The 70,224-nt window shown below is 54.7% G+C and overlaps 6 protein-coding genes across 7 annotated transcripts in view; 1 reads left to right on the plus strand and 5 right to left on the minus strand.

The window, feature by feature from the left end:
* Positions 1-2,745, minus strand: part of MRPS25 (mitochondrial ribosomal protein S25) — a 4,126-nt gene extending 1,381 nt beyond the window's left edge. The window contains exons 1-3 of the mRNA XM_078614414.1: positions 2,541-2,745; positions 1,832-1,938; positions 6-93 (exon numbers count right to left, since the gene is read on the minus strand). Coding sequence (XP_078470540.1) covers positions 6-93; positions 1,832-1,938; positions 2,541-2,677 — 332 coding nt within the window. The 5' untranslated portion in view covers positions 2,678-2,745. The remainder of the gene's footprint in view (positions 1-5; positions 94-1,831; positions 1,939-2,540) is intronic.
* Positions 2,746-8,251: 5,506 nt separating this feature from the next.
* Positions 8,252-17,702, plus strand: LOC144732810 (carboxypeptidase A1-like). Its single transcript, XM_078614418.1, has 11 exons — positions 8,252-8,401; positions 8,824-8,905; positions 10,128-10,262; positions 10,521-10,631; positions 11,118-11,219; positions 11,857-11,958; positions 12,362-12,472; positions 12,686-12,776; positions 13,284-13,483; positions 16,560-16,644; positions 17,329-17,702. The coding sequence occupies exons 1-11, from the start codon at positions 8,322-8,324 to the stop codon at positions 17,514-17,516; spliced, it is 1,287 nt and encodes a 428-aa protein (XP_078470544.1). The 5' UTR covers positions 8,252-8,321; the 3' UTR covers positions 17,517-17,702.
* Positions 17,703-20,261: 2,559 nt separating this feature from the next.
* LOC144732809 (transmembrane prolyl 4-hydroxylase-like) lies at positions 20,262-27,198 on the minus strand. The gene is given in 8 exon segments (XM_078614417.1): positions 20,262-20,800; positions 20,803-21,050; positions 21,705-21,828; positions 22,638-22,728; positions 23,311-23,496; positions 23,809-24,028; positions 24,360-24,441; positions 26,175-27,198. Coding segments are annotated over 8 exon segments (1,257 nt in total). The 5' UTR covers positions 26,436-27,198; the 3' UTR covers positions 20,262-20,755.
* A 1,924-nt stretch (positions 27,199-29,122) lies between these two features.
* On the minus strand, positions 29,123-49,654 carry LOC144732807 (E3 ubiquitin-protein ligase ARIH2-like). Its single transcript, XM_078614415.1, has 16 exons — positions 49,532-49,654; positions 41,687-41,806; positions 40,891-41,049; positions 40,282-40,349; positions 39,330-39,393; positions 37,966-38,113; positions 36,718-36,839; positions 36,163-36,272; positions 34,768-34,885; positions 34,478-34,528; positions 34,220-34,241; positions 33,405-33,556; positions 32,798-32,941; positions 32,309-32,377; positions 31,448-31,531; positions 29,123-30,776 (listed from the first exon to the last, which is right to left on the minus strand). Exons 2-16 carry the CDS (start codon positions 41,756-41,758, stop codon positions 30,702-30,704), a joined length of 1,458 nt encoding a protein of 485 aa, XP_078470541.1. The 5' UTR covers positions 41,759-41,806; positions 49,532-49,654; the 3' UTR covers positions 29,123-30,701.
* A 3,690-nt stretch (positions 49,655-53,344) lies between these two features.
* LOC144732811 (uncharacterized) lies at positions 53,345-63,846 on the minus strand. The gene is made up of 7 exons (XM_078614419.1): positions 63,035-63,846; positions 60,727-60,847; positions 59,618-59,769; positions 59,422-59,487; positions 58,127-58,246; positions 56,634-56,766; positions 53,345-54,842 (listed from the first exon to the last, which is right to left on the minus strand). Exons 1-7 carry the CDS (start codon positions 63,218-63,220, stop codon positions 53,704-53,706), a joined length of 1,917 nt encoding a protein of 638 aa, XP_078470545.1. The 5' UTR covers positions 63,221-63,846; the 3' UTR covers positions 53,345-53,703.
* Positions 63,847-70,105: 6,259 nt separating this feature from the next.
* Positions 70,106-70,224, minus strand: part of LOC144732812 (ETS domain-containing protein Elk-1-like) — a 16,338-nt gene continuing 16,219 nt past the window's right edge. For both annotated transcript variants that reach the window (XM_078614422.1, XM_078614421.1), the window contains one exon: positions 70,106-70,224. This exon is cut by the window's right edge and continues 3,666 nt beyond it. The gene's annotated coding sequence lies outside the window, so the exon portion shown is untranslated.

The raw sequence follows: 70,224 nt of genomic DNA on the forward strand, positions 1-70,224 counted from the left end.
CTCACGGTGACTTTCCCATGAGCTTCTTGACGTGCGCCGTGATCTCCTGGTTCGTTTTGTCCTCCACGTCCACCAGGATCTGCTCCCCGGTGTCTGCTCGCACCGCGCATAACCACACCGCCACAGCCAGCGTGACCCAGTTGGCGGTGTACAAATCTCAACGGCAGCTGACCGTGGGCAAACACGAGACAATAATGGGGCTAAATTTCGATTTAAAGCTTTCGTGACTGCAGGGATTCATCTTCTTGGTTCTTTCGGTAAAGTCACGTAGAATGGAAATAATAAAATAATACAAATAAAACATAATAAAATAAGTCTGTCGAGAAGACAGAGTCTGAATGACGCTGTCTTCTCGACAGACCTGGTCTTCACCTGAGGACGGCTGCTTGCGTTGTGGCCGAAACGTCGTGAGAATTATTTTATTATGTTTTATTTTTATTATTTTATTATTTCCCTTCTACGTGACTTCACCGAAAGAACCAAGAAGATGAATCCCTACAGTCATGAAAGCTTTAAATCGAAATAATGGGGCTGTCGGAATGCAAACTCTCCCCGTTTTTCTCAGAAATGGCAATTAAAACAATCATATTGTTGACTATATGCTAGCGATGCCCCAGTTCTGCATGTACCGAGTATTGGCCAAACATGTCCCTGCAAATGACTCAATTGGGATCACACACAGCAGCAACATCGCCGCCTACTGCGGTAACTTGGTAGGCCCGTCATAAGAGAGTCAGACTCCGTAAACGAACGGGAATCGTAATTTAAAAAAATATATTCAAGGAGCGTGAAAGATGGGAACGGCTTGGGGGAGGACTTAATCCAGCAGTGCCAAAGGGTCGGCAACCAAAATAACAATGAGCAATTCTTTTTCTAATTCGGTAAAAACAAAAATGTCGACAGCCTCAACGCACGTGAATAAGGTCACGAAGCAGTCCTCAAGGAGCCGCAGGTCACCGACTCCCGGCCATGATGGGTGAATGATGCCCATGAGTGAATGATGCCGATGGGTGAATGATGCCACTGAGTGAATGATGCCGACGGGTGAATGATGCCCATGGGTGAATGATGCCGATGAAGGAGCCCCCCCCGATTGCAGCGTTTGTCACTCATTTCCAGAGAGGGGCCACTTTCGCCGATAAGACATCGTCCGTGTGACGGGTCGCCACACATTTGACACCAATGGGTTTGACAGCACTGTGGGATGTTTTCACATTTGTGTATTGACTGGGGCGGCACGAAAGACCAGTAGGGGCCAGAATTTGAATATTTATACTGGAGAAATCCGATAAGCTAAAAGCTCTTCTTTTCCACAAATGTCCAGTCGGGGCGGGTAAGCACGTCACAACAAAACAAAAACACGACAGTAGTGCAACTTACAAGGTAAACAAACCACCCCTCCCCCACAAAAAAACATGCAAATAAAACTAAACCATCCCCATCCTACCAGGCAAAGCCGACCGAACTGTGAACTTAAATATTTTTTTGATTTAAAGCTTTCGTGACTGCAGGGATTCATATTCTTGGTTCTTTCGGTAAAGTCACGTAGAAGGGAATAAAATAAAACATAATAAAATAATATAAAAGAAAAATTATCACGACGTTTCGACTGCAACACAAGCAATCGTCATCAGGTGATTTGCTTGTGTTGCAGTCGAAACGTCATGATAATTTTTCTTGAAAGAAAATTTGAAAAAAGTGGCGTTTTAAAAAATATTTTTTTTTCTTCCTTCAAAAGCGGGGGGGGGGGGGGGGAGTGCAACTGAAAGTCACTGGTGGCCCCGAGTGTGGGGATCTCCGCTCTCGTCAGCGGGTGTCGCTGTGCACGCACCCAGGTAGAAGCGCACGAAGGGCGAGGGGGTCACGTTCTTGAACGCCACGATCTGCACCCACGGGTTCTTGAACTGGATTTGCGGCACCGTGAAGAACACGAACTTCCTGCGGGACACGGGGGCGCAGCCGCGTTAGTGGCGGCGGGGGAAGGTGGAGGGGGGGAGGCAGAGCTTGACCCCATCATCCAGCAGTGGAGAGAACCTCGCTCCGGGTTCGCTCCGACATTCACTCTCGTTCGCGGCACGTGCGCGCGAGGTCGCCCCCCCCGCCCCCAGCCAATCGCGACGCGCCTCGCGCTCCACGTGACAGCTCGGGAACCAATGAGGGCGTCGTCCGGACCACGCGATCCAGCAGCTCCTTACACCCCCCCCCTCCTCCAACCCGTCCCGTCCCCACAACACGAAGTTGGTTTGACGCATCCCGTCAGCCGCGCCGCCTCGCCCCGGCACTCCATCGTTGCGGTGGTGCAAGGCAAGACACAAAACAAAAACCAGTGAACCGGTGTCGACATTCAGAGTCGGGCTTTTATTTGAAACTGAATGTTTGTGGACACGCGTTTCTCTACCCCCCCCCCCCCCACCACGTCCCACGTCTCTATGAGAGAGAGAGACACAGAACGTGGGGGCTCCGGGTTCCTCGCAAGGGAGAGAGCTCTTAAACAAACACGAGCAAAGCGCCATCGCAGGCGGCTTGCAGGGGGACCGCACCTGGTGCCGTCGCTGCGTGTGCCGCTCGTGTTGTAGTTGATGGCCATGATCTTGACGGCGCTGCGGAAGATGACGTCGCCCCGCTGCAGGTAGTCGAGCGTGCGGCGCACAGCCGCGCGGCCTTTCATCAGCGGCATGGCGACCCACGCACCCACGCAGCCTCGGCGCGCTTTACGGCAGCGGTCACGCTTTACGGCGTCGATTTTTACGACGGCCTCGATGCCTTTACGGTAGAAACTTTACGTCGCCGATTTTACGACGGCCTCGACGCCTTTACGGTAGAAACCTTGTTTACCAAAGTCCCAGTACCGGACACCCTAACAATAATTGAGGACTTAGTCCAACATGGATTGAATTCTGATGTACCTGCGCTGGTTAGGCATTGCCTCACCAACACCTATTTTACCTGGAATGGCACCTTCTACAAACAGAATGAGGGTACCCCTATGGGCTCCCCCTTGTCACCAGTTATAGCCAACATGTTCATGGAAAAGTTTGAATCAGACGCCATCCAGACATCCACCCTGCGTCCTTCCCTGTGGAAGAGATATGTGGATGACACTTTCGTCATCTGGCCACATGGCCTCCCAGCATTGAACCACTTCTTGGACCACATCAATTCTAGACACCCATCTATCAGATTCACCATGGAAGTGGAGAAAGACGGTAAACTACCATTCTTGGATATTCTGTTTAAGAGGAGGCTTGACGGATCCTTGGGACATTCTGTCTACAGGAAAGCCACCCACACAAATTCCTACTTGAAACCGGATTCCCACCACCACCCATCTCAAAAGAATTCTCTCATCAAAACGCTATACCACAGAGCCCATGGCATTTCTGACCAACACCACCTGACTGATGAATTAAGACATGTACATCGGGCCCTCAGGATGAACGGATACTCTGACCGCACTATCCGCCAAGCTGTCTCTCCCACCACACAGAAACAACCACATGAAACTCTGACCAAAACTATCACGTTACCATACATAGCAGGCGTGACCAAAAAGATCTCCAAAATTCTAAACAAACATAAGATCCAAGTCCGATTCAGTACAGTGCATAAAATCCGTGATCTGATTCCATCTGTGAAGGATGTCGTTCCTGACTTACAGTATCCTGGAGTCTACAAATTGAGTTGCATTTGTGGTGATTGCTACATTGGAGAAACAAAACGTCATGTTGCTGATCGTGTCCGCGAGCACAAGTCAGATCTGAAACACGGCAGAACTGATTCTTCGGCCGTTGCCGATCATTGCTACAACTCGGCGGGCTCTCATGAAATTGTCTTTTCCGAGACCAAGGTTCTCTGCAAACCTCCGGGCTACCATCAAAGGTTTGTACACGAAGCCATACAAATATACAAACACAGACATAATTTCAACCGTGATGATGGGTACAAACTCAGTAATCACTGGAAAGATGTTATTAACCACGCAAAAAAGACTTAATTACACTTTTTGGACCATCTTATCTGACAGGCACTATTTTAATTTACTTCACCGAGTGTTAACATCCACAGTGTTTAACAGTAATCTCTTCATTGTTCTTTGATCACCGCTCGCCACGTTTCCATTCATTGTGTTGAGCACTACGTGATGTCTTTGATCACCGCTCGCCCTCCGTCCCGGCGCGTCTCCATTCATTGTGTTGAGCACTGCGTGCAGTCTTTGATCACTGCTCCTCCTCCCTCCCGATACGTTTCCATTCATTGGCTACCACAGCCTGATAAGCTCTCCCCCCTCTCCACCTCCCTTCAACTTGCTTATAAGGGATTACATCTTGAATCATTGCTTCACTTGATGCAGCTAATTCGGCTGTGACGGTCCCACCTGATGACGGAGACTTGTGTTGCCTCCGAAACGTCGTGAATTTTATTTTGTTTTGTTTTATTTTACTTTCATTAATTTTAATGTTTTTACCTACGTGACTTTACCGAAAAAACCTGAGAATATAATTACGTCGCCGCTTTTACGACGGCCTCGACGCCTTTACGGTAGAAACTTTACGTCGCCGCTTTTACGACGGCCTCGACGCCTTTACGGCGGCAACTGTACGTCGCCGCTTTTACGACGGCCTCAACACCTTTACGGCAGAAACTTTACGTCGCCGCTTTTACGACAGCCTTGACGCCGTTACGACAGAAACTTTACGTCGTGCTTTTACGACGGCATCGACGCCTTTACAGTAGCAACTTTACGTCGCCGCTTTTACGACGGCCTCGACGCCTTTACGGCAGACACTTTACGTCGCCGCTTTTACGACGGCTTTAACACCTTTACGGCAGAAACTTTACGATGTCAACTTTACGTCTCCGCTTTTACGACGGCAACCTTACGACGGCAACTTTATCTCCGCTTTTACGACGGCAACTTTACGGCGGCAACTTTATCTCCGCTTTTACGACGGCAACTTTACGGCGGCAACTTTACGACGCCGCTTTTACGACGGCAACTTTACGGCGCCGCTTGGAAGGAGGGATAAATCCGATGGTCTGTAAAGCGCTTTGTCGCAGGGCCGTGACAACCACCAACAACAATAACAACGACAACGACGACAACAACAACAAAGAACACGGCAGGAGTGCAAAGTACGAAGGGTAAACAAATCACTTAACACATTTATACAACTCGACTCCTCATAATAAAGGTTGTTTTGTGTTAGTAGAAACGTTGTGTCGTGAAACCCCTCCACCACCCGACACAGCCAGGAAGGTTTGTCGCGTAAACACAACGCGCCAATAGTTACTAGTGTAGTGTATAGTGTAGTGTATAGTGTAGTGTATAGTGTAGTGTATAGTAGTGTAGTGTATAGTGTAGTGTATAGTAGTGTAGTGTATAGTGTAGTGTATAGTAGTGTATAGTGTAGTGTGTAGTGTAGTGTATAGTGTAGTGTATAGTGTAGTGTATAGTGTAGTGTATAGTGTAGTGTATAGTAGTGTAGTGTATAGTGTAGTGTATAGTAGTGTAGTGTATAGTGTAGTGTATAGTAGTGTATAGTGTAGTGTGTAGTGTAGTGTATAGTAGTGTAGTGTATAGTGTAGTGTATAGTGTAGTGTATAGTGTAGTGTATAGTAGTGTAGTGTATAGTGTAGTGTATAGTATAGTGTATGGTGTAGTGTATAGTGTAGTGTAGTGTATAGTGTAGTGTATAGTGTAGTGTATAGTAGTGTATAGTGTAATGTAAACACTACACTATACAGGATCCGCATGAGCCCATTTAGGGGACGTCCATAAATGACGTCACGCACCTGGGGGGGGGTCAGACATTTGTGACGATGTGTGACGAGGGGGGGGGGGGGGTTGAGAAATGTGACGTCACATCAAAATGCGCAACTTTAAATAAATATAGACAACACGTTCTACTTAAAGACTTTTTAATAAATGTTTTCTCCTACAACATCAGAGCGCAGCGCCACATTAAATACGCACTACAATGACAATAGTTTAAAGCGATTTGAAGCATGTTTTATTTTTTTGGGGGGGGAGGGGCAGATCTTTGTGACGTCATATTTCAGGGGGGGGGGTCTGACTTTTTGTGACGCCGTGTGACGAGGGGGGGGGGGTCAAAAATCGTCCAAAATCGCGTGACGTCATTTATGGACGGCCACTGAGTGATGATTCGATTCGCGCTCACTTCTCCAGGAACGCATCTTTGAGCGCTAAACGAGGTCTTGCCTGTCCTCTATACTGACGTTTCGGACAAGGGCCTTTGCCGGTAGCGCATACAACGGTATAAAAGGCACCCGCCCCCCCTTTGCAAGACGCTAGGTAGCATCGCTCATCACAATCTTCAGTCGCCTGACGACAAAACCCGCGACACTTTCAAGAACCCGCAGGACTGACGCATTCCCCAGCACAGATGTCGCCTTCCCCACCAGCGAGGGGAGATTCCGGGCAAAACCAGGACAGGTGGCTACCCCACCCTGACCACCGCGCCACCGTTTGTGTACCTGTCAACCCACGATGGTTTAAGGGGTTGACAGGTACGCTACTATACACTACACTATACACTACACTACTAAATAGCTGTCAACCCATACGGTTTATACCGCGTATTCTTGTACAGGGAAATTGAGTTTTCAGGTCCATACGGCGTACAGCCGTTTCAATACGGGCAAACAAAAAAAAGTGTGTCTGTGTGTTCTTGGTTCTTTCGGTAAAGTCACGTAGAATGGAAATAATAAAATAATAAAAATAAAACATTAAATAATTCTCACGACGTTTCGGCCACAACGCAAGCAGCCGTCCTCAGGTGAAGACCAGGTCTGTCGGAAAGACAGACCTGGTCTTCTTCATTCAGACGCTGTCTCCCCGACAGACCTGGTCTTCACCTGATGACGGCTGCTTGCGTTGTGGCCGAAACGTCGTGAGAATTGTATTTGATTATGTTTTATTTTTATTATTTTATTATTTCCCTTCTACGTGACTTTACCGAAAGAACCAAGAAGATGAATCCCTACAGTCACGAAAGCTTTAAATCGAAATACTAAATAGCTGTCAACCCATACGGTTTCACCCCGTATTCTTGTACAGGGAAATTGAGTTTTCAGATCCACACGGTGGACAGCCGTTTCAATACGGGCACAAAAAAAAAGTGTCTTTGTGTTTCTCCCTTGTGATGGGACTTGGTGTGGTATGAACATGTAGGTGTATAAGGGGCACGGGGTGACCAATACGGTCTGCGTTGGTCTGTAATAGGATAGGCAGCACTGATATAATGACGTTGACAGGGACACGTTTGGCACCGGCACCGCGGGAACCTCAGTGACCCCCCTTTACCTGAAGGGAGAGAAAAAAAACCCAAGTACTCCTCAAACAGGAGGCTCGCCACCCACCTGGGCAGATCAATAACCCCATCCGTGGCGATCGATGTGGCTCCGTGCGGGCAGGCGAGCGGTGAGTGCAGCTCGTGTTGGGGTGAGGGGGTGAGGGTCAGTGCCAGCCAGCTGTGTGCGTACCCACGGCTGGCTGGGGTGGGTGGGATCGGGTCAAACATCGTCGGCTTCCAACATCGCACGGGCATCGTTATCGTAGGGACGCCAGGGTTGTGAACGCCTTTCGCTTCAAATCAACAATTGCACGGGTCGATTCCCGACCCGGGCACCTTTCTGCGTGGCGTTAGTCTCGTGGTGCCTTCTCCCCAGGGTCCTGCACGGGTTCCCTCCGTGTTCTCCGGCTTCCTCCTCCCATAGCTAAACCCACACCCACAGTGGAACTGCCGTTGACCAAAACATCCCGACGGTGTAAAAAAAAAAAACTATAAAAACCTATTGTATGTAAATCATTTTAATGGGACCGCACAGCGACATAGCCTCCTATCGCAAACAACTTGGCAGGACCCTCCCGACAAAGAGGCTCGAGACTCAGTGAGGTTCTCCTGGCCAAACGAGCGGGAATCGTCATCCAAAAATAAATCGGCCGCAAAAAAACTCTCCGTAAATCTGAGCAGAAAGCGATTCGCGTTCGCTACGAAATCTCGTCGCGATAAAAAGTCCCGTGTCCCTCTTCTGCGTACCGATGTATCTCTCCGTGCGCGTCTGTGTGTCCCCCCCCCCCGGTGTATCTGTGCGTACCACCTGTCCGTACCGTGTCCGTACTGTGGACCCACCCCAGTGCCCGAGCACCTGGCCCTGTTTACCTGCCTCCCGTCTGCCGACGTTCTCACGCGATAACGGCTCGGTGACGATGACGACGCCGCTGCTGCTGCTGCTCCCCGCGGATTTAAAAGGCGATCGGCGCAGTGGGCCAAGTCACCTCGTCGCGCCCTTGAGACGCCATGGCTCCCCTCCTCCTCCTCCTGCTCATCGCCGCCACGGCCCTCGGGCCCGCGGCAGCCAACCTGCGCATCTTCGCGGGGTGAGTGGGGAGTCTCACCTGGGTTGTCACCGGAGTCTCACCTGGGTTGTCACCTGGGTCTCAGTTGGGTCATCGCCTGGGTCTCACCCCGGGTTCCCCTGCGCACACCGAAGCTCACCTGGGCGAGATGAGATAGATCGAGGTGATGCTCATTGATGAGCTGGTAAGGGGCACACTGGATTTGCAATAGAGAGGCCGTATTAGCCAGGGCGGCCGCTGGTCTCGAACCGCGAGCCTCTGCAACACGTGGCAAACGCATTGCCGCTCGCCTATGTCACCGTTCAACATGGCGGGGGGGGGTGGGGGAGATGATGATGATGTTGATTGTGGTAATGATGGTGATGATTTTGATGGTAATGATGTTGGTTGTGGAGGTTGTGGTGGCCATGATGACGATGGTTGTGGCGCTGGTGGTGACACAGGCAGCAGGTGCTGCGGATTGTGCCCACGTCGGAGAGCCACGTGAAGGTCCTGCAGCAGCTGGAGAGCGACGAGTCGCTGCAGGTGACCGCTCCACCCGCACACTCGCCCACTCACCACCCGCACACTCGCCCACTCACCACCTGCACACTCGCCCACTCACCACCCGCACACTCGCCCACTCACCACCCGCACACTCGCCCACTCACCACCCGCACACTCGCCCACTCACCACCCGCACACTCGCCCACTCACCACCCGCACACTCGCCCACTCACCACCTGCACACTCGCCCACTCACCACCCGCACACTCGCCCACTCACCACCCGCACACTCGCCCACTCACCACCCGCACACTCGCCCACTCACCACCTGCACACTCGCCCACTCACCACCCGCACACTCGCCCACTCACCACCCGCACACTCGCCCACTCACCACCCGCACACTCGCCCACTCACCACCTGCACACTCGCCCACTCACCACCTGCACACTCGCCCACTCACCACCTGCACACTCGCCCACTCACCACCCGCACACTCGCCCACTCACCACCTGCACACTCGCCCACTCACCACCTGCACACTCGCCCACTCACCACCCGCACACTTGCCCACTCACCACCCGCACACTCGCCTACTCACCACCTGCACACTCGCCCACTCACCACCTGCACACTCGCCCACTCACCACCTGCACACTCGCCCACTCACCACCAACACACTCGCCCACTCACTACCCGCACACTCGCCCACTCACCACCCGCACACTTGCCTACTCACCACCCGCACACTCGCCCACTCACCACCCGCACACTCGCCCACTCACCACCTGCACACTCGCCCACTCACCACCAACACACTCGCCCACTCACCACCCGCACACTCGCCCACTCACCACCCGCACACTCGCCCACTCACCACCAACACACTCGCCCACTCACCACCCGCACACTCGCCCACTCACCATCAACACACTCGCCCACTCACCACCTGCACACTCGCCCACTCACCACCAACACACTCGCCCACTCACCACCTGCACACTCGCCCACTCACCTACCCACGATCTCATCAACAACACACACTCTCAATCACAATCGCCCCCTGATGCCCCCCTCCCCTTTGTAACCCCCCTACTCTCAGCTTTGGCTGGGCCCTTTCCTCCGTGACCCCTTTCCCGTACCCCCCACCCCCGGCCCCCCCCGTGTTCCCATTCCCCCATGACCCCACTCCTCCGTGACCCCCTCCGTGACGGTGCCCCCCACCCCACCCATCCTAACCCACGTGCCCCGCCCCTCGCAGCTGGATTTCTGGAGGCCCGCGTCACGCGTGGGCCTCCCTGCGGACGTGCGCGTCCCCGTGGAGGCCCAGGAAGTCGTGGCCCGGACCCTGCAGGGGGCTGGGCTATCCCCCCAGGTCATGATCCCCGACATCGAGGTGAGGCTCGGGGAGAGGGGGGGGGTGGAGTGACACGGGGACACGGGGGGACGGGGGACCAGCGAGGACGTGCGGATATATTCTGCGACATGGAGACGAGAGAACACGAGATATGGGGGCAGAGTGACCAGTGGACGTGGGGAGAAGGTGATACGGATACACGGGGCCACGGCGAGAGGGGGACATGGAGACTCTGGGATGTGTACCAGCCCCACACTGAACCCTCTCTGCTCCCCACCCCCCCTCCACCCCCCACAGTTGCTCACGAAAGCGGAGCGCGCTGAGATGGCAGCGGCCCGCAGGGCGCAGTCGCTGGCTGCTCGCAGCACCGACACCTTCAACTACGAGAGCTACCACGTCCTGCCCGAGGTACGGACGCCACCGCCGACGACAACTGCAGCGTCACGCACAACGCCACCATCAACAATAACAGCACAATAGCACCACCATCGTTAAAACCGCCAAAACAAACAAATAATGCCAACATCGCCACCGCCAACGTTAGCAATGCCACCAATATTCTTGGTTCTTTTGGTCACGTCGAAGGGAAATAATGAAATAATAAAAATATAAACCAATTTAAAAAATGTTTTATATTTTTGTTATTTTATTGTTTCCCTTCTACGTGACTTTACCAAAAGAACCAATAATATGAATCCCTGCAGTCACAAAAGCTTTAAATCAAAATGCCACCAATGTCAACAGGTGCGACACAAACACCACCAACTGCGGCATTAACGCCACCAGCGACAGCATCAATAGCAACACTCAAGTGGCCTTGCCTAAACATGCCAATTTTGAATCGAAGAAAACAACATTACGGTATCAATCTCGTCGTCGTGCGGTCGTGCGCAGATCAACACGTGGATGCAGGACATGGTGCGCGAGTACCCAAGCCTCGTGAGCCTTATCAACATCGGATCCACGTACGAGAATCGCGACATCCCCGTGCTCAAGGTAACGTAGTCCCCCGCCTGGTGCCCCCCCCACGTGGTGCCCACCCCACCTGTGGTGCCCCCCCCCCCGCGTTGTGCCCCCCCACGTGGTTCCCACCCCACGTGGTGCCCACCCCGCGTTGTGCGTGCTGATAATTGAACCCTGACGGGGGGGGGGGGAAACGTGCGTCGGAGGCTATCGAACCCATGTGTGTGCCACGATCTCTCCTGCCACGTTGTGCCACGTTTCTACCAAACGTACCAATTGCTCATTGGCTTCATTTGGTCCGTTCGTCGCGATGTATCGACGACGAACGGCTTGCGGTGCCCACTCCGCATTTCCACCTTGTCCAAAACGCGCGGCCGCTACGCGCATACCCTCTAACACTCGCCCAGTATCCAGCGCTTCGCTACGAGCGGATGGCAGCGAGGCGGTGCCGTGCCGAGCTGCCCGTTCTCGCCGTTTAAACGTGGCGGCCACGGCAGGGGGAAACGCAGATGAGCGAGGTCACGTCCGCCGCGGAGACGGAGCGACGAGACGGATATCGGCTCGTGCACGGGCACCGGCTCGGTTCAGGGCCCCGAGAGGCGGCGACGGCCTGGCGAGGCCTTCACGCGCCAGCGAGGCGACCGTGACCGCCGTGCCTGCGTGCGTGCAGATCGGCGCTGGTGGCGGGTCCAAGCCGGCCATCTTTGTGGCCACAGGCATTCACGCTCGCGAGTGGGTCACCGTGGCGACGGGCATCTGGATCGCCAAGAAGGTACGCGAGGCCCGGTGGCTGAGCGGCGATGCCGACGATGCCGACGATGGTGAAGGGTGAAAGCGGTGATGCTGCTTGTGACGATGGTGGTGATGGTGGTGGTGACGTGGATGGCGACTGTGAGGATAATGATACCGGTAGTGATGACTGTGTTGTCTCTGATGGTTATGATAATGGTGGTGGTGATGCAGACGGTGACAGTGGCGATCATGATCGCGTGTGGCCGTGACTGATGATGACTGCTGACCAGTGGTGCCGATTATCCTAGGAAGCACTGTGGTGCTTTCAGATAATGATGATAGTGGCATTGTAGCGACATGAATGGCTCGTGTTTATCATGATTAATTCTGATGACCAAAGCCGATGATGATGATGATGCTGACCAACCCCCCAACCCCCGCAGCTCGTGAGCGAGTACGGGCAAGACTCGGCCATCACCTCTCTGCTCAACACCATGGACTGGTACTTTGAGATCGTCGCCAACCCCGACGGCTACGTGTACACCCACGAGCGCGTGAGACTCCCCCCCACTTGCCCGACACACACACACAAAGTTGCCCCGTGCAGCCCACGCAGGCCGTCGCGAGCGAGGTAGCAGCGTACGGTTCATACGCACACACCACCGCCACGGCGTTAACCAGGGCGGCCTGGCACATTAGAACCGTGAAACTCTGTGCCACGTCAATTCCTCCGATGACCCCGCTGACCTCTGAACTCCGCCGTGCAGGACCGCATGTGGCGCAAGACGCGCTCCCAGTACTCTGGAAACTCCTGCGTGGGAACCGACCCCAACCGTAACTTCGCCGCTGGATTTGGAGGTAGCCACCCGCCCCCCCCTCCCGCCCCTGCACCACACCCGCCCCCTCATGTGCCGTGCCGGTCTTTGTGGTAGCTCTTGTTCCAACAGCGACCTTTACGCGTTTCGATTTAAAGCTTTCGTGACTGCAGGGATTCATCTTCTTGGTTCTTTCGGTAAAGTCACGTAGAAAGAAATTAATAAAATAATAAAAATAAAACATAGTAAAATAATTCTCACGACGTTTCGGCCACAACGCAAGCAGCTACTTGCGTTGTGGCCGAAACGTCGTGAGAATTATTTTATTATGTTTTATTTTTATTATTTCCCTTCTACGTGACTTTACCGAAAGAACCAAGAAGATGAATCCCTGCAGTCACGAAAGCTTTAAATCGAAACAAATACACAATATTTTCTAAACTTTACCGTTTTATTATGTTTTATTGTTATTATTTTATTAATTTCTTTCTACGTGACTTTACCGAAAGAACCAAGAAGACTTTGCGCGTTGTTTGACTCGCGAGTGCAGGCCCGGGCTCCAGCAGCAGCTCATGCACGGAGACGTACCGCGGGCCGAGCGCGCACTCCGAGTCGGAGGTGCAGGCCATCGTGAACTTCGTGCAGGCTCACCCTGAGATCACTAGCTTCATCGACGTCCACTCCTACTCGCAGATGCTCATCTTCCCCTTCGGATACAAGAACCAGCTGGCGCCGGACCACACCGAGCTGGTGTGTATGCCACTGTGTGTGCGTGTGTATGTCTGTGTGTATGTCTGTGTGTGTCTCTCTGTGTGTGTGTCTTTGTGTGTCTGTGTGTGTGTGTGTTTGTCTGTATCTGTATGTCTGTGTGTCTGTGTCTGTGTGGGTGTGTCTGTGTGTGTGAGTGTCTGTGTGTCTGTCTGTGTGTCTGTGTGTGTGTGTCTGTGTGTGTGTAAATGGGCAAGGTTTAGGACTGTGACTCATGCAGCTGCAATGGCTGCTTTGGGTACGCGGTCCAGACCTCCCCGGGAACCCTGGCTGACGGAGGAGGTGTTCAGGTTAATTGAGAAAAAGCGACAGGCCCACTCTCATCGCCTACAGCATCCCACGTCAGAGAATGAGGAGGTTTACCGCAGTCTTCGCTCGGAGGTTCGGAGAGCCGTGAGGCGCTGTAAGGATGGGTGGTGGTCGCGGGTTGCTGAGGAGATGGAGTCTGCCTCAGTAGCCCGCGATCACAAATCACTATTTAACTCCATCAAAAAAGTAACCTGTAGCGCCACACCTATTACCATCATTAGAGGAAAAAACGGTGATCCAATCTCCGACCCCCAGGAACAGGTTTGCAGATTTGCTGAGCATTTCTGTGAGGTCCTGGGGGAGGGAAAATCTCTCAGCCAGGAAAACATCATGGCACAAAGTGGGGATAACCCTGCTGAGGCTGCGGTGCCTCAAATATTGGAAGAGGTCACCCCCTGTGAGTGGCTGGCTGAGGTACCGGCTGTTGAGGAAGTACTGAGGGCGATCCGGAGTCTGAGACCAGGGAAGGCACCGGGCAGAGATGATCTCCCAGGCGAAATGCTGAGGGAGGGTGGCGTTTGTGCACAGACTGCCCTATATGACATCATAACAACAGTCTGGACCACTGGACGGGTTCCGCAGGACTGGAAGGATGCCCTGGTGGTCCCCCTCTTTAAGAAGGGGGACCGTACCGACTGTAACAACTACAGGGGCATCTCACTCCTCAGTGTGCCGGGTAAGGTCCTGGCAAGGATTATTCAACATCGCCTTGCTAGGCATGCTGAGGAGAGGCTTGCGGAGCCCCAATGTGGTTTCAGGAAAGGGCGGTCCTGCACAGATGCCATATTTTCTGTCCGTCTGCTACAGCAGAGGTGTAGGGAATTCCAAAAAGACCTACATCTCTGCTTTATTGACCTGGTCAAGGCCTATGATACCATCAGTAGGACTGGGCTCTGGGTTGTTCTTCGTGCTTTCGGAGTCCCTGACCCTCTGCTCACGATCATTAAGGACCTTCATGATGGTGAGCGGGCCCGGGTAAAACTACGTGGCCGGGAGTCGGAGCCTTTCCCTGTACACCTTGGGGTGCGACAGGGATGTCCTCTGGCTCCCACATTATTTAACATCTATTTCGACTGCGTAGTTCGTGAAGCCTTCAATAGCTGTACCGGGGGAATTTCCATTTGGTACAGATATAATGGGAGGCTGATCGACGCCCGGGTGCGATCAAGGGATGGCTCCCTATTGGTCAACCACGTTATGTATGCCGATGATTTGGTAATAGCTGCTCATTCAGAAGAGGAGTTGGAGACGCTGCTGCTGAGACTGGAGTGTGCCACTAAGAGGTGGGGCCTTACCATCAGCCCCACCAAAACTAAGCACCTGCCTGGGTATTTTGTACCATCGGGCACTCCGCCCCCACAACTCCCAATCGGTGATGGGGCAGTTGTGGAGAGAGTGGAGAGTTTCCCATACCTGGGCAGTGTGCTCATGACCGGCTCCAGTTTATCAGCAGAGGTCTCACTCCGAATCAGTCGAGCGGCAATATCTTTTCATCGGTTGCGTAACGCTGTGTGGAAGCTACCTGGTCTGTCGCTCCGCACGAAGCTTCAGGTCTTCTCGGCCACGGTCATTCCCTCCCTTCTCTACGCTTGCGAAACGTGGACCTCCCTAGTGGAGCATCTTCGCCGGTTGGAAACATTTAGGCTGGCCTGCCTACGATCCATCCTGGGTTTAACCAGGCTGGATTGTGTGAGGAGTTCACAAGTCCTTGAAAGATCTGGGCAAAGTCCCATCAGTGAGCTCCTCCGGCGGGCAAGGCTGCGTTGGCTGGGTCATGTAGCCCGCATGCCCAGCCACCGCATGCCTAAACAGCTTTTGTTCGGCCGGATCGAGGGGGCTAAACGGGCGCGGCACGGGCTAGAGAGGAGATGGAGTGATGTGGTACAGGAGGACGTGGAGCTGAGTGGACTTGCCGATGACTGGTGCCAGCGGTGTCAAGATCGGCCTCAGTGGAGGAGGCTCGTGAAGGACGCTACTGGGCAGTTGGAGGCAGTCGCCCTCCAACAACAACGGAGGGCGGAGGAGCGACGCTCACAACAACGAGCGGAGCGCCGGGTGGCTAAAGCACAGCAAGTTGGCACAGTAGGGGGCACAGGTGGTGCATCAGCCAGTCATCTCGGTCATCTCGGTCAGTCGACCTGTGGCACCTGGGTCTGCCCCGTGACCTCCTGCCAGCGGGCGTTCGACACTTCACGTGGCCTCAGGGTGCACATGGCCTGGCACAAGCGTCGTGGTGACGTCACCGCCACTTAGTGGCGAATGGCGGTTGTTGTGTTGTGTGTGTGTGAGTGTCTGTGTGTGTCTGTGTGTCTGTCTGTGTGTGTCTGTGTGTGTCTGTCTGTCTGTCTGTGTCTGTGTGTGTCTGTGTGTGTGTCTGTCTGTCTGTGTGTGTGTCTGTGTGTGTGTCTGTGTGTGTGTCTGTGTGCGTGTCTGTGTGTGTGCGTTGTGCACCGGTTAGCGTGCCGCGCTATAAACCCGGCGGCCCGAGCTCGATTCCCACTCACGGCCACAGACGCCAGTGACAATTATCTGAACCCGTCCCGGGCCTCCCCTAGGTCGGCTCAGCCTCGAATGAGTACCCGGTGCGGTGTGTAAACATCGCCACTCGGGAAACAAAGGGCGGCCGGGCGTGTTGCTGACCACCCAACCCCCTCTTGTGTGCCGTGCCGGCCTTCACAGGCGCTCGTGAACAATACTCGCCCCAACAGTACGGCGAGGCTATACGGGGGATGTTTGTCTTTGTGTACAGAACAACCTGGCTAAGTCGGCGGTGACTGCCCTCACCTCCCTGTACAACACCAAGTACACGTACGGTCCGATCATCACCACCATCTGTGAGTACTCGCCCTGGTACACGACTCATGCCGGGGGACTCGCACGCTCACGGGACTCACGGTGGCTCTACGGCGGCGGTTCTCAGAGCACGAGTGGTACGCGACGGTCCTGCACGTGTTCCGCTGGGCTGCGATGCAAACGCAGGTTGACCCGGACACAGATACGGAGGTCGACAAACCGAGCACCACTTTGTAGGGAAGTTAACAGCGGTTGTCCGTTGAAGTCTCACCCCTGCTAGCTACAGGAAGGTGGAATTTCTACCACTGTCACAGATGACCACCGCTTCCATGCTCATGTGAGCAGGAAATCACTTTCTCTAACTTGACACCAGCATTTCCCCGTGCATGCCCCATTGGATAAGTCTGTGTGTCCCTCCGTGTCTGTGTTCCGGCCTTCATAGGTGCACGCTAACAGCACTTGCTCCTACAGTCTGTTAAAACTATATGGGGGATCTTTGTCTTTGTGTACCCATGTAGCCCTCTCAAGAACGTCCCTCCGTGTGTAACCGTGTATCCCTCCCTCCGTGTCCTTGTGTATCCCTTTGTGTCTCTGTGTGTGTCCCTGTGTGTACCCATGTATCCCTCTCCACGTGCACCAGTCAAGCAAATCACTTTGATCAGTGGACTCACCGACTGACCTCACTCACCTGTGTATCGTTACCACCTCCGTCTCGTCGGACACAGACCAGGCGAGCGGCGGCTCCATCGACTGGACCTACGAAGCCGCCAAAGTCCGCTACTCGTACTGCTTCGAGCTGCGCGACACGGGCCGCTACGGCTTCATCCTCCCCGCCAACCAGATCCTGCCGACGGCGCAGGAGACCTGGCTCGCCATCAAGGTGATTGCCGAGCACGTGCGCGACAGCTCGTGAGGGAGGCGCGCCGGGGGGGGGGGACAGTCACGCGGAAGAAGCCGTGACGGCGTTACCAGTTCACGTGTCAAGTTGCGTTCGCCTGTGCCGCCGCATTCTGCCCCGACCTCTCGCTGTGACGCGACCCCCCCAGGGGTCGTGACACCGTGACCCCTGTTCCAAATGGAAATAAAACTGGCACATTTATTTGATGCAACACCCCCGGGTCGTCTGTGAAGGTGTCCGCACGAGTGGTGGTGACGATTGGGATGATGATGATGATGGCAAAGAATATTTGTGGTGATGGTCATGGGGGTGGTGGTTGTGAATCACGATGAATATCGTGGAGTTGATGGTGAGAATGTATGTTTGTATGTTGAAATTCTTACGCACCGTATGTAGCCAACCGTGCTAATCGCAAATGCAGGGAAAGGACAACAAACACAAAGAGCAGTTTTAAAGAAATGAATTTTCAATCTGGATGATTGAAAAGTGCATAGTTTCAATGGTTTCCTAATATCAGAAGGAAGAGCATTCCAGAAGGCCGCAGAGGCGCATCTGAAAGCGTGCGATGCAGTGACCGTCTTTGTTCAATGGCTAGCGAAAATCCGCTGAAGGTGGTTGTCATGGTGATGATGGTGGTCATCAAGATCATGGCGGATCATGGTGATAATGATCACAACGGCCGCTCATTACAGAACCACGAGCACACACTCTAGGAATTATAAATTAATTGTATTTAAATAATTCTTCTCCACATTGCACGCGGTCAAAATTCACTTCCCCCCCCCCCCTCCACACCGACACCTGCCCGGGTATCGAACCCTCATCCCAATATAAAGTGCAAACCTCGCGCTCCCAAAACAACGAACGAGACTCTACGCGACTCCAGCAAGACGGCCGGTCACAAAGTCCCGAGAACAGTTCCGACGCCGCTCTGGACACGGCTCGAAAGGTGCAGCCCGGAAAATTTGCTTCTCGGGCCGCTGCTGGTGGGAAGCTCTTCCACTCGAGGGAGCGCTCGATCCCTTCTAGAAGGTACTTGGCCTACTCTTTTGCGCGCTGAGCCAGACGTCTCCGAAGAGGTAGAAGCCACACTTGACCCCACCACACGCAAACCCAATTCAACTGGCTTGAGGCTACCACATTTTTGGAGGCTCTACGGCAGGAGTGGGGAATGTCTGGCCCGCGGGCCGTATGAGGCCCGCGAAATCAGTTGGTCTCTGGCCCTGCCAAGGCAACCGCAGGCGGGACTCGAAATTCAATAAATCTAGGAGCAAACCTGGAAAAGCGGTTGCGAGTATCAACATCATCACCAGCAGCTAACATCACACGCCTCGCCAAAGAGAAGCAGTTCCAGCCATCGCATTAGGGGTGAGTTAATTAAATGTTTGACCAAATATAACGGGCTAATTTTTACGTTGATAATTTTGTGTGGCACGCGAATGATGTTATAAATATCCAAATGGCCCTTGGCAGAAAAAAGGTTCCCCACCCCTGATCGAGGGTGACACATGCAACACTGTCAGCTCCTCCCTCTCTTTAACACGTAGCAGGCTGTCGCGACCAATATTATTCATAATATAGGTTTTTGGGTCAGATCGCGTTATTTATAAATGTGTCGTAACCCTCCACCACCCGACACGGCCAAACAGTAAAAAATGTGTCACGTTTTTCAAAGGACAAAATAATTCACTTTTTTAGCCCACCGGTGTGTTGAAGAGAGAATCAACAGCATTTTAAAATTTGAGTAGAATGCTGTTGATTCTCTCTTTCTTCTCTCTTGTCAGCCCCACTCACGTTTTAGACATCCCCACTCATTCACTAGCCCTGCGCCCCACCCAGGAAGCTCCACCTCCTAGTCGGGTAGCTCCACCCCCTACCCAGGTAGCCCCGCCTACTACTTGGGTAGCCCCACCTCCTAGTCGGTTAACTCTACCCCCCACCCAGGAGTCTCCGCCTACTACTTGGGTAGCTCCACCCCCTAGTCGGGTAGCTCCACCCCCTACCCAGGTAGCTCCGCCTACTATCTGGGTAGCCCCACCCCCTAGTCAGGTAGCTCCCCCCCCCAGGTAGCTCCACCTACTACTTGGGAAGCTCCGTCCTCTGCCCCCATCACGAGTTGAGCAACAGCAGCAGGTTGTGCAGGATGCTTCGGGAGCTACATTGTGGTCAGTAGAAGTCAGTACAGCAAACACGCGCTGTTGTACCGTTGTGCTACCAAGCTGCTACGTCTATGCTCCCCGCCTTCGCCAACCCACACTAGCGAGCACGGTGAAGTTATGGTCAAGTAACCCCCCAACGCAATCGGCGCAGTGTGGGGGGGAGAACCTTCACGGAGCAGTGGATTGACGCAAACATTCTCAGGACCTTCCGCAAGCCCCTGCTGACCGCCACACAAGCACACGCGTGTGACACACTGTGCACACAAAATTGAGGACCTGTCACTTCAACTCTTTAAAATAGTGACTCCATCCCAGCATACGGCTGTAACAGTCGGACCTCAGCAGCTAAGCAGGTTTAAGCCTGGTTAGTACTCGGTAGGGGTAGACACGCCACGAAAGGCGAGTGCTGAAGGCTTGAACTGCAAGGTGCGGCCAGAACATGCCAGAATATATTATTGAATCCATCTGTGTGGAGAATTCAGTGTTTCCCCCCCGTACGCGATGGGGTTTTCTCCGGGTTATCCTGGTTTAACGCCAAATGACATTTGCCAAAATAATTGGCCAAACATCTCAATGTGGCACAACACTCCTGAAAAACAGTCTGGCGACTCAGTGAGGCTCTTCTGGGTAGAGGGCATCATTATTTATGGCCATAGCCTTCGCCCTAGCCTAGGCCTAGGCTAGGCCTTGCCCAGGCCACCCACTCGGTGATGACCAAGTGAAGTGATGCCAACCCCTGCAGCATTCACATTCCAGGACCCACAGGGTGCCGCTCGCTACAATTTCAGTCACATTCTGGGGCCCATGAATTCGCCGAGACAAACACGGGTTGCACACACAAGGGGAACCACTACTGACCAACAGCAACACAAATGAACAAGCACTAATAAATAAAATAAATATAAGATAAACGCACACAGTCATACACACACAGACACACGGTCACACAACAAGGGCTGTGGCCGAGCCAATATCACAGCCACGCTCTGGAATTTCGCGTTTCTCCTCCACAAGCGGTGGACACACGGGTGAACTGAAAAGAACGACTCCACAGTCTTAAGGTCGCCATCCATCCCTCAATCCATCTGTGCGTCCTCACAGCTCCGATCGGCCATCGGGGGCAGCACCAGCGGAGGAGGAGGAGGAGGAGGAGGAGGGGGAACCTCATCATGGCCTGGGCCCCAGGACTGGGGCTTCAGACCGGGCCAAGCGGAGTCAGGGTGGGCGGGTCGCACGGGGTCACGCTGACCCGGCCACGCGGGGTCGAGCAGGCGGGACTGGCGCTGGGCGTCCGGGTCGACGTTCACCCAGAGTCGTGCGGTCCAGCGGGCGCCGCGCACGACTGCGCAGTCGCCCTGCAGAGAGTAGTCGTCCAGCTCGCCCACCCAGCCTACACAGACAAAGACAAAGTTACCCGGTTATCGCCTTTAACAGGACTGCATGGCGTCATCTGGTACCAACACCATGTGAGACTGGGCTCTAGGAAAAGCTGTCTCGGGTGTGGACCAATCGATTTCAAGGAGAGTGCATACATGATCAGAGTTGTGTTTTTTGTTTGCATTCCGACCGCAGGTGTTGTGGTCAATGCAAACATGACTCTATACTCTTTGTTTTTTTCGATAAAGTCACGTAGGTAAAACAAATGAAAATTTAATTTAATTAAATCACGACGTTTCGGAGGCAACACAAGCTTCCGTCTTCAGGTGGCACCGTCACAGCAAAATTACTGTATCAAGTAAAGAACAAACATGACTCCTTGTAAAAAAAGGTGTCAGTTTTGTTGCCAGATAAAAGGGTAAAAAAAACAATTATCATATTTTGCTACTGGCAAAGGAGGTTTCAACGATGAGCAGATGCCGTGAGAGATTACCTACTGAGGCCGGTCCGGCGCACGACGGGGTGATGTCTAGCCAGCACCACGCCCGGCCAGCGCCGATTAATTACAACTCGCATTCGGTGCTCATTTAAAGCTGAGTAAACCTATGATCTACGCAGCAGTGGATAGAGCACGGCTGATTGCGGTGTGCGACCGTCCCGGACCCACCACGGCCATCCGACAGGTGGTTGTACCACAGCAGAGCGCTGCCGGCGTGTGGGGTGACGCGCAGGTTGGCGCGGGAGCAGTGGGCGCGCATGTCACTCATGTCCACGTCGCCTCGCACCAGGTCCTGCGCCCACACGCACAGACACACAAAGACAAAAATCACCAGCTTTAACGGACTGTTGGGGAAAGTGCTGTTCGGGGAGCACCTATGAAGGCCGGCACGGCACACGAGGGCGTGTGTGGCCAGCAAGCACGCCCAGCCGCCTTTGGCTCCCTTGTGGCGATGTTTATGCATCGTACCATGTATTCATTTACGGCCGAGTCAACCTAGGGGAGGCCCAGGACTGGTTCGGATACACCCCACTGTTATTGGCTGCGAGCGGGAATCGAACTTGGATCGGCAGGTTCGTAAGGCAATGCGTTAACCACTGCTGCACATTCCGCAAACACGCACAGACGCATGCACGTGCACATGCGTGTGATCACACTTGGACTCAAGGCTTTATTTCTTATCGTGTGAATATTTGTGGAGCACGATGGGAGAGTCAACTTAGCCACGGCCAGAAATAGCACAGCACACACAGACACACGCCTCGCTCACCATTCATAAATACTCAGACGCACTGCTCACTCACGCATGCATCACCACTCACACACTACTCGCACATACATCACCACTCACACACACCTCACTCACCACTCACACACACTTCGCTCACCATTCACGCATACATCACCACTCACACACACTACTCACTCACGCATACCTCACCACTCACACACACCTCACTGACCAGTCGTACACAATACTCACACACACAACTCACCACTTGAACACACTACTCATACATACCCCTCACCACTCACCCACCACCCACACACCTCACTCACTGTCCACTTACACCCCTCTCCGATTCCCCTCCCTTCGCTCACCGAGGAATCGAAGGTCCGGTTGTCCGCGGCAGGAAACGCCGTCTCTCCGCCCTCCTCCACGTCATTTAGAAACACCAACACCGTGACATAGCTACACACACACAGGTGACACCAACACCGTCACACAGCCACACACACACACAGGTGACAGCAGCACCGTGACATAGCCACACACACACAGGTGACACCAACACCGTCACAGCTACACACACACAGGTGACACCAACACCGTCACACAGCCACACACACACAGGTGACACCAACACCGTCACATAGCTACACACACACAGGTGACACCAACACCGTCACACAGCCACACACACACACACAGGTGACAGCAGCACCGTGACATAGCCACACACACACAGGTGACACCAACACCGTCACATAGCTACACACACACACAGGTGACACCAACACCGTCACATAGCTACACACACACACAGGTGACACCAGCAGCATCACATAGCCACACACACACAGGTGATACCAGCACCGTGACACAGCCACACACACACACAGGTGACACCAACACCGTGGCATAGCCACACACACACACAGGTGTCAGCAGCAGCGTCACATAGCCACACACACAGGTGACACCAGTACCGTGACAAAGCTACATACACAGGTGACCCCAACACCGTCACGGTGCGTGCCACCCCCCACGTACCGGCATGGCGTTTCCGCCGTGTGATGGTGCTGCGCCAGCATGCGCGTGTGGGCACACACGGTGCGCGCGTCCGTGGCTCCGCTGTCGCGGTGGGCGCGCTCGTGCCCGCCCTCCGCCAGCACGTGCACCTGCACGGGCTCGCCCGCCTCCACCAGCGCCCGTGGCAACCCCGTCAGGTGCACCACCCTGCGGCGGCGGCAACAGCAGTAGCAGCAGCGGCGGCGGAAGCAGCAAAGGATGAGCAACAGCAGTATCAGCAGCAATATCACCGGAATCAGCGGTGTCAGCATCAGCAGCACTGCAGCAGCGCCAGCACTTCACCATGTCACCACGCCCACGAGTACCGCAATCCCCACGAGCAACACCGCCACCGCTGGGCTAGCACCACCAGCATCAACACCACCATCAATATCGCCACGAGCACCACCATCGACACCACCATCACCACCCACACCGCCCTCTCATCCACCGGGTATGCCCGCACCCCGCCCGCCGTACCTGTCACTGAGCGAGCGCAGCACCTGCGGGGCGCCGGCTCTCTGGTTGAGCCACGCGTTCCACGCGTTGGTGCGGTGCGCGTCGGCGGCGGCGGCAGCGTCGTCGCCCGTGGCGGCGTCGTGGCTTCCCGCCGGTGGGGCCCGCACCTCGTGCAGCCCGGCGCGCCGAGCCAGCTCCTCCAGCTCCCGGCACTCGGCAAGGGAGAGCATGGCCGACACTTCTACATGCGCGGGCACACGCACGGGTACACGCATGGGCACACGCGGGTATACGCCGGGTACATGAACACAGCGGCGGCAGCAGCAACTGCAGCCGCCACGCGCCACCGACACCCCTTTTCCACTGGCACATCCGAACCGAGCCAGTGTGCGTCCCCCTCATGGTGCGGATCGTTTTCCACTGACCATTTGCCAAGCCGAGGTGGCCTCCAAACTGCGCTACGCCGCCCTAACAAAACGACGTCGGAATCAACTCGGGGCCAAGCAGGGCCGTGGACAGGGCTTGGTAAAGGGCCAGAATGCATCATGGTAGCCGGGGTGCCTCGCACTCACCAAACAGCAGAGGCTTGAGGCTCAGCGTGGTCACATGACTCAGCACCCCGGGCACGAGGTGACTTGCGCGCACGTGACCTACCTGTGGGGTAACGGGGGAGGGGTGGGGGTTATTTTGAAGCACCCATTTCATTCTCACACTTCACATCTCAAATCGCCTCCCGTTTACTATGCCGCCATCTTTTCAAATACCTCGTCCTTACATCTTTCCGTGGCCTTGACGCACCTCATCTCACCTCTTTTTATGTCCCCCCTCATCCTCTTGGTTTCCAATCTTCTCTCGGTCCCTCCTCCTCCCAGTACCCAATCCCCTTTCCGCTCCTTCTCCCTCCTTGCACCCCTCTGCTGGAATCAACTCCCCCTGTATATTGAGCAGCACAGCCTATAGACTCAGCACAGTCCATAGACTCAACACTGCTCATAGACTCAACACTGCACCGTAGACTCAGTACTGCACCGTAGACTCAGCACTGCACTGCACCATAGACTCAACACTGCACCATAGACTCAGCACAGTCCATAGACTCAACACTGCTCATAGACTCAACACTGCACCGTAGACTCAGCACTGCACCGTAGACTCAACACTGCCCATAGACTCAGCACTGCACCATAGACTCAGGACTGCATCGTAGACTCAGCACTGCACCATAGACTCAGCACTGCACCGTAGACTCAGCACTGCACCATAGACTCAGCACTGCACCAGACTCAACACTGCACCATAGACCCAACACCACCCATAGACTCAACACCACCCATAGACTCAACACTGCCCATAGACTCAACACTGCACTATTGACTCAGCACTGCCCATATCTACAACACAGCCCATAGACTCAACACTACACCATAGACTCAGCACAGTCCATACACTCAACACTGCCCATACACTCACTGCCCATAGACTCAACACTGCCCATACACTCAGCCCCCCCACCTCCTAACCCCCCTTAAGTCTCCCCCTTAAACCCTCCCCACCTCTTCTCCACTGCCCATTCCCTTCCTCTTCCCTCCCCTGACCCCTCCACTGCTTGGCGTCCCTCCCCTATCGCCCTTTCGTGTGACCCCCCCACCCCCCGGGCGTGCCCTCTGTTACGGTCATCCCCAATTCATCGGCCCTGGCATGGCCACCTTGACACCCAACTCGCTCGATCGCCGTCACCGCCGTTCAACTCCGTAAAGCGCCTTAAGCTAAGGCGGTGCGCTCCGGAGAAACCTAAAATAAGATCGGATTCCATGGCTACCAACCCATACGGTTTAACCCTCTTGTACAGGGAAGTTGAGTTCAGGTCCATATGTGTTTGTGTATTTGTTTGTGTTTCTGCCTTGCGATGGAACCTTGTAGGATGAACGTTGAGATTTGTGAGCGGCACGGGGTGACCAACAAGGTCTGATTTGGTCTGTAACAAGGTAGGCAGCACTGATAAGGGGTTGACAGGTATTATTATAGATAGAGACCCATAGAGATCCAAAGAGACCCACAGAGATACATAGAGACCCACATATATTGCTTACCTGTCAACCCATACGGTTTACCCCGTATTCTTGTAGAGGGACATTTAATTTTCAGATCCATACGGCGTACAGCCGATTCAAATGACCAAAATAAAATGTGTTTGTCTGTGCGTTTGTGTTTCTCCCTTGTGATGGAACTTTGTAGGATGAACGTTGAGATGTATAAGGGATAAGGGACACGGGGTGACCAACACGCCCTGAATCTGTCTGTAATAAGCTGGGCAGCACTGAGAAGGCATTGAGATCTATAGAGATGTGGGCGTAGTGGGGGGGGGGTGGTGGCGAGGGGGTCCCCACCTTAATCCCCTCCATGCGCGGCAGCTGGAAGGGGGGCAACCGGGACCCCCTTTGCTCATCCCCTTGGTGTCCCCCGGGTCCCGTGGTGGGGGGGGGCGGCGCGGACCCCTCTGCGTGGGGCTCGGGGGGGTCCCCGCGCGGCCCCCCGCTGTAGTGCACGTACATGAGTAGCACGATGATGTTGAGGATGTAGACGTGGGCGAACACCATCACCGCCACGAAGTAGGCGCGCGAGCACACGCCGCCGTCGGTGCGTCCCATCGCGGCTGATGGGGGGTGGTGGTGGTGGTAAGGTGACTGTGGTGGTGGTGATAGTGGTGGTGGTGATAGTGGTGGTGGTGATGATATTGGTGGTGGTGATATTGGTGGTGGTGGTGATGATAGTGGTGGTGGTGGTGATAGTGGTGATAGTTGGGGGTGGTGGCGATGATATTGATCGTGGTGATATTGGTGGTTGCGATAGAGGTGGTGATGATGATTATATGGTGGCGATGATAGTGGTGGTGATGATGGTGGTGATGGCGGTGAAGTTGGTTTTGATGATGGGTTGGTCTCCCTTTTTCGTGTGGCTTTGTTGATGGTGATGGTGTTTGTTGTTGTTGGTGGTAACCGGAGCGACGGCGATGATGGTGGTGGTGATGTTCCTAATGCTTGCGGTGATGGCGCGGATATTACAGACGATGATGATGGTGGTGGTGAAGGTGATGGTGGTGAAGGTGATGGTGGTTGATGTTCGTAATCCTTGCGGAGTTGGTGATGTTCGTGGTGATGGGGGGGGCGGGTTGATGGTGGCGATGGTCGCGTCCGTGTCCACGTGATCACGTCAGCAATTAAAACCCCGTCACGTTGCTGCCGATGGCGATGTTGTTGATGATGTTGTCGTTGTTGATGATGTTGTTGTTGATGATGTTGATGTTGTCGTTGATGTTGTTGTTGATGATGTTGTTGTTGTTTCCCGAACCGCGATGAGGCCTCGCCCGCAACCCGCCCGCGACGACGGAGGCTGCGCGCTAATTGGTCACGTGACGCCAATTAACTCGGCCCGGATCACCAGGCGACGGCCTCACCACCCAAACAATAAACAAACAACAACAACAACGACGTGCCGCGGCTTTTAGCCTCCTTCCCCCCACAATGAACGCACAGAAACGTCGCGAATTGCTCGATGTCGCCCGCGATTTGTCGCCGTTCGCCGGCTGCAGCCCTGAGGCCCCTCAGCTGATATCGCCGCCGGTGACGTCACGCAGACAGAGGCAACGCCACCTGGAGGAGGGGGGGTGGACCTAAACCTTGGAGCGAGGCGACCGCGCGACACGAGTCGGTGTTTTTAAAAGCGTGTGGGCCACGTCTTGAAGAGGCAGAAGCGCAGCCCCTGCAATGGGTCGCTCACTCCGCCGTTCGCCGGCCGGGCGGCTGCAGCCCTGAGGCCCCACGGCTGAAATCGCCGCCGGTGACGTCAGCGCAGACAGAGGCAACTCCCAACCTGGTGGGGGAGGGGTGTGGACCTAAACCGTGGAGCGAGGCGACCGTGGCAAAGCGTCGGTGTTTTCAAAAGCGGGTGGGTCACGTCTTATAGAGGCAGAGGCGCAGCCCTGCAATGGCTCGCTCACGCCGCCGCTGGTGATGGAATGGGCCTCCCACTGGGCGGAGCTCTGGAAGGTGCTTTGGCCTACTCTTCCACGGTCTTAGCACCAGGACCGAGCTTCTTTCTCACCCCCCCCCCCCCCCCAAGGATGAATAAATCGGGAGTTTCGTCATTTATGTTTGTAACCAGGTGAGAACTCACAATCCCGGTCACGAGCCGGCGTAACCAATCATCTCTCCTGGGGGTAGATAGAACGCGTACCACCTTGCACTTATTTCACAGCGGCGTGCGGCATAGGAATGTGGATTGTTCACCGCTGGGCTTGAGGCTGCCAGCCGTGACGATTTTGATCAGTGGTGGTCAACGTCCGGCCCGCGGGTCGTACGAGGCCCGGAAATCATTTGGTGTGGCCCTGCCAAGGCAACCGCAGGCAGGACTCGAAATTCAATAAATCTCGGAGCAAACCTGGAAAAGCAGTTGCGAGTAGCAGCAACATCGTCAATACCAGCTAACATCACACGCCTCGCCAAAGAGCAGTTCCAGCCATCGCATTAGGGGCGAGTTAATTAAATGTTTGACCAAATTTAACAGGATCATTTTTACGTTGATAATTTTGTATGGCCCGCGAATGATGTTATAAATATCCAAATGGCCCTTGGCAGAAAAAAAGGGTTCCCCACTCATGATTTGAATAAACACTTCTTCCCACCCCGCCCCCCATGGAACGTGACGGGAGGGAACACGAGGCTTGGGAGGGAGTGACTCATTGTTCCCCCGATCGGCCTCGGGTTTCACGCGGGAGCCGCCAAAACAGCGGCGGATCGGGGGACACAAGAAATGGGCGTCAATACAACCCTACAACCACCGGTAAAAACGGATTGAATTTGTCAAATTAATATATTGGTGACATTTCGTATCGGGCCGCAGGGCGACGTTGACCGCCCTTCCACACACGGGAGTCCTCCGCCAGCAGCAGGGGTGATGCTGCTGCTGCTGCCGTAGTCGTCCCAACAGAGTCATCCACGGAGCAAATTTTCACACGTTGACCGCGACGCCCGTGCACGATGTCAGACTTCGTCTCGAACGGCATCGCGGCGATCCGACACGTCCGCCGCTGTGAAGGAGATGGCACGCAGCGTCTCGCGTGGTTGACGCGCACCCGCGGTAATTACCGGGGCGGCCTGCCAGATTACAACCACGCACCCCAGCAACAAGCGGAGAACAAAGTAGGGCCCTGGTTAAATTAAAGAGCTTGAAATTTCAACACTACCCCTACCCTCCTCCCACCTCGGCAAGTGTCCATGTCCAGTCTGGGTCAGACCTGCGAGGCAAGACGCGCACACGGACGGGACAAAGCTCGCGATAAAATTTGTACAAGGTTTATTTCGTTTTTTTTAATTCGCTATAAATTAGTACAACCTGCGAATACAAACAAAAACAAGAAAAATAATAATACAGTAACAATAATGAGAAAATTAAACCCCAACGAACCCTCTCGGTGCAGAGCGGGAGACATCAAATCGTCCACGCGACATCAGAAACGGCAGCATGCCCAGCTGCACCGACATCACAACTCAGACCGATGGGGGGGGGGGGAGGATTTGAGTATTGCAAGGGGGGGGATTCCCCCCCCCTCAAGAGGTTGGCTGGGGGACTGGGAGGGAGAGGCATTTTAAAAGTTTTGGTGGTCTGACAGATTCCACATGGTAGGAGGCTGTGATGATGCCGCAGATGTTAGAAGCAGGGCAGCATCTACTGCGATGAGGAGCTGTAGCCAAGGCGATGGGCAGCTGTAGCCGAGAGGGTAGCACAGAAAGTGGGTTTAACTGCGTGGAGGAGCTGTAGTCAAGGGGATCGCACGCATGGTGGCTTCATTTAACACACAAATGAAGCCAGCAGTCTGTCCAATGAGAGAGGTTAAATTGGGGGCGGGGGACGGGGACACCACTGGGGGCAGCTTTTCTGAAACCACCAGGACCTGTCTTGGCCAAACCAGGTTATTTGGTGGCCCGAGGTCAATAGCCCTCCCCCCTTGTAGAGCCCCCTAGGTGTGTGGACTGTGTTTGACTCCGCTCAGTGGTTGTATCTGGCTTGAGGGTCAGGATCCGGTTGTAGGTGGTGAGGAGGGTCGGTGGGCCCCAGAGCCAAGCTATACCTTTTTTCCCACTGGCCGATCCGATCAGAGCCATCACTGGTCCCCCTCATGGTACGGGTTGTTTTTCCACTGGCCAATTTCCAAGCCAAGCCAGAACCAAACCATTAAAAACTTTGCCCAGGAACAGGGCGAATGACTCGTTCGCTGCGTGCAACGTCAGCGGTTAGCGCCTCCATCTTGCGCCGTCCCGAACCGTGCCGGGCTTGGCTCAGCAAGGCCCCGGCGCGGCTCAAGTTGTGCAGTGGAAAAGCGGTAGCAGGAACGAGAGGCAGGAGGGAGGGGGGGGGGGGTCTCGAGGTGGTGCCATGCTTCTCTCCCCCGAGAACCTTATCTTTGCACCGCGCCCACTCGCGCGCAGAGAGACAAGGTGGGCGAGGAAACTCTCGCTTGCGCACGCGCTGGGAGCAGTGGCGCGCGTGCCGCACGGGCGCAAGGTTAGGAGGGCGCGCGTGCAAGAGTGCGGTCGCCAGTCGGTAACGTTGCCGCGAGCGTCGATGCATTCCGATGTGGGTCTGTGACGGCACGCGCTGCGCGCACGTGCCGGCATGAGTGCGCAAGTCGGGTGTGCGTGTGGCAAGAGAGTTCGGGTGTGTGTGTGTGTGCCGTGCGTCGGGGTCTTCGACACAACTCCGGCAGGTGTGGGCATAGGTGTGTTTGTGCGTTCCAACAGGTGTGTATGTGTGTGCTGGCGTCTTCACACACTGGAGTGGGCGTGAATGCGTGTTTCGGCATGTGTGCTTACACGCGAGTGTGGGTGGTGTGTGCGTGCGTGCATTCCCTGTGCCACTCAGGACATGTCGTGGAAGTCTTTGAGCAGCGTGAGTCTCCTCTTCTCCGCGATGTTCATCTGGTTCTCAAGGTCCTGACGACAAACGAACACAATCACAATCCCCCTCATCATTAACACCGTTAGCATCGACATCCGCATCAGCTGACTGCCGTGGCGTTAATGGCAGTTGAAACAATGGGGCAGGTTTCTGAAATCCCTCCCCACGGCGTCCGCTGTCCATCCAGCAGTGTGCAACCGCAGTTCGTCGACCGGGAGGTCGCGCGTGGGTGTGCCCACCTCTTTCGGGCCGTGTGGCCAGCCTGGAAGAGTAGGCCATATGCCCACTAAGGGGGGAGCCAAGAGCTCCCTCTTATGCTAGCAGTGGCGTGAACGAGCAGTTGCAGGGTTGCACCTTTACCTTCATCATCATCATTAGTGTGTATGACCCAACCAACTAGAAAGTGCCTGGTGTCAGGGCGCGGAAGCCAAACAGCGTTGAGCCTTGATATACCGTCTGGATGGGCGACTACCATGGACAGCAGCTGATTATAATATAACTACACGGCAGGCAGCAGTCGTCCAAAATCTACAGTTGTACCGTACTTGTACGCTACCACGTCAATGCTCCACGCCTTCGCCAAAAACGAACATTGACCCGCCTGGTGAAGTAAGGTCAAACAACGTCCACGACCCACACGGAGTGGCGAGAAGGCCCTTATCCAGCAGTGGAGTGACACAAGGGCAGTGCGTGCAAAAGCGCTCACCCCGCGATCGTAGCTGTCTGCTCGCTCCACCTTCCAGGACAGGTTCTCAATCTCGGCTTCGAGCTGTGCCTGTTGGTACTCGAACTGCATACAGGCGGACGGGGACACACACGCAAACGGTTCATACATGTAAGACAGATAGGACACATACACTGCCTCACACAGTTACATCAGTCACACACACAGTTACAGAAAGACCCCCTGTAAAATGTAAGGCAAAAGCTGTAAGAGCACCTACAAAGGCAGGCGTGGCAAACAAGCACACGGTGTAGTTGACATCATGCCCGCTGCCTGTATGTATGTTGAATTTCTTTCGCACTGTATGTAGCCAACCGTGCTATCCGCCGGTGTGGGGGAGGGACAAAAACTAAACACAAGAAGCAGTTCTAAAGAAATGAGGTTTCAATCTAGATGATGATTTAAAAGTGCATAGCTCCAGTGGCTTCCTAATATCGAAAGGAAGAGCGTTCCAGACGGCCGCAGAAACGAATCTAAACGCGTGCGATGCAGTGACCCGCCTTTGTCTCCCCAGCGTCCATGTGTTTTTTTTCATACACAGCAGCAGCAGGGACTCATTAAAGTCCGAGTCGAACGTGGGGAGGGGGCCCAGATCTGGTTCAGATTATCGCTCACGGCCGAGTATCGAACATCGGTCGCCAGGTTTGGGGCGCAGTGTAGTGCCAACCACAGCGCCCCACCGCTGGGCACAGACCATCACTCCCTCTGTCAAACGGACGCACACTCGTACGTTGGTGGAAGCCAACGCGCGCGCGTGTGGCAGGAGCGCGACCAGGTGGACGGTGCTGCAAGCGCCTATTGGGCGTGCGAGGAGGAGGAGGGGAGGACGATGTTGTCACTCACAAGTCGTTTGCGTGGCCCGGCCTCCATGTAGTACGCGTAAGGGTAGGTATACTGCAGTGTGTACCGGCACTGCATACACACACACACACGGGCACATGAGGGCTTGTGAACAACACAGGAACGCACAAACACAAAGACGGGTGAAAGGGCAGTGGGGGGTGAGAGCTGGTGTGGTACTCTGAGGGTCAGAGTAGTGGTGCAAGGGTGCAGGTGAGCGTGTGGATGAGGAGCATTGGCCGGTGGGTGAGAGTGAAGGTTGTGGGCGAGTTGAGATGACGGGTGGGTGAGAAGGTGGGGGCGGATTGTGAGGGTGCAGGGGAGGAGGGTTGGCGAGTGGGTGAGCAGGCGGGTGGGATAGTGAGGGTGCAGGTGAGGCTAAGGAACCGGGTGTGGATAAGAATGAGGGTTGGCAGGTGGGTGAGCGGGTGAGTGTGATGGCGAGGGTGAGGGTCAGGTTAGTGAGTGAGCGAGTGGGTGAGCAATGCCCACCTTGGCGAGCAGGCGGGCTGCATTCTGAAGGTATTGCCAGTCGATCCACGTGCCCAGGTTGTTCATGACGCGCTCCGTTATTTTCTCCTGGATACGCGTGTACGTCTGGGCCTCCAGCTGCAGGCTCTTATTGTGGTTCTCCCACTGAGTGGACAAATAAAAACAAAGATCCCCCCCGTATAGCCTTAACAGACTGCTGGGGCAAGTGCTGTTAGCGAGGACCTATGAAGTCAGGCACGGCACACGAAGGGATGGGTGGCCAGCACCACGCCCGACTGCCTTTGTCTCCCCAGTGGCAGTGTTAACACATCGCACCAGGTACTCATTTGAGGCAGAGTAGACCTAGGGGAGGCCCGGGATCAGTACAGATAATCGTCACTGGTGTTGGCGGTGAGTGGGAATCGAACTCGGGTGACCAGGTTCGTAGCGCAGCGTGTGCTACCCGCTACGCTACCGTTTTCCAGAGATCTCGGTGAACCTCTGCTGCCCTCTGACCTAACCGCCACCCTCCGACGGCGACGCCCACCACCGATCGACCTCCAAAACCGCGCTCCATCTCCCACCGGCGGAGTAACCCGTGCACCCTCTCGCTCCGCACCCCCCTCACCCTCTCGAAGTAGAAGAGGTACTTCTTGAGGGCCTCGCGCGCCTGCGCCTGCTGGCTCTGGTTCACGATGTCGGGGTTCTCCTTGTAGCGGCTGCACTCGTAGTACTCGCTGCCATGCGTCTTCCAGTCGCCCAGGCACATCCAGCAGAAGTCTGCGCGCACAGCGGATGGCGGGCGAGTCAGCGGCGGCGACACTTACGATCCGCCAACCCGCCGCCCTCCACGGTGCTGGATTAGAACAGGAGAGATTTCCCGCTGCTCGAATGAGCTTTGAGGTTGCTCACCTCCTGCTTACCGCCCCCTGTTTAATGCCAGTGCTGGCACTAAATGCCAGTGCTTCATAGCCCATCGGATTTATCCAGAATAATTCAACATTCTGAGTCTGAATTTCGACATTCCAATGGCGGAGGGCTAGTCTATCCATAGGACAACACCACTATTGATGTCCACCCCCCACACAAAATGGTACTCGTTTTATCGACCCCGGACGGAGGGATGATGGGTCGAGTCGACTCCCAACCAGGATTTTAACTCGCCACCTTCCGATTTGGGAGCCGCTCTCTCTACAGCCGAGCCACGCGGCCGTGCTGGTTTACGGGCGTGCGGAGCCACCAGCACCCAGCTGATGGTGGTGGTGGTGGTGACGATGATGATGGTGGTGGTGACGATGATGATGGTGGTGGTGGTGGTGATGATGATGGTGGTGATGATGATGGTGATGATGATGATGATGGTGATGATGATGATGATGGTGGTGGTGGTGGTAGAGACACGTCGACCCACGGGGTAATGCGCGAGAGCCGTGCAGCACTCACCGTGCTTGCACTTGGAGCATTGCTGTGGTTCCGCGTGGAGGCGGCCAGTCGAGACACACGGAAGAGGAGGGGGGGGGAACAGGGCGGAGCGGGTGGAGGGAAGGGAGCAGAACAGCTCGTTAGGAGACATGAACTCAATTAGTGCTTCCATCGCGAGGTGGCCACCACCGCTGAGGCTATCGAAGCACATTTTGCTCGAGCGTCGTTACTCTTAAAACCGCGCGGTCGTGCCAAGGCCGCCGTCAAGACGTCGCTCACCATGTGGTTACAGCCTCCGTTCTTCTCAATGCAGATATTGCACTTGGGACACTGTGGGGCACAGCAACACAGAGTTAGAACACACAAAGCAGGAAACACAATGCACGCAGGCAACGGTGAAGTCTCACGCACCGGCACAACAACACACACAGCACCAATGTTCTTACCACATTGGGCACCACACCGAGTGCGACATACTGACCACCGCGCCGAGCGCCACGCGCGTAGCACCGACCCCACTTAGCGCCACTGGGCACGGTACCTGGCACCACAATGGGCACCGCACTCACATCCTTGGTGTGCGCGCTGATGTAGTTGGCGGTCTCCGAGTCATCGGCACACTTGGTGAGCCACCGGCGGATCGTGTTGCAGTCCGTGGGAGCGTGGTACATATGACGGCACTTAAAGCTACACACCGGCACAGCAGACGCACACACAAGAGTTACACATGCGCACAGCAGAGTTGAAAACACACGCACATACAAAGACAGAGACGTGTAAAGTTAGACACAAAAAAGACACGCAGATACACACACATGCAGCTATCACACATGCAGGTACTCACACACGCAGCTATCACACATGCAGGTACTGACACATGCAGGTACGCACACACAGACACACGCAGGACGAATTCACCAGGTGCGCTACTTCGTCTCCCCAGTGGCTACGGTGGTTCTGACCACATCACCCCCTTAGCCCCAACAGTCTGTACAAGGCTTCATATGGAGGATCCCTGTCTCATCATTGAACCTTGTCTTTGTGTGCATGCGTGTGTGGGTGTAGGAGGAACCGGTCGTGGGCCTTCCCTAGGTCGACTCAGCCTCAAATTAGTACCTGGTGCTGTTTGTAAACATCGCCACTGGGGAGACAAAGGCGGCCGGGCGTGGTGCTGGCCACCCATCCCCTCGTGTGCCGTGCTGGCCTTCATAGGTGTTCGCTCAAAGCACTTGCCCCTACATTCTGTTAAGGCTATACCTGGGATCTTTGTCTTTGTAGGTGGATGTGTATGCAGGTGTGTGTACGTGCTCGCTCACAGCACTTGCCCCTACATTCTGTTAAAGGCTAGGGAATATCTATCTAGGTTGTGTGTTTATAGGGAGTGGAAGTGTAGCGGTTAGCGCGCTGCGCTATAAACCCAACGTCCTGAGTGCGAGTCCAACCCACAGCCAACACCAGTGACGAACTCGTCCTGGGCCTCAATTGGTCGACTCAGCCTCAAATGAGTACCAGGTGCGGTGTGTAAACATCGCCACTAGGGAGACAAAGGCGACGGGCGTGGTGCTGGTAACCCACCCCCACGTGTGCTGTGCTGGCCTTCATAGGTGCTCCTCGCTAACAGCACTTGTCCCAAATGTCTGTTGAGACTATACAGGGGATCTTCGTCTTTGTCTTGTGCAGGTGTGCAGGTGCGCGTGTGTGCGGGTGCGTGTGTGCGGGTGTGCGTGCATGCGTGTATGTGTGCGTATGTGTAGGTGTGCGTGTGTGTATGTGTAGGTATGTATGTGTGTATGTGTGGTGTGTATGTGCAGGTGTGTGTGCAGGCGTGTGTGTGCGGGCGTGTGTGTGCGGGTGCGTGTGTGCGGGTGCGTGTGTGCGGGTGCGTGTGTGCGTGTGTGTGGGTGCGTGTGTGCGGGTGCATACGTGTAGGCGCGTACGTGTGCGTGTGTAGGTGCGTGTGTCACCAGAACGCGTGGCTGCAGCGGCTGCACTGCACGCGTCTCGCCTTGGGCTCCCCGACCTGGATGACCACGGGGCAGTCGGGCCCCGGGCACATCTGCAGCTGGTAGTGCGACTGCACAGCACGCACACCGCACGCACAACGCACGCCAATTCATAACGCAGTTCATAACGCGTAGCCCTGTGTGACACGCGTGGCTGTCACGTGGGACTGATTGGATCTGTTCGTATGATGAGTGGACATGACGATGACGTGGTAGTGTTTCTGTAGTGGTGGTGGTTACGGTGGTGGTATTGTTGCGATTGTAGTTGTAGTGACGGCATTGTAGAGGTAATGACAACAGTGGCGTTGCTGCAATAGTGGCGACGGTGGTGGTGTTATGTTGGTAGTGGCGGCAGTGGTAGTATGTCGATAGCGGTTGTGGCAGTAATGAAGATGAAGACGGTGTTGCTGCGGTAGTGGTGGTGTGGTTACGACTATGGTGGCGGTATTGACGATGATGGCGGTGGTTTTGCTGTGGTGGTGGCGGTCGTAGGCGGTGATGTGTGTGGCTGCGCACCTCGATGTAGTCGCGGAAGAGGAACCTGCGGTATCTGTCGCGCAGCTCCCCCTCGCCCAGCATGGGGAAGACAAAGTCCTCTGGGGCACGCACGTGGCAATCACGGGCCATGCAGGAGATACCTACACACTCACACACATACACACACACACGTGAATATTAGCACACAGACACCCCCCACCATAGACGCCTACTGTCGGGGCCAATGCTGTTCGCGAGCACCTATGTAAGCTTCTTTCGCACTGTTCGTAGCCAAGCGTGCTGAACGGGGATGGGGACCATGCTAAAGGCCGCAACGGTGGACAAGGGGGTGGGGAGGTGTGGCCAGGACCACGCCCGACCGCCTTTGTCGCCCCGGTGCTGATGTTTACACACCGTGCCAAATACAGATTTCAAGGCCGAGTCAACTCGAGGGAAGCCCAGGACCGGTCTAAATGTTCACCACCGATGCTGGCCTTGAGCAGGATTCGAACTTGGGTTTCACCGGGTTTGTCGGGCAGTGTGCCTACCACTCTACTACCGCTCCCCACATACACATACACAGACATATGCACATGCAGACATATCTAAATGTACATAAACATTTCGATTTAAAGCTTTCGTGACTGCAGGGATTCATCTTCTTGGTTCTTTCGGTAAAGTCACGTAGAAGGGAAATAATAAAAATAAAACATTATAAAATAATTCTCACTATATTATTTTATTATGTTTTATTTTTATTATTTCCCTTCTACGTGACTTTACCGAAAGAACCAAGAAGGTACATAAACATGTAGGTTTTCTCAGCCAATTCCATGATTCAGATGATTTTTAGGTTAGGCCACGTAATGATCTGGACTAAAAAAAATGTGAGACCTTCCACCACCCGACACATCCAAACAGACTGTCACGCGGGGGGGGCGTACAAGCGTTTAACAACGCGCCCATTACCACTGCTTCAGCTCGTTAACTGTGGGCGAATTGCAGAACATTTCTCACAAACCAAATTTCGCAGCAATTAGCTACGATGCTTCGTTGGAAACTACGCCAAGCATCATCAGGATCAAAGAAGTCAGACTAAAAATCCAGGAAGTCAGGGAGATTTTCCACTCCAGGTGTTTTATGCAACTGGTCAGTGGCCCGTCTGTAAAAAAAAAAAAAGCACCACAACCGTCCCACCCCTTGGATACCGCACTTCACACGGCGTCAAGCTCAGTCCGCCCCACTCCCTTGTCCGCCCGCCCGTCCAGCCACCCGCCCCCGACTCACCGACGCCCACGCCGTCTCGCACCAGCACACGGCAGTGTTCCTCCCAGCATGCCTTGCAGTACGCGTGCTGGCAGGCGAGGCTGATCAGGGTCTCGCGCCGCGTCGGCTGCAGGCAGACGCCGCAATGCTGGCCCTGCGTGCTGCTCGGCTGGAGGAGGCGCGGAGGGGAAACGCGTCACACGAGGCCATCGTCGCACGCAGACGCACACCAAGCCCTCGACTACCCCGTGACAATTGTTTTTTTACCCTTCCATCTGGCAACAAAACTGACACCTTTTTTACAAGGAGTCATGTTTGCATAGACCACAATACCTGTAGTCGTAATGCAAACAAAAAACATAACTCTGATAATGTGCACTGTCCTTGAAGTTGATTGGTCCACACCCGAGACAGCTTTCCTTAGAGCCTAGTCTCACATGGGTTGGACCAGATGACGCCAAAAGGCGCAATAGGTGTCAGGCGCAAAAGTTGTCAGTTTTGTTGCCAGATGGAAGGGTAAAAAAACAATTACCCCGTGACACTTCAAGTAAAAACTTTTTATTTACCAGGTCAAGCCCACTGGGCTACAAGCTCTTTTTTGAAGAGATAACCTGGCCACACTTGATAGCTCATCGAAGTGGCTGATCACCATGTGGCAATATATAGGTCGAGCCCAATCATATTAAAGTATGGTTATAAATCTGGAGGGAAAACCAGGAGAATAATCCACACGACCGCGGGGAAAACGCGCTAACTCCAAACATACAGGCACCGTCAGGGTCGGGAATGAACCCACGAACTACTGCACAGCCACCACGGCACCCCTATTATACGCGATATAAACCCACAGCGGATTATGTGGCGGCTACGAATGCGAGTAGCGGCCAGTTGTAGCACATCTGCCGCTTGGTGCAAAGGTTCACAGTCGGCTACCCCGGTTAATACTGTGGTATGGATTAGCCATACAGGTACGAACCGTCCGCTTGACTCAGTGGATGTTAAAGATCACGTGACATCATTCATAAGGAATAGGTCATTGTGTTGGCGTAATGGTTCAATAATCGCAAAATAAAATAAATGACACTGCAAATTACTCCACGAGGATTACAGCAATATTGCTGCCTTGTGGAAGACTGAATCCGTCTGTGAAGAACAGCGCTCTCATCATGGTCCTGTGCAATAACAATGTAGCGAACACCAAATGCACTGAACTATTATTCTCTGCATTACGAAGACGCAATTTTTCCCCTGTACACATGCCAAGGCAAAAGTTGGGGACGCATCTTGCTCTCCGGAACACCTTACAATCCAGAGAACGCGGTAATCTTCGTTGTACTGCACTGCAGCAGCGACCCTGCGGAGAGGCGGGTGAAGGAGAGACTCACGGCCTTGGTCTGTCCAGGCAGGACCTTGGCCTCGATGAATTGCTGGCGTGGGTTTGTCCTGTGCCTACCGATACACATCGTGGGCACACAGCACAAGTGGCGTCACACACACGGCACCGACACAACACATGCTACGTCGTCGCGCACACACACCACCAACAAAACACACGCGTCGCACGAGTGCCACACACGTGGCACATGCGTGAAAAACACGGCAGCACACATGCGGCACATGGGCCACACCACACACACACGCGTTCCACGCAGAAATGGTTGCTGACGCTGGTACCTAACCAGCATTGCTTCCACTGGCCGTGAAAATGTCTCTACCGTCCTCACATTTCACAAGCCCCCCCCACTCAACCAAGAAACCAAGAATGGGTGGCTTCATCATAAAGAAATTCCAAAACCACCCCTGCCCCCACCCCCCACCCACGGTTTGTACGCGGGAGCGAAGCATCAGACATCACGCAGAACAACACGCGGCACAACCTGAACACCCGACGGAGAGCTGAGCCTCTCCTACCCCTTCGACGACAATCCACCCCCCAACCCCCTCTGCCCCCCCCCCCCCCGCTGTGCACGCGGTAACCAGAGCCCCCCACAGGCCGGCAAACACTGCACGGCTCTGGCTAAACTTAGCCGCGATGCGGACCGGCGGCCGTGGCGGTGACACCTGCGATATCGCCGCGCAACTCAATCCGTCCCTGGGAAGAGACGCGGCGGCGCTCCAGTGTGGATCGTAGCACGACGCTCGCTCCAAATAATCCTGGAGGCCGGGTGGCAAGATTGACTTCATTATCATCTGGCGCGGGCCAATGGCGTGTGTTTTTTGTCCATGCTTTGCACAACTAATCGGGCCCAGTTCCCTTCTGACATCACGTTTCCCCCAAGACGAAGCGACGCGCAACGGTCGTTGCGTGCGATGGCGCGGGTCGGCGCATGGACCCACCTCTCCATCATGTCGTGCAAGCGCCATTGGCATGCCACCAGCACCAGCTTGGCAACATCTGGCTGAACCTGGCGGGCGAGACGACACGGCAGCATAAACATAAACACAGGCACATGCCTGGGTAACTCGGGCAACCAGAGTTAGTGTCTCTCACTCCATGACCCCGTGTCCCCTCTCAGACCTACTGTCTCCTCTTTACACCCCTGTCTGCTCTCTGAACCCCTCTGACCCACGTGACTGTTTCTGACATGCTCCACAGCCCAATGCCTCCTTGTATCATCCCGTCATAGTGCTACCGCCTAGTTCAAGGAGAAAGTAGCCAAACGAACCTCAAAGTAAGTCACTAGATGTCACTATTCGCTTTGACAACCATTTAGCCGCTAGGTAAACCCAAAAACTCACTAGATCTGGTGACAATATTGCCGAGTTGCCCACACTGCCCCGTGACCCTGCCCGTGACCCTGCCCGTGACCCTGCCCGTGACCCTGCCCGTGACCCTGCCCGTGACCCTGCCCGTGACCCTGCCCGTGACCCTGCCCGTGACCCTGCCCGTGACCCTGCCCGTGACCCTGCCCGTGACCCTGCCCGTGACCCTGCCCGTGACCTCACCTTTAGGGTGGCGGCCGCCTTGCCCTGCAGGTCGGAGAGGAGGCGCTCAGCCTCGCGGTGCGAGAGGCACGAGAACTCGTACTCCTCGGGGTCAAAGGTCGCGTCGTCCACGTCGTCCACATCCCCGTCCACCCCCTCGTAGTAGTCACGGATGTCGCCCTGCGCATGCAAAGGTAAAAACAAAGATCTCCCGTGTATCCCCCCCCCCCCCCCCACAGACTGTCGATGCAAGTGCTGTTAGCGAGCACCTATTAAGCCCGGCAAGGGCTTAATAGTACATACACAAGAGAGTGAGTGAGCGAGGGAGGGAATGAGTGAGTGTATGTACGTATGTAGAACTTCTTTTGCACCGTACATAGCCAACTGTGCGAATCGGAGGTGCTGGGGAAGGACAACAAACTAAACACGAAAAGCAGTTCTAAAGAAACATTTTTCCATCTAGATTTAAAAGTGCAGAGCTCCAGTGGATTCCTTATATAGGAAGGGCGTTCCAGACAGCCGCAGAAGCGCATCTTAAAGCGTGCGATGCAGTGACCGTCTTTGTCCGATGGTTTGTAAAAAGTCCCTGCGAGGATGACTGGAGTTTACGCGATGGTTTATGCTCCTTGAAGAGAGGGCAAGAGGGCGAGAGAGAAGGCGAGTGGGAGGGCGAGTGGGAGGGCGAATGAGAGGGCGAGTGAGAGGGCGAGTGAGAGGGCGAGTGGGAGGGCGAGTGAGTGGGCGAGTGAGTGGGCGAGAGAGGGCGAGTGAGTGGGCGAGAGAGGGGGCGAGTCAGGGAGCAGGGGGGGCAAGTTACCTGCTCGTACTCATCCTCCCCGTTGTCATCTGCATCCTCCTCCTCGCTCAGGTCCGAGCCCTGGCTGTTCATGGCGCCGCGAGGCGGCTCGCTCACCTCGCTCCCTGGCTCCGCGCACACCTACCGCACAGCGCAGCCAGCGTCATTCACAACATCATCAACATCATCAACATCATCAACATCATCAACACCACCGCAATGACGGATGCTTGGAAAGCCAAATAGGGGTTCACAAGAAGTCACAAACAGCTCGTAAAATTCTAGATTTGAAGCTTTCGTGACTGCAAGGATTCATATTCTTAAGTTTTTTCGGTAAAGTCACGTAGGTAAAAAATTCTAATTTAAATTAATAAAAGTAAAATTAAAATACAATAAAAATCACGACGTTTCGGAGGCAACACAATCTCGTAAAATATTCGACGCAGAACATCACTGGCTTTGGCGAAGCTTATCGGCCACAACCCTACACTTACATCCGCGCACAAACCACGGCAGACGTGGATACCTGATGATGCACAGATGGAAAACGTTTCATCCGGTGCCTTGAAATATGGCGTCTAACGCCTCCTGTATTATTGCCGGGAAGGGTAAAGCATGTTGTTATTTTTTCAAACATTTGATGCCGGCAAAAAGGGGTCCCCCCATAGATACAACTGCTCAACCTCAGCTTTTGATGCTTTGAACTTAGCATTGTCTTTCTGCTGTTCACCTTTTGGCATTCCCTGGTTTAACACTGGTGAGTGCAAGCCAAAGAAGGCTGTCTCTGGTGCAGGCCAATCATTTTCCAAGACAATGCTCACATTATTATCAAAGCACGTGTGCTTTGTGTCGTTAATGCAGACACGATGCCTTGCAATATTTCGTGGTTGGACATCTTCGCACCCGATGTATTATTGCCGGAAAGGGTAATGCCGATTGTTTTTCTCACCAAATTTAAATGTCTCCAGTGTGCAACTGTAGTCACCCAGAACAGACCGTGGAACAATATAGTAACTCGCTGTCCGATTCACAAACACAAAGTAGGCATCGTCACGGCGACACACTCATGACGCAATTATCACTTCAATTATCAAATCAAAGTAAAATCATAAATGTTGCTCTACAACAACATCAGCCAAACAAGAAGATCATAATCAATGTCTTCATTACCGTCACAACAGTTAACATCATTACAATACCATCATCATCACCATTGTCAAATCAACATTATCATCATAACACCCTCATCCGGTTAACATTAACATCACTGCGTCAATAACATACTTATCAACACCATCATCATCAGTCCCATCATTATTATCATCAAATTAACAACACGCTCATAGTCAACACCATCATCACGTTACCTTAGTCAGATCATACTATCAACGGCATTGCAACATCAGAATTATAATCATAACCACTACAAAAAAAGTGAACCACTGTGAAAATCAGTCAACCGCACAACCACGGAAACCAATTCCTGGCTATTTAATCCGCCCGGGATATACGAGCAATGTGCAATAATATCACATCATTCTCAATGTGATCATCAACACCATGAGCACATGAACACATCGACATCATCATCATCAACACCACGACCACCATAACAATAATAACAGCTTCATCAAAACCAGGCCGGGCAGGCCCAGCGCCCGTGGCAATTTCAACTCCCGTAACCTCAGATTAAAAAAAAAATATTCAAAAGCGAAATTCCAAAATAAGCCTGCACGAGTAGGCAATCTCTTCTGCACATGCGGGGCTATTCGGCCGTTCATCACAGTCACAACCCGAGGTCGGCTTTATCTCATCCTGCCCACAAAACTACCGACCTACACCGCGTCCCATCGTCGGTCGGTCGCGGCGTTCACCGCAGCTCGGCGTTGAACTAGCGGCGGCGCCTCTCCTCGCCCGTGAAGATGTAAACACGAGGAGGGTGGTGGTGGTGGTGCCGTGCGGAGTGGCCTGTCGGGAAGCATGTGTTTTTTATTTTGCCTTATAAATCCGCCTCTCAGCCGGCTAAATTTAGACCCTCCGGCACCGAGTCACTGCGGTGGAATGTGCTGTAGCAACGACGAGGGCTACAACAACACAGATCTTCTTGCGTACGCCTCGAAGGGGATGCAAAGTTTCGTTCACGTTCGTAGCACGCTGCCGTGGTGCGAGGGTTAACAGCGTACACTGCACTTGAAATCCAGAGGTTGTCGCCCCTTTGATTCCATCTCCTGGCACGGCAGTTGTAGCAAGTGGAAAAAAGTTTATCAGCGGTATAAATGCACGCAGCACAGTTAGCCGAGCAGTAGGTCACGTGTGGCGGGGTAAAAAGTGGTTGTACCCACACAGCGTGGAAGCGTACGGGAGGTCAAACACGCTCCAGAGGACCTCCCTAAAGCAGAACTCCATCTCGTGGATGCCCTTCTGACAGCAGCGGCGTCACTGAGCAATTGCATGGCTGTAGGTTTGAACCATTTCTATTATTTTTTCTATTATTATTTATTGTTTATTATTTATTTTTTACCTACGTGACTTTACCGAAAAAACCTAAGAGTTTGAACCACCATTTCATTAATTTTTAGATGCATTTGAAAATGAAAACTTTAATAAGTTGGGCAAACTCAATGCTGACTTTGTACAGAGTGAAAACCCTCAACTCTGGGCTGTCGGTAGCGATAGACCTCAACGGAACGCAGTCAGATCGATTGACGATCCAGTATGGATCCAGCACTCACCGATTCTCTCCAGTAACTCACTAGTCATCTCCTCATCACTCTTCTACTGCTACTACAATGGTAAATTTCCCCGTGAACTGACACTCAACAACCTACTCACTCATCCACCAACCCTCTCGCTCACCTATCCGGTCAACTCGCTTACAAGCAGACAGTCCCTTCCTTGTTACTCCATTGTTATCGTTCCCATTAACTGACACTCACCCACCTACTTAACTCGGTCATCACTCACACATTTGGTGGTCAGTCGCCTCGTTATCACTTTTCTTCTAATCCTTACAACTACTAACACGGTTACCGTTCTGACATACTACACATTCCTGCGGAGGGAGCTGGTAGGAACGTTGGGTTGCTCGGTCAATGGCCAGGGTCAACGGCGGCGTGGTGTATTCCGCAAATATGGCCGACTGTGAGGGCGGGCACAAGCCGGCGTGAGTAGGTTAAACATTGAGTTTTATAAGGGCACCACGGGGTGACCAGCCCCTCCCCACCCAGCCCCACCCCTCCCACCCCCCCACCCAGCCCCACCCCACCCTCCCCACCCAGCCCCTCCCCACCCTCCCAGCCCCTCCCTGTACGACGGACAGACACAATAATCCCCTGTGGGCTGGTGGAACCAGTGGGTTCCTACCAGTATAACTCACCCATGTTGAGGACTCTGTCTATCGGGCTTGTTTCATCTGAGACTCTTCAACCAACACACTTCAGGGTCGCAACAAGATGCTCACCCACTCACTCACTCACCCACTCACTCACTCACCCACTCACTCACCCACCCACACTGCAGGCCACAAACACTTCCCCCCGTTCTGCTTCTCCACTCTCACCGCTCCACCGTATAATTCCCTCCCATCTTCTGTTCTCCCCAAGCGCTCACAATAACCTTGCTCAAGTCAATAAGCGCGCTAACGCTCATCTTTTACATCTTTCATCGTGCTGTTTGTTGCTTGCTGCCTGGGGCCATTGGGCCTGTGCTCGGCAACTGCGATTTTAAAACCGCGAATCACGTCTGCGCCGTGTTTACTCCGGTGCCGCTGTAAACATTTATAAGGGGGCAGCCCGTTCTTTTTTTTACGATGTTTGCTGCTCGCTGTTGGGAGGGCTCTCGGCTAGCCAGTTCGTCTGCCTCTCTCTCCTCCACTCTCCACCCCCCAAAGTCGCATTTCATCACCTCGCACCCAGCGACCACCTCAACTCTCTTGCCACTCTCCCCGCAAAGACAAAGATCCCCCAGTGTAGCCTTAACAGACTTTTAGGGCAAGTGTGGTGAGCGAGCACCGATGAAAGCCGGTACGACACATGATGGAGTGGGTGGTCAGCACCACGCACGGTCACCTTCGTCTCCCCAGTGTTGATGTTTACACAATGAACCAGGTACTCATTTAAGTCTGAGTCAACCTATGAGAGATCCAGGACTGGCTCAGAGAATCTTCAATGGTGTTTGGTGGCCACGAGCGGGAATCGAATTCGGGTTGCCAGGTTTGTAGCGCAGCGCTACCACTCCCCACACTCCCTCCCCCTCCATCACACACCACCACCCACAGCACCAAGCACTTACATTTGGTATTCACACCAATCTTACCGCACGAAGCAATCACAAAAGCCGATGTTTCACAAACAAGTGCCGTCTACCAGTAGTGCGCGATGTTGCTAATGTGGTTCTACCCACTGTAAGTGGATATACGGTGTTTTTTTATGGAAGATTTTTAAGTTTTTTCCTGTTTTTTTCTTTGTTCATGTTTTTGTTTGTTGCGGTTGCACCCGAGTCAAGAGCCGCACGGCTCACAGGGCTGTGCCTAATAAATGAAACTGAAAGTAACTTCAGAATTATTCAAAGCTCGGCAAATTTGGGCCGTGAGGTCACCTCACACGTGCCCCACTCTCCTTCAAATCACGTCACGAGAAATGTAACATCCACTGTGAAGCACACGGCGCGCACTATTTTTTAGTCGATACACCCGCAGTGTTAACCAGGGCGGACATCTGGGTTCGAACAGCAAACCTCTGCAATGAGCAGCAAACGCCACTACGGCTTGGCCACATCACTTAGCGTTGGTGTACTGTGTCTTTTCTTGGATTTTCTGTTTGCACTTAGTCACATATTCACTTTAAGATGTTTTTTGTTCAGGTTTTTGTTTTTTGTTTGTTGCGGTTGCACCCGATTCAAGAGCTGAATGGCTCACAGGGCTATACCTAATAAATGAACTTGAAACTTGACCACAATCCCTGCCCACGATCACACGCCCTGCACCTAGCGAGCACCCCAAGCCACACTAGTGCCGCTTTTACCGTCTATAAACACTATGTAAGCAACTATACATGCCTGTCAGTCTACTGGGGGCAGCATCTGTAGAGTCATTCTCCGGTTAGAGTGCTTCGAGAAGAACTAAACCTGATAATAAGAAGCGAAATGACAATGCAATGAAAGAATAATGTGTTTATAACATTTTATATTACCCGCTATCACTTATGGATCAAAAATGTGAAAATGGTGACAAGAAAAATAGGAAAAAAGCTGAAAAGTGTGAAAAGAAGCATGGGGAGATATACACTTGTAATTACAAAAATACGTGGATCAGGGATCAAAGGACAATGTTAGAGACACTGGAATGGACTTTTAAGAACAGCGATTATGATGGCCTGTGGTCCAGACCACAGGCCATCATCATCGCGGCTGGAGTAGGGTGGACCGCCACTTCGCAAGACCGTGAAAGATGCCGATGGCTTGGGGGAGGAGGCCTTCATCCAGCAGTAGATATAGCACTGTTGACGACAGTGACAGTACACTTGAGGGCAGGCTGCCCTACGACTGTGGGTGATGCGACACTCACCCCTCACCTGGCACCAGACACCATCGTCTATTAACGATGAGAATTTGGAATTGTATTATCAAAAATAACAGTGCCATGCGGTGAACAATTAAGTTTTCAGTGGGGTTTGAGGGGACCTAATCCGCCAATTTTTTTGCAGGCATTTTAACACCGATAACAAGAGTTTTAAATGCAGCCGTCGGATATTCTCTTAATAAACCAGCTGAGTCATGACTCCTTAGACCTGTGTGGTGGCAAGGTTGGGATGGGCCCAGGTACGAGTAATTAAATGCCCCATCCCCCGTTGTCCAATTTCACACCTCTCGTTATAGTAGCCTGGCACATGGGCCTCGTGCAGTTGCCATCGCCCTCAGTGGTTGAACAACAAAAACATTATCCACTCTTCACAGCCGCCTCAACAGGGGCCCTGCCCCGACAGGGGGGCCCTGCCCCGACTGGGGGGCCTGCCCCGACTGGGAGGCCTGTCCCGACTGGGAGGCCTGTCCCGACTGGGGGGCCTGCCCCGACTGGGAGGCCTGTCCCGACTGGGGGGCCTGCACCGACTGGGGGGCCTGCCCCGACTGGGAGGCCTGCCCCGACTGGGAGGCCTGTCCCGACTGGGGGGCCTGCACCGACTGGGGGGCCTGCCCCGACTGGGGGCCCTGCTTCAACAGGGGCCCTGCCCCAACTGGGGGCCTGCCACCAGGCCACGGAAAATAATCCAACAGTGCTGGTTGTTGCTGGCAGCTTGGCGTTTGAAGCCCCCAAGGGGCCTGTGCTCCGTAACCGCGATTTTGAAGAAGAAAAACTAATTTATGTGAGACCCAGACCGCGGGGACATGATGGGGCCCAACAATGTCGAACGAGGCCTCCGGTTCATTTTGATAATCTTGTGGAAACCGAAGCAGGTGGCGGCGGCCTTCGTTCAAAGTCCTGGCCATTGTGTTTGCCCGGCTGTGACGCGCCGGCAGTGAATGACGAAGGCCAATTCGTGGTCGTCGCTCACACAAAGGGGACCCAATCAAAGCCATCGAATTGTACCTCGCTCTGAAAATCAACGCAAGGGAACGCCGAGTTCTGTTCTCGACCGAGTGCCGTGTACCCGAATGAAATGTAATGTACACAAGAGTTGCCTTAATGCTCCCAATACAGCAAGCGGGAGCGAAACGTCGAAACACAGCCGAATTACACTCGGTACAAACACACCTGAGAAAACCTAAACAGCCTGCCAACGACAAAACCACCACCATCACCCCATCGCCACCATCACCAACAACCGGTAAACCAACTCATATAAAGAGACCGCCAAATGTGTAGGACGTGCATGTGTCCATCAGCATCATCGATCCACTGCTGAATGGATTGAAGGCCTCCCTACGGCGGTGTTATTTCTCGCGATCATCATCAGCCGTCTTGCTCAATCCACTGCCGAATGGATCAACGCCTTCCACCCCCACGATCCTAGTAACAATTCACGCGCAATATTCCACCGCTCCGTCTCCTTTCATATTTAATCCACCCCCTCATCATCCTCTACCTTGCGATCGGAGCACCACGTGCAAGATCTCAACTTCCACCAACGCATCGACCGTGAGGCCACGGTGACTCCCCCAACACCACCACCACCACCCCATGCCCTCTCGGTTGCGATCTGTGGGAGCTCGCTGGCACGCGAGAGGCCCCACAGAGGGCCCACAGTGGGCCCACAGAGGGCCCACAGAGGGGCCACGCTTCAACTCCGCCGCGGTGAGACGCGAGCCGAACGCATTCCGACGGGCGGGCCTAGCGCGTGAAAATGGGCGCCCGAGCCTCGCCCTCGCCTGGATTCTCCGCCGTCTCCGCGCACTCGAAGCCCGCACACCGCAACGGCTCTCCGCTGGGGGTTGCCGAGAGTGACGATGGTGGTGGTGGTGATTGATGGTGATGATGATGGTGGTGGTGATGGTGATGATGATGTTAATTAAGGTGACGACGATGATTCTGAGTGTTACGACAGTGTTCTACAATGGTGGTAATGAGTGACGGTGTTAATAATGATGATGATGTTTAATAGTCGTTGATGACGGTAATGATGATGGTATACATGGTGGTGATGGTATAAATGGTGATGGTAATGATGATGGTGATGTTAACGATGATGGTGATTATGATGGTCATGTTAACGATGGTGATGACGCACTCCACGGCAGGCGTGTGAAGAGGAGAAAGAGGCGAGCGGACGGTCTAAGAATCGCGGCTCGGGGTGAGAGTGATGATGATGAAGGCGGTGGTGGTAACGACGATGATGTTAATGTTGTTGGTGGTGATGATGATGATGGTCTCACCTCGTTGCTCACACGGACGCGCTCCAGGGCAGGAGGTGAGCGGTCGCTGGCTGCGAGTAGACTGTGGAGTGGGAGGGGGCTCCGTGTTGATAGCGAAGCCTCCTCCCCCTCTCCCCCCTCCTGCTGCTGCTCCCAACGTCACCTCCGGCTCGTGGCTCACGCGAGATCCCCGGGCGTCGAGAGGCCGGCCCTAAGTCCGGGGGGCGGGGGGCTTCGCTCGGGGGGGGGGGCTTCGCTGGGGGGGGGGGCTTCGCTGGGGGGGGGGGCTTCGCTGGGGGGGGGGGGCTTCGCTGGGGGGGGGGCGTCTCTGGGGGGGGGGGGACGTCTCTCGGGGGGGGGGCGTCTCTCGGGGGGGGGACGTCTCTCGGGGGGGGGGGGCGTCTCTCGGGGGGGGGGGGCGTCTCTCGGGGGGGGGGGCGTCTCTCGGGGGGGGGGGGGGCGTCTCTCGGGGGGGGGACGTCTCTCGGGGGGGGGGGGGGCGTCTCTCGGGGGTGAGGGGCGTCTCTCGGGGGGGGGCCTTCGCTTGGGGGGCCTTCACTCGAGTGAGAGAGACCGACCTTCGGGAAGGCCCTTGTGAAGGACCCGCGGTGGGGTTGGAGAGAGACCGACCTTCGGGAAGGACCTTGTGAAGGTTCGTTGTGGGGTTGGAGAGAGACCGACCTTCGGGAAGGCCCTTGTGAAGGACCGTGGTAGGGTTGAATGGAGAGAAACGGGCCTTTGGGAAGGCCCTTAAGTCGGAGTGAACAGAGGGTTGATCTCTTTCAGTGGCTTGGGCGCTGCAGGTTGAAGGCTACAGATGAAGGTCCTTGTTTGGATTTGCAGATAGGGCCCTCGGTGAAGGAGAGTAACAATAGTCACGCATATTATTCATCATACAAGTTAAATCCACTGCTGGATGAAGGCCTCCTCCTACCCAAGCCTCCGCCGCGGGGCTCTCAATGACCCTGCGATGCGCGGGCAACTGGGAATTAACGAATGCCAGAGTTTGAGGAGGTCGTGAAAGACCGTGGCGGTGGTTTTCAACGAAGAACTGTCATCGCTCAAGGTGACAAAACGTAACGGTCTGGCAATTGCTCGGAAGAGATGGGAGCTACCTGCACTTTGCTCCACTGCACACGGACCTGCCAGTCGACTGTGGAGGACCGTCAACAACCACGGCAGCATCAAATAACTCCAAGCAATTGTGTACTGTGTTTATATTCAGATGTAATGTTGCTGTATAATGATAATAAAGCTAAATAATTGCCGTAGACGTGGAGTAATACATTAATTCACTGCTGAGTGAGAGATCCCAATGGATGTCGTCTCCTCGATGCGGAGAGCCATCCGCGCCTCCGATTAGCGCGGTTGGCTACGTACGGTGCGAAAGAAGTTCAACATACATCCGAGGGCCCACCCAGAGTCGCCAGAGGCAGCTGAAGTGAACACGAAAACATTCGGTGCTGATCCTGCATTGGCAGTGGCGCGCAGACGCAAACAACAACAACACTCATCCCGTTCGTCAGTTCTATTCAGAGGTGGGACAAAGTCATTGTTATGCAAGTCCAAGTCGAGTCGCAAGTCATCAAATTCATGACTCGAGTCTGACTCGAGTCCAAGTCACATGACTCGAGTCCACATCTCATAGGTGGGACAAAGTCATTGTTATGCAAGTCCAAGTCGAGTCGCAAGTCATCAAATTCATGACTCGAGTCTGACTCGAGTCCAAGTCACATGACTCGAGTCCACACCTCTGGTTCTATTCCTGCGTAAGATGATGGCAGCAAGATGACGAGTAGATGCCAATGTCGAGGTCTGCTCGCCAGGACGAGAGGGCTTCAGGAGAGAGTTCGCGTCGTTTTCCTATGACTCACTCTGTTGGAGTTTGGATGGCATGGCCAGTCACACTCCTGTGGCTTGTGTCTTTAATGTCCCATTCATGAAGATGCGCACATCGGCTCCGGTGGTGTTCTGGCGATGTTCTGATGGTTTCACGACCAGTGTCTTCAAGGAGGAGGAATGTCAAAGCCAGGAGGGGTGACATTCCAGTTTTGAATGTGTTTATTCAGTGGCAAGATGTTAACTACCTTGCTTCTGCTATACAGGAGGTCGTGGATTCGGTCACGACCCTTATGCCTGCTCTATATTTGGAGTTTGCGCGTCTCCCCGTGGTCGCCTGGATTTTTCTCCGGATCCTCCGGTGTTTCCCTCCACATTTAGAAACAAGCGTTTAGAATATTCGGCTGCTATAGATTTCCACATGATAAGCCACTTCATTGGGCTATCATTTGTGGCAATTCGCTTCTGAAAAAAGAACTATACAGCTCAGTGGGCCTTACCTGGTCAAATGAAAATACTTTATTTTGTTTCGTTTTATTCTGGATGCTCGCGTTGTCTCGAGATGCCACGAGCCGTCTCACTCCTGCTGCACCAGAGGTCGCAATCGGGTACCCGATACCCGTACCCTACCCGATACCCGGCTACCCGTACCCGGCCGGGTACGAGTACGGGTACCCGTTTGCTACCCTGGTGCGGCCGGGTACGGGTAAGGAATCAAAACCCGTTTGCGACCTCTGTGCTGCACACGAGCCAATCGTCAATTGCACTGCGGCCTAAAAATGAAAAGTGTAGATAAGGCGACGTTTCGGACAATGACCCTTCATGGGACGAAGGAATAACGCCAGTACACAACGTGTCTTGTTCACCTGATACCAGAATTATTGCTAGTTACTTTGCCAGCACAAACATATCATCGCCGACAAACTACGCCTGCACGGCTACAAGAGGCCCCGTCATAAACCCGCTCCATCCTCTCGCAGGGCCCAGTCGACGGCAGCTAAGATCCGCACCTCGTGGTGACCCTGCTGCTGCTGCTGCTGCCCACGTGCAAGCCTCGTGTGGTGATACGGCCAGTCCAGTTTGACCGGGGTCTCCGGCACGGACACCAAGGACTCGGTTACTGAGCGGCAGATGTTCGGGATCCGTCCCCGAGTCTGAGCGAGTTTTGCAACTTGAGTGCTATTCCTAAGTGTCATTCCTAAGATAAATAACACCGAGGAATTCCTAAGAGGGATAACACTTAAAGTGGAACTCGTAAGAGTGCGTGATAACAAATATACCAACTTACTCGAGAACCTCGCCCAGAGCTACTTACAGACCAGACCACGGCATCATGTTCTGTGCGTGTTTAGTTTGTCATCTTTCCCCCGCACCTCCGATTGGCACGGTTGGTTACGTACGGTGCGAAAGAGGTTCAACATACATACATACATCATTGTCATCAGTGTGCCCTATACGGGACAAACCGGCGTCTGTGGTGACAGCACACGAGGATAACACCCTTACGGCCTGCCCTTTGTCGACGAGAAAACGTCATTTCACTCGGGAGACGTAGATACGGTTTTCACAAACAAATGGCTCATAAAATAAATACTCATTTAGATAAACCATACGGGTCGTGAACAAAGCGAGATCGTCTACTCTGGGACGGCATGCAGAGAGTAGCAGCGAGCGCGTCGGACACGGGAGTCGCGCACGGGCGCGCGTTGTCACCAAGGCGATTCACAGCAACGTTCCGACTGAAGATTACGGAATAAATATGAATGGGGCAAATATGAACCGTCTCAGATTTGCGACGTGACACTGTGACGGTGGAAACCCCAACGCAGGTACACGCTCCTGAACGATCCACGCCCATTCCAGATGCCAAACCGTCATGGCACCTCACCAGCATTTGTTTAAGCCAAGCTCGACTCTGCTGATGAGATACTGAACGTCGAACCAATGATGCTGAAGTTATGTGCTCCCTGAAGGCCGTGTGGCCGATGAGACGTGTAATGAAAATAAACGTTTTATTATTGACGCGCGTTCATTTGTTCTGTTCGACGCGTAATCTCGTGAGCGATTGCTTCGTGCGCAGGTTTTGCCAGGATGGTCCTCTCTGTCGAGGCAGCTGCTGTGCGGAGATATCTGTGCGGAGTCTTCTGGGGACATTCAAAGTCCCAGTGTTTGTCGGTTGACTAACAACAACAATAATAATACCAGCACCGCACCACTCGAGACAACGCATTCACCACGTTGTAGGTCTCCCCTCTTCTGCTCCTGCGATATAATCTTGTTCCCGCGTTGTGTCCCGGTCTTGCGGGTAAGGCAACCCGAACACCCACCCACGGACATCCACAACCACGATCCAATCACGTCGCTGCCCCTCGCCCCTCCGCCAGGTGTCCCGCTGCGAGGTCACTCAAGTGGGGGCCCGGGAGAGGTCGGAGTCCCCTGGGCTGAACCGAGTGCCCGGTCCCTCCTCTGTCGGTGTCGGTCACCACCCCAGGCCCCGCCGTTGTCTCGTCGTCCTCGACCACGAACTCGCGGCCGTGCTCGCGCTGCGGGTCCCGGATAGTCGAACACCTCCCGTTGACCTTGAGGATGCTCCTGGGCGGCGGGGGCAGCTCGGGGATGGTGGGGGAGGAGGACGCGGGGCAGCTGCCCTCGGGGCAGCACGCTCGCCGCGGTGCCGCTCGACACGACCCCCTCGTGCGCCAGTGCGGCACCGCGCCCGCCCCGTCCAGCGCCCTCGCCGACACACCCCGCCACCGGGCACCGCTGTCCATCGCCACCCCCACCGGTGCCGTTGGGATCCACGCGGCGTCCTCGGAGGACTCGGGGTCTGGCAGGAGACCTCCGTGATTCTTGAGAATCCCTTTGGGGGGCTGCCTGGCTTCGTAGCCCACCGGTGATGACCCATAATGCCCCTGTGCGATGATTACGGTGGTGGTGGTGGCGTTGGCGGTGGCAATGTGTAACCACTGTTCTTGTGCCGACAAGGCCAAGGTGGAGGTGCCATCCTCTCGGATGAACGGCTGATGGCCAGGAGCCGTGTTGGGGTCCCCAGGGCCCCTTTTAGGGGTCTCACCGTGGTCCCCGTCAGATATCCACTGCATGGGAGGCCGTGGGGCCGCGGCGGCGGCGGCGGCGGCGGCGGCGGTGGTGGCGGCAGGAGTGTCGTCATCCTCGCTCCACTGCCGGTCAGGCATCGGCGAGGCCGGCAAGGAGGAGCCACCATCTCCGACCAACGGTTTGGGGTCAGCAGCCGTATTGGGGTCGCCTAAGTCCTCGGGGTTACCGGTCTCGCCGAGGTCCCCGTCGGAGAGCCACCGCGTGAGAGAAGTGGGCGGCGCGGTGGCGGCGGCGGCGGTGGAGACGGGCTCGTCGCAGCTCGTGCCAAGCGGCGTGTCGTAGCCCAAGTTGACCCACCAGTGAGCGGCGGCGTCGCGCACGCAGGCCCGGCGTGCCGGGTTCACCATGAGTAGCCAGCGGATGAGCCCGCACGCGTCTGGGATGGCAGGGGTGGGGGGCATTGTGGGTGTGATTGCGATGCATTGTGGGAGGCGTGTGCGCCATGTGGGGATTTCAGGAGCATTGTGGGACGGTGACGTGGCCAAGCAGCAGAGGTTCGCGATTCGAGCCCGGCGGCCGTCCCGGTGAATACTGGGGTGGTGCGATGTTAACCATACAAATACTACGTGGCGTGTGCTTCATAGCGGACGTTAAAGAACGCGTGGCGTTCATTATGCGTGGGGTTACGGTCTAAACATATTTGTAAAAGGACACGGCAAATCGCTCAATTGGGTCAAACTACACAGCAACTTCGCCTCCCGACTGCTAAAACTACTGCAGACGATACCCATCTGTGAAAGGCAGCAGCGCCTTCCTCCCCGATAGCCCTGCACCGTAACAATGTCGCGAATACCGAACCTGCTCCCGACGCCTTTTCACTTGGAGCTTCAGGCTCGTGTGCGACGTTCCAGCAAACTGAGGCTAGGCGTGTCACAAAAAAATTAACCCGTAAAAACAAAGTTTTTCACTATAAATCCTTAATATGCGTGGCGGCTAGAGTCCTCTTGTCCTCTGGCTTGAGATGGCTGCCACCTATGGGTCCGATGATTGCCTGCCACCATTAAGCAATTGGTAATTAAATATAAAAAAAAATTCCTAAAAAGTGTAAAGTTTTGGAAAAAAATGTTCACGAAAATAAATTGTCACGCACAACGAGTCTGTGTGCAAAATGTCAGCTCGATTGGATCACGGGAAGTGGGTTAAAAAACGACCGAAAGATTTGCACGGTCCTAAGCAAGCAAGCAAGCAACTTAATATAAAGGATTTAAAAAACCACAGTCGAGTACGGGTGGTGGCATGGGCGCTGTCGTTCTTACAGCGCGGGGTGGGGGGAGTGGGGGATCATCGCGAAGGGCGTCGAGCGCTCTGGTTGCACACGAGACACGGCCTCCAGTGGACTCCGTGGCGGGCGATGCTGCCGATGCTCCTGTGCGTGTCAGCCCGATTGCATAACTTGCTGTGTCGCATTTCAAACGTGGGACCGTGAGACGGCCGCGACAATGTGTCTGCCCTCGCGAGCGGCGTCACGGGATGTCTCGGGTCCACGGTGAAGCCCAGCGCTATATAAATGGGACAAGTACCAGATATGTCCTGGTCTGTTGACACGGAGCAGGACATATAGTCACACGATTTATGTTGAAAGTTTCCGTGACTTTATGTTGTGATTGCGCTGTGATCGGCCTGAACATCATCTGCCCGAGCCGCCTCGCGCTACGGGGAGGTTAATGACAGTGATTTATGCTTGTGCAATGTTTTCGATTTGTCACTTGAAGATTTATATTCGCGTCATTGTTGTACCTCGCCCCGATTTATTTTGCTGCTGTTGTCATTTTGTTGACCCAGCGTCACTCTTGAAAACGACTCTCATCCTCGCCTCTCGAATTCTCACAAAATACGCCCAGAAGCCGGAACACGACATTCTTGCTATTTCCAGGTGCACTGTTGGATCTCGACGGCGGTGCGCATTAGGGGGCACCGGTGGTGCATCGTCCAGTCATCTCAGCGACCTGGGCCTGTCCCGTGACCTCCAGCCAGCGGGCGCACGACACTTCACGTGGCCTTAAAGTGCACCTAGCCTGGCACAAGCGCCGTGGTGACGTAACCGCCACTGAGTGGCGAATGGCCGTTGCTTGTTATTGCATTGTGGGTCTCTCCTCGGGGGTGCATTGTGGGTCTCCGCGGGGGTGCATTGTGGGTCCCCGTGGGTGGGCATCACATGGGGCCTCACCTGACGGCTGCGCCGGCTCTGCGTACTCTCCGCGGCTGATGTGCCGTGTCAGCGCCTTCAGGTGGCGCCCGTGGAAGGGCATGGAGCCATAGACGAGGATGTAGAGCAGCACCCCCAGCGCCCAGCTGTCAACCTGAGAGAGGGAGAGTGGCGTGACGGGGGTGGGGGACACGCGGTGCAGGATTTGCAGAGCCTCTGGATTACGTTTCTCATTACGCGCGCGCGTTACGGAGATGAAGCCGTGATAGGCTGAGTCGGAGAACCCGCGCGCACAAAGACAAAGGTCCCCCGTGTAGCCCACACAGGCTGTCGGGGTAAGTTCATCGTGCTTCAGCCGCACCGAACCTCACAAAAATAATATTCAGGGCCTACCTTGGCTCCTCCCACCCTCAACCAGTATATATACAAATACTGTTTCTTGGAATTTCTCTCACTTGATACAGCAAGCGTGCTGTGACGGTTCCACATGAAGACGGAAGCTTGTGTTGCCTCCGAAACGTCGTGATTTTTATTTTTTATTTTATTTTTATTTTACTTTTATTAATTTTAATTTTATACCTACGTGACTTTACCGAAAAAACCTAAGAAAATGAATCCTTGCAGTCACGAAAGCTTCAAATCTAGAATTGTTTGCGAGCGCCTGTTACGAAGGCACGGCACGGCACAAGAGGGCGGTGGTTTTGGTGTCTCCAGCACCACGCCCGGCCATCTCTGTCTCCCCAGGGCGATGTTCCCACACCACGCCAGGAACTAATTTAAGGCTGAGTCGACCAAGGGGCGGTCGAGGACGGGTTCAGACATTTATGACTGATGTTGTTGGTCGTGAGCGGGAGTCAATCTTTAGGCTTCGTAGCGCAGTGCTCTAGCCGCTGCGCCACCACTCCCCCCACACATACACAATTACATACAAAGAGAAAGATCCCCCGTATAGCCTTAACAGACTGTCGGAGCAAGTGCTGTTAGCGAGCACCTATGAAGGCCGGAACGGTACACGAGAGGGTGGGTGGCCAGCACCACGACCGACCGCCTTTGTCTCCCCAGTGGCGATGTTTACACACCATACCAGAAACTCATTGCAGGCTGAGTCGACCTAGGGGATGCCCGGGACCGGTTCAGATAATCGTCACTGGTGTTGGCCGTGAGCGGGAATCGAACCCGGGTCGCCGGGTTCATAGCGCAGCGAGCTAACCGCCACACCACCGCTCCCCTACATACACAATTACATACACCCTACTGTATACACACATGCGCGGAGGCATGCGTACACGCACACACGCGCGCACGCACAATCACACGCGCGCGCACACAGTGCGAGACCCATATAGACGCGGTAATGAGATCTGTGCGCGTGCCTTATTGTGCCGCGCGGGTTTAAATCCGGAGCTCTGAGTTCTCTTCGGGACCGCACCACCGAGGGCCTCCCAGTTCCGACCCGGGTTCTGACCCCGGCGGCGGGGGTGGTGGGGGGTCACCGGGGTTTTCGCGGCGCGTACCTCGGGCCCCAGGTAGGCCGTGCCGTTGACGATCTCGGGCGACGCGTACAGGGGGCTGCCGCAGAACGTGCTCAGCAAACGTCCATTCCCGAACTCGCTGGAGAGGCCGAAATCGGCGATCTGGGGGGGGGGGGGGGGCGCCCGTAGGGATAGTGGCAGGCTTACTCTTAGTTCTTTCGGTAAAGTCACGTAGGTAAAAAATTAAATTAAAATGAACAAAAACAATAAAATCATTAATTTGAATTTCATTTTTTACCTACGTGACTTTACCGAAAGAACTAAGAGTATGAATCCTTGCAGTCACGAAAGCTTCAAATCTAGAATAGTGGCAGGTGTCAATCGAAAATCGACAGGTTTCTGGGTTAGTTTGGTTCAACCGTGGAGGTGAGAACTCCAGAAATTCGTGGGTAGGCCCCACTGCCAAGCGTGGCCGACCTAGGTCACCAAAACGACAAAAAGCTAAAATCACGTAAACGCCACGCATAGCGATGAAGCAAACAGAAAATTGGAGGAAAAACAACCGCAGAGCAGACAAACTTTCCACGCTCTAACGCAGAGAATCCTGGACAAAGGAGACGCAATGCCCCACAGCAACGCACCGTGCTCGTATGGAACAGGGCCCCGTAGTTTGGATTGAGTGCTCCTGCCAATGACACACGGTGATCCAGTAGCATGTGTTTAACAAGCCAGACCCTGCCAAAGAGGCCCAAGATGTTGAAACCAATCCAGAGTTTTCTCGCCCACACAATCGCTGCTGCTGCTGCTGCTGGAAGTGGCAGAGTCGGGGTTGAATTTCTCACCGAAATGTTTTCCTGGTAGCAGAAATTCCAGGAATATGCACGTGACTGGTAGCCACAGCCACAGTGAGAGATATACTGGATGTGGCGTGCCGAGGCTGGGAAGATTTACAATCTACAGGTCGTTTAGTTCACTATGCACATGGTGGGTCACTGACCACAAGAATACCGCCACCTCAAGCGCTGTGTATCACCATCATCGTCAGCCAAGATCGATCCACTGTTGGGCGATGGCCTCCAAAAGCCGTGGTCGGTCACGGGGGATCATTTGACCATACTTTACCACGCTGGTCAGTGTGGGTATAGGTGAAGGGTGGGTGGGGGCCACTGACGTTGCCATAACCGGCAATCGAACTCGGGTCGCCCCGGTTGGCAGTGCAGCGCCCACCGCTGCACTACCGCTGCCCCCCCCCCCCCCCCTGCGATTTGAAAATCGGAAATGAATCTCCTGGATCGCACGCCCTCGTGTTCCCCTCTCCCACCTCCTCCACCTCTCACCTTCACGTTGTAGCTCTCGTCCAGGAGGATATTCTCCAGTTTGAGGTCACGATGGACAATACCATTCTGCCGGGGAAGGGGGGGGGGAACAGAGGGGCCGACATGTGATGGGGCGTGATTGACACCCGGCGATGATAAAAAAAAAACTCCCTCTGGGCGGCTGACGTCCCCAGCCCGGGGTGGGCGTCTCGCTCACCTGGTGGCAGTAGAGCACGGCGGACACGATCTGGCGGAAGAGGCGGCGGGCCTCGTCCTCCGGCAGCCTGCGCTCGTGTGAGACGAGGTCGTAGAGCTCCCCACGGCTCGCCAGCTCCAGCACCAGCACCAGGCGCTCCCGGCTCTCCAGGACTGAGCAACCGTCATCACCACCACCATCATTACTACCATTACCACCACCACCACCATCATCACTACCATCATTACCACCACCACCACCATCGCCACCATCACCACCATCACCACCACCATCACCACCATCACCATCACTACCATCACCACCATCACCACCATCATCACCACCACCACCATCATCACCATCACCACCACCACCACCGCCACCATCGCCACCATCACCACCATCACCACCACCATCACCACCATCACCACCATCATCACCACCACCATCACTACCATCACCACCACCACCATCACCATCACCACTATCACCACCACCATCACCACCACCATCACCACCATCACCATGTCAACCGACCACCAAAGACAAATAGGGCAAGTTGCTGTTCGCGAGCCACCTATGAAGGCCGGCACGGCCGCGTTTGTCTCCCCAAGTGGCGATGTTTGCACACCGCACCAGGTACTCGTTTGAGGCCGAGCCGACCTTGGGGAGGCCCGGGACCGGTTCAGATAATCGTCACTGGGTGTTGGCCGTGTGCGGGAATCGAACTCGGGTCGCCCGGTGCGAAGCGCAAGCGTGGTGCTCACCGCTACACCACCGCTCCCCACACAGACACACAACCACCAGCACAACCACAACCACCCCTCACACTTTCCTCAGTCACCACTTTTTTTTTATCCTCCCATCGCTATCCACTTTTGAACCCCCATGGCCCCCCCCATGGGCCCCCCATGCCCCCCCCCATGGGCCCCCCCATGCCCCCCCCATGGGCCCCCCATGCCCCCCCCCCATGGGCCCCCCATGCCCCCCCCATGGGCCCCCCCCCATGGGCCCCCCCATGCCCCCCCCATGGGCCCCCCCCATGGCCCCCCCCCATGGGCCCCCCCCATGGGCCCCCCATGCCCCCCCCATGGCCCCCCCCCCCTCAAGGGCCCCCACGGTCCCCGTACCCTCGTGGACCCCGATGATGTGGGGGTGTCGCAGGGTGGCCATGAGGCGGATCTCCCTGCGGATGCGCGCGATGCCATCTTCCCCCGGCACCTTGTCCTTGCGGATTGTCTTGATGGCCACCTGGAGTGCGAGAGGCGCGGGGGGGGAGGCCGACAATCACCCAGCTCGCAGCTCGCAGCACCTCGCATCCCCTCACAGTGCCGGATGAAGCTAGTGCGGGGCCTGTAGCATATGTTGTTATAAAGGGGCCCTAAATAAATAAATAAAACACAAATATGAAAGCACAGTTTTTTCACTTGCACAGCAAAGTAATTGTATTTTTTTCATACAGCCAGCTAAAACGACAATTCGCTATCCTTAAACGCCCAGTCGTTCATAAAAGTTGAAGGCGGTATAGTACTATAGTAATAGAGCAAGTGCAGAATCACTGAACCGGAATTGATAGCTTGGAAGCATTTAGGGCTGGGGCCCTTGAAAGTGCGGGGCCCGTATAATATGCAGCTATTTGTGCTACTAGGATAATCCGACACTGCTCCTCCATCCCTCAACAAACACACCCATCACATCAGCCGCACGCACACACACACGGCTCTCCACCCAGGAGTGCATCAATTGCAGGTCGCCCGCCGCATCCGTGGCGAGCGCGTCTCGAGGCTCAACTCCGCCCGCAAATCACGACACGGCGGCTCTTTTCGGAGCCACCGCTTGTACGCGAAGGGGTGGGCCGGGCGTGTGTGCCGACATCGCGGTCCAAATTTGACAAATGACTCGCGCAAGTTGTCCGATGGCGCCACGGTGGCTAGGAGATGTTGACTGCCTCGCCCAGTATGCAGGAGGTCGTGGGTACGATCCCGACCCTGACGCCTGCTGCTGTATATTTGGAATTTTCTTGTCTCTCGCTCTCTCTGTTGGCCATGTGGATTTTTGTCCGGGTCCTCCGGTTGTTTCCTCCACATTTATACAGTAATCAACAACACGCGTTCAGAGTATTTGGGCACTATACATGTCCACGCGATAAGCCAACTTCGTTGCGCTATCATTTGTGGCCAGGTCGCTTCTGAAAAAGAGCTAAATAGCTCAGTGGGCCCTTACCTGGTAAACGCACCGATTAGCACGGTCGGCTACGTACGGTGCGAAAGAAGTCCAACATACCGTACATACACACGTCTGAGCAACATCGGTTCCACACCAGCACAACTCTCTGGACCGGTTTCGACATTCAGACGTCTCATCAGCGGTCAGGCTGCCTTGAGACAACGTTGGTGAACTGCCAGATGATGATTACAGGCAAGAGACTCTCTCTCTCTCTCTGTGGGGCGATGGTGGTGTCGGTGGTGTCAGTGGTGGTGGTGGTGGGAAGCGGTGGCGGTTAACAATGCACTGTGAAGTATAAACCACGGTAATTGAAATCGATATATTTGCGTACGGGGTAACCGCATGAAAAAAACCCGGTAAAAACCGGTTACCGGTTTGTGGCCCATACAGAAATGTATGTAAAGGTGCGTTGTGAACTGAGACACGTCTAGAGATGCTGCTGTGGTGTAATGGTCAGCAGCAGCAGCACCAAGCGAATTGCGAACCAGAGGGACGCCGGTTCGATTGCATCTCCCAGCGCTGCAGCTGAAACGACGGGGCGAGTTTGTTAAATCCCCGCCGCCCTCGCCCCCCGTTCACCCAGCAGCGGACGCGTGTTCACCACAGTTACGGCTCTCATCGGAAGGTCGCGTGAGGGTCCGTGGCTACTGCCCATTTCGGAAGAGTAGACCAAGTGCCCCCTCCAGAGGAGGGCCCCTTCCGCCGCCAGTGGCGCGAGTGAGCCACTTGCAGGGCCTGCATCTTCACCCGTCATCGGAGCCCGCAACGTGACCCCGTGCGGTTTGTCCATTAGCGCGTTGGCAGTCGGCGCGTTCGTCACCAAAACTCCACCCGTCAACGATGGCCGGTAACCGCCCGAGGTGGCAAATGCCAGTGGTGTCCGGCCGGGCAGTACTCTGGGTCGTGCACAAAGCCCGCGTTCAACAGACTCAGTGCGGCTTCCCATTCATCGCACGTCATGTCTCCCCCAGACGTTTCAGTTCACGTTCTTTTCCCTCCCCCGCCCAAAGTGACATTCTCTCCGAAAAAAACACACTACCGCCTCAATCTTGCTATCACACATATTTGCGATCCAAAGATGCAATTCTTCAACAAAAGCTTTGTTAGCAGTCGTCACCCCGAGCGGTACCCAATATCTGATTTTTTTGGCCCAATTGGCCAAGCACCACCGCCGAGGCCAGGTTCACGGCCAGGTCCACGCCCAGCACTCACCTGTCGGCCCGTGAGTCGCTCCACGCCCTTGTGAACCTTGCCGTACGTGCCACTCCCCAGTGGCCCCAGAAGCGTGTACCTCCCTCCCAGGGCCTCCCTGCCCCTTCCCTGATGCTGCTGCTGCTGCCCCACGTGCCCTCCCGGCTGCCCCCGTCCTCCGCGTTGCCCGCATGGGGGGAGGACCATTGTTGGTCCCAGGAGCAGATTTTCTTCCTCTGGTGGCAGGGACAGAGAGAGAGAGATGAGAGGTGGTGGAGGTGTGTGTGTGTGTGCCAATGTGTGTCAGCGAGTGTGTCGGTGCGTGCATCAGTGCGAGTGTGCATTCGGGTGTCGGTGTGTGGCAGTGAGCCTGTGTCAGTGTCAGTAAATGTGTCGGTGTGTGTCACTGTTATCAGTGTGTCACTGCTATCAGTGCTTCGGTGTCAATGTTGTCGAGTGGCACTGCGTCAATGTGCTTGTGACAGAGGCGCTGCCTGTAGGTCTCCGTCTTACTGTGTGTTCGTGTGGCTATATTTGTGTAGCTATGCGCGTGTCTGTGGGTGCTCGTTACCAGCACTTGCCCGAACAGTCTGTCAGAGGCTATACGAGGGATAATTATCTTTGTATGTATTTGAAGGTGTGGCTGTGTGTGTGGTGTGTGTGCACGTCTTTACCCCTGTACACGTCTGTGCGTCTGTATCTGGGTGCGGATAAATGTGTGTTGCTATGTGTGCGTGTGTCTCTCCGTCTCCACCGCTCCACGTCTCACCACGTCTCCCTCCTCTCTCTCCCTCCTCGGATTATCTCAACGAGTGGAAGAGCGCGGGGGGCATTTATAGCCGGGGGCGGGGAGGGGGATCCGAAGGGGAGGGGTCTGGGGGAGGGAACCCCCCCCTCCTCGTCACTGCCCATATATGGAGTGGAGGCAGAGCGGGGGTACAACGGATGACATCATCCGCCCCCCTCTCACATTAAAGTGCGCGCGCGTGCGTGTGTGGGGAGGGGTGGCGCAGTGGTGAGCATGCTGCTCAACGAACCCCGACCGCCCGAGTTCGACTCCCAGGCCACGGCTCACATCCAAAGTGATTTCTGAACCGGCCTCTGAGCCGCCGATAGGTCAACTCAGCCTTAACATGACAACACGTGGTACATTGCCTGCGTGGCGTGTGGACATCAGCCCTGGGGAGATGAAGGCGGCCCGGTGGCGGATGGAGCAAGTGCTTAATTGAGCTCTAATTAGCTGCATCCAGCCCGCCCCCCTGTAAGGCAGGTCGCGTTACACAGCGCCCCGCTCCCACGTCCCGTGACCTCGGCTAAAATAAACATTCAAATATGTGGGGCGAGGGTTACACAATGGACACGGGGTGCGGTCTCATCGCAATGGCGCTGCATGGGAAGGGGCGGTGGTGGTAGTGGCCAGAGGTGGGACAAAGTCATTGTTATGCAAGTCCAAGTCGAGTCGCAAGTCATCAAATTCATGACTCGAGTCTGACTCGAGTCCAAGTCACATGACTCGAGTCCACACCTCTGGTAGTGGCTACGAGATGCCTTCCCTAGGGTACGATGAATGGGGGGGTGGGGGGGTGAATGGGAGGGGGTGAATTGGAGGGAGGGGTGACCGCCCCGGACCCCGCGCCTTGGGGGGTGCCCACGCTTCGATGTCACGGTGTCAGATGTACTAGTTTAGGGTTTAGTTTTCAAGGCGTTGGGTGGGGGGGGGGCTCACACGGTGGGGCTCGCCGGTAATCTCCAGCGCTGTGCAGGTAAGAGGGTGGGTGGGTCACCGCGAACATACAGATGATGTTGTTGTTGTGAAACTCCCAATCTCGCCGTGGGTGGCGTCGAGGAGTTTGCCATATTCCGGCTCGCCAGGAGGCGGAAGCGCATCAAGTGGGCTAATCGCCATTTGTTTCAATCTGTACGGGGATTGAGTTGTTGTCCTTTCTCGCGCGCGTGGGGGTTACACGTCCGGGTGTTCCGATTCCCCCCCCCCCACTTGTATGAGCACTCGTTCATTGGCTGAAAACTTCCGAAAATAAGAACGCAATACAGGACCCCTCCTGAAAAAGAATCGAATGACTGTGTGGCTCTGGTGGATTGCTATAATATTACGAGTCATACAAACTGTGGACCACGGTCACACAACCCTAACCATATCTCTAAACCGTACACTCAACACAACAACAACAACCCAACATCACATTCCTAAGCGTAAAAGCAACCTTAGCCATATCGGACTCTGGTACAAAAAGCTGTACATTTCACAACACCCACGTCCAACCATAAACGTATCCAAAAAGTTATCGGACAATTAATTTAACCACACACTAAACCATCTCTATGGCTCTAAACCAAGGCCTGAACGTGAACCTGAACCACGCGCATCTCGAAACGAAGGGATAGGTGAGAGGAGATGAAAAGGAGAGGGCATCTTCTTAGTTCTTTCGGTAAAGTCACGTAGAAGGGAAATAATAAAATAATAAAAATTAAACATAATAAGAGGGCAGTTGAGGAGGTGGTGGGTGATGAGGAGAGATGGTGAGAAGCGAATAGGAGCAGAGGAAAAGGAGGCAGATGACTGGGGGAGAGGAGGGAGCAGCACTGGAGGACAGAGAACGCGTGATGTGCACAGGAGGTATGTTCAACTTCTTTCGCACCGTGCGTAGGCCGAACCGTGCTAATTCGAGGGCTGCGGGGGAAGAGAGGAGTGGAAGAGACGCTTCGACGCGTGTGGGCGAGCGGGTCGCGCAGTTTATTGTAACACAGCTGCCGGGCGGGGTGCACCCCCCGCGCCCACAGAGATAGAAAAAAAACACAAATCAGAGAAGGACCCCCTCGCGTCTCCCGCGTCGTCGTCGTCGTCAAAGAGTTCATTCGTTTCGAGTGCAGCAGACGCGAGCCAGGAGACCGACATCCCTTCTCGCGTAGCTGCGACACGGGTCGCTGTAAGGACCCAGCGTTTGCCGCTCGTCTGCGACGAATCGTGATCGCCGGGAAGGAGTCGCCCCATTCTTCTCGGATGTCAGCCGTCCGTGCTGTCGACACCCGGCCACTCTACGGATCCAGGCTCAGGACCGTCCCCTCCTCCTCTTCCTCCTCCTCCGCCGCCACCTACGGCTGCCTCGCGGGACATCACGCCGAGGCGGTCTCACTGCATGGCGATGTTCTCAATGCGAGTTTGAGCGACGCTCTTAGGCGAGGCTATACAGCCACAGTTTGGCACAGAGTCGAGCCGATGCTCATACTGAGAGCACTACAACCATCGTTTATTTATTTAGGGCCCCCAAAAATGTGGAGGGGGGGGGTGGGGTTAATTTCACTTTTTTCGTTCATGAAACTAGGCGTACAAAATGGTTGTAGTTGGATGCCGAGTTAGAAAAACTAAAACATTAAAAAAATTGTACATTTTTCAACCTCCCAAAATGTGGTGGCCTCCCCCACGCTGCGACGGTCACGAGGGAGGGGGGGGGGGGGCTGTTTGACCATACTTCACCACGCTGGTCAGTGCGAGTTGAAAATAGACGGGGAGGCCAGACGTAGACGTTCGCTACACAGGGTGCAAAGCAGAGGTCGCAAACGGGGTTTGATTCCTTACCCGTACCCGGCCGCACCTGGGTCGCAAACGGGTACCCGTACCCGGCCGGGTATCGGGTAGGGTACGGGTATCGGGTACCTGATTGCGACCTCTGGGATGAAGCCATGTTGCAGGCGCGGGTGGGTTGATTCTAGGAACTTGAATTGTGAGAAGAGACAAGACGTTGGGAAATGAGTAACAAACAGTTATTCACCGGTGACTCACGGCCTACCCGTACCAGGCCGCACCAGGGTCGCAAACGGTTACCCGTCCCCGGCCGGGTACGGGTAGCCGGGTATCGGGTAGGGTACGGGTATCGGGTACCGGTTGCGACCTCTGGTGCACAGCACAACAAATGGCACGTGCTGCATGGCCCTCCTCTGCCACGCGTAGCGTCTATGCCCCCTCGCGGTGCACGGTGAGTGGCACCCGACTGGTGCAGGGGGGGGGGGCCACGTACCGCCCAGGGGGGGGGGGCCCTACCCCGCTTAGCTTCCGATGGGAAACATTCCCCGTGAAATGTGGTCATAGGCACAAATAGGTGGAGTGAAACCAAAAAATGTCGGGAACATTCGATCCGTAGGGTCCAAAGATCGGGGAAAGCCAAAACAAATTCTACGCTGGGACTCACGGACGAAAGGGGGGGGGGGGTCGGAACCCCGGTTCGATTCCCAGCCACGGCCAACACGAGTCGTGAGCGCGGAATCCAAACCGGCCCTGGGCACCACCCCTCCGCGAGCGAGCGCGGTGAAGTATGGTCAAAACAACGCCCCCGACACACGGGACCACGTGCACAGGAGCAGTAGGGCGACGGCGCGCGGCAACGAGAGAAGAGCGAGCGGCTTGGGGGGGGGGGGGGGTGTCGCGCCGCCTCGCCACTGAACGAGGCAGCAGCAAAGGGGGAAGTGTGTACACCCACGGCTTACACACGAGTAGACAGGTTGGCGAAGGTCACCGCTGGGCCGGACCTCGACCGCGCGCAAGCTACACGCGTCTTTCAACACGGGGAGAAACTACAGCTCTCGGGATGAGCGTCAAAACGTGCACACTTCTCCATGGCTTCCCATCGTCATCATTACCAACAACATCATCATCATAATCCACGTCGTGTCTGCCTGCGTAACGAGCGCCACGATCAGTTTGCAAGTCCTAATCCTGTTGGCAATTTGACCTTATCGAGGCGCGGACTGGTGCAGACACATTCACACCCGCGGACGACTTCCCACCACGTGGCACTCGTTTTTAGCAACCCGGCAAAGACGACGACGATTGGGTGAAGGATGGATCGCCAGTCCTGGTTTTGCGAGTCAAGTTCTGCGATGACCATCGACGCTCACGGTGTATTGGTCAAGAATCGCAACGGAGCAGCTCCTGACGACATCGGAGACGTCGCGACGGGAATCGGTTCGCGTGCAGCTGCGCAGTTGGACCGCGGCGAGAGGTGGCCGTGGATTTTGGAGGCATTCATCCAGCAGTGGATTGAAGGGTTGCATCACTGCAATTGTTATTAGTGTTACTACTCTGGTATGTTGTACAACCCGATTTGGTGGGGCTCGGTTTCTCTGACCGAGACACGCAGCGTCGATTTTGACTTATTACAATTCATCGTAGGCTCTTTGCGTTTGGCCACAAAATAACTTGGGTAATAGTTTGTCGTGAAGCCCTCCAATTAGACACGATGCTCTTATGTTTGGGTGGCGGAGGGTCTTGCGACATACATTTGACAACATAATTGCGTGGCCGAACCCAAAATTCAGGAATGAATCCGTGACATCGCCTGCGAAAAAGGTGCCTGTTAAGTTGAGCAACGGGCACGGTGACAATGGGAGCAAGTGGGTCCTGACCAGGGTCCCAATTCACGCGGTCCTCATCGTCCCGTGCACAGCTACGCTCCCGACAAAAACACAAATTTACATTTCCATAAAAAAAACACGACACAAATCCACGTTCACCTTCGAACCACGCACGCACGCGATGCCGTTTCTCTTTGGTTCGTTTTGATTTCTAGAAGAGCTGCGAAGTTCAGCTACAGCGGACCTCCGCCGGCCCCCTACTCGACGATTTCCGCTGGGTGTAAAGAGATAAAACCAACAAAAACAAAAACCAGAAATCACTCTGCGATCAATCGCGACGACGACGACGACAACAGTACCTCGAACTCGGCAGCAATGGCACCAACGCGCCCGCTCCGCCGCATCGACCGTCAAAAGTACGAACGGAAACCGCCCGGAACAATCTTTAAAACAAAAAAAACCCGACGGAACTTAATTATCGGTATTAATAGTAAAGTACGAATAACCCGCGCCCTGTTTGCGGGCAAACGCGCGCGCAATAAAACAAACATAACATAAACTAGCAAGTGCCATGTATCCGGGACGAGGAGCCTGCCAATACTGGGAGGCAAACGGGCAGTAACCCAACGGGCGGATTCGATTTTGGATCTGCGTCCAACTAGGACCCATGTCTGACAGAGAGAGAGCATTTGCCTCTAAATATCCGGCAGTTCAGCGGCGTTTGCTCAAGCGAGCCCGACTCTGCTGATGAGATACTGAACGTGGAAACCGATTCTGAGTTGATCTCGTGTTGAACCAATGCGGCTGAAGTTCTACACTCCCACCAGAAGGCCGTGCGTGTGGCTGATGGGGATGTGTAAAACGTTTACATTTTCTTAAGCGCAGAGACAAATCTGGAAGGCGTATCTGCTTAGTTTTGCGTTTAAGTCACCGATCAAAGGTGCGTGGTTGTTTGACCAAACTCCACCACGCAGGACCAGTTGATAGTACCAATCGCCACCGTCATAACCGGCCGGATTCAGAGCCCAGTGCACTTACCACCGCATCACCACATCGGTCAAGCACGAGCTACAATTATAACGACAACACTTTAGTGAAGCCGCCGCTGTGGTGGGATGCTCAGCAGCAGCAGCACTGGGCCTTGCAATCCAGAGGGCACCGGTTTGATTCCAACTCCCGGCGGGGAAATTGAAAAGATTGGGCACATTTCTGAAACATCCCCCCCCCAGCCGCCACCACCTTAGTCCATCCAGCAGTGGACATGGGTTCTCTGTCGATCGGCAGGTCGTGTGTGGTGGGGTAAAGTGTGGGTACGCCCGCCTCTACCAAGACGTCTGCTTAGCGTGGAAGAGTAGACCAAATACCCTCTCTTGGTAGTGGTGGGGTGCTTTCTAGAGCTCCCTCTAACGGAGGCTTTCTTGCCAGCGTGAGCGAAAACTTGCAGGGCCGCGCCTCTAGCTTTAGTTACAATCGCGAGGACTGCGAATGACCGGTGGGGGCTCGGGGGGGGGGGCTCGAGGGGGTGGGGGCTCGAGGGGGTGGGGGCTCGAGGGGGTGGGGGCTCGGGGGGGGGGGGGGGCTCGAGGGGGTGGGGGCTCGAGGGGGGGGGGGCTCGAGGGGGGGGGGGTCCGTGCGCGTCCCGAATGTGGGCGCAGCACGGCGAGACGCAACGCCGCCGACTCGCTCAAGGAAGAGCAATAAAAACATCGTTATCACTGATCGTAGTTGTGTAAAATATATATATACTGTATATATATACCGTGTATTTGTATATATGCAAATTGTGTATAAAAATATTTTGCTAAGTGCAGTAAAGCAAGCACGGAGCGTCAGTATGTCACTCA

The sequence above is a fragment of the Lampetra planeri genome, chromosome 44 (assembly GCF_965212315.1).
Source record: "Lampetra planeri chromosome 44, kcLamPlan1.2.h2, whole genome shotgun sequence".
NCBI lineage: Eukaryota > Metazoa > Chordata > Hyperoartia > Petromyzontiformes > Petromyzontidae > Lampetra > Lampetra planeri.

What these genes read in the sequence shown, in the direction of transcription:
- LOC144732810 (XM_078614418.1), top strand. Translation starts at nt 8,322, where the DNA reads ATGGCTCCCCTCCTCCTCCTCCTGCTCATCGCCGCCACGGCCCTCGGG. An exon ending in GCGACATCCCCGTGCTCAAG is followed by an intron (nt 11,220 to 11,856) that starts GTAACGTAGTCC and finishes GCGTGCGTGCAG; the next exon opens with ATCGGCGCTGGTGGCGGGTC. An exon ending in ACGTGTACACCCACGAGCGC is followed by an intron (nt 12,473 to 12,685) that starts GTGAGACTCCCC and finishes TCCGCCGTGCAG; the next exon opens with GACCGCATGTGGCGCAAGAC.
- LOC144732807 (XM_078614415.1), bottom strand. Translation starts at nt 41,758, where the DNA reads ATGAACAGCCAGGGCTCGGACCTGAGCGAGGAGGAGGATGCAGATGAC. An exon ending in GGGAGGATGAGTACGAGCAG is followed by an intron (nt 41,050 to 41,686) that starts GTAACTTGCCCC and finishes TTGCATGCGCAG; the next exon opens with GGCGACATCCGTGACTACTA. An exon ending in TGCCTGGACAGACCAAGGCC is followed by an intron (nt 38,114 to 39,329) that starts GTGAGTCTCTCC and finishes CGCCTCCTCCAG; the next exon opens with CCGAGCAGCACGCAGGGCCA.
- LOC144732811 (XM_078614419.1), bottom strand. Translation starts at nt 63,220, where the DNA reads ATGGTCCTCCCCCCATGCGGGCAACGCGGAGGACGGGGGCAGCCGGGA. An exon ending in CCGTGCTCTACTGCCACCAG is followed by an intron (nt 59,488 to 59,617) that starts GTGAGCGAGACG and finishes CTTCCCCGGCAG; the next exon opens with AATGGTATTGTCCATCGTGA. An exon ending in ACGAGAGCTACAACGTGAAG is followed by an intron (nt 58,247 to 59,421) that starts GTGAGAGGTGGA and finishes CCCCCCCCCCAG; the next exon opens with ATCGCCGATTTCGGCCTCTC.